This window comes from Mauremys mutica, chromosome 7, assembly GCF_020497125.1.
Source record: "Mauremys mutica isolate MM-2020 ecotype Southern chromosome 7, ASM2049712v1, whole genome shotgun sequence".
NCBI lineage: Eukaryota > Metazoa > Chordata > Testudines > Geoemydidae > Mauremys > Mauremys mutica.
This window is the reverse complement of record NC_059078.1, coordinates 47,804,446-47,865,634: the sequence shown is the minus strand read 5'-3', so window position 1 is coordinate 47,865,634 and position 61,189 is coordinate 47,804,446. Positions and strand designations below refer to the sequence as shown.

The 61,189-nt window shown below is 51.1% G+C and overlaps 2 protein-coding genes across 8 annotated transcripts; one reads left to right on the top strand and one right to left on the bottom strand.

The window, feature by feature from the left end:
• Positions 1-3,163: 3,163 nt before the first annotated feature.
• GRM2 (glutamate metabotropic receptor 2) lies at positions 3,164-48,565 on the bottom strand. Of its 4 annotated transcripts, none has more exons than XR_006581326.1 (6): positions 47,933-48,565; positions 27,033-27,870; positions 13,800-14,863; positions 6,458-6,632; positions 5,016-5,825; positions 3,164-4,095 (listed from the first exon to the last, which is right to left on the bottom strand). XR_006581326.1 is itself a non-coding variant. In XM_045025869.1 (6 exons), the coding sequence occupies exons 3-6, from the start codon at positions 27,736-27,738 to the stop codon at positions 5,752-5,754; spliced, it is 2,019 nt and encodes a 672-aa protein (XP_044881804.1). In that variant the 5' UTR covers positions 27,739-27,870; positions 28,874-29,277; positions 37,270-37,327; the 3' UTR covers positions 4,525-5,751. The 4 variants fall into 4 exon arrangements, 3 of the variants coding, with proteins under 3 accessions (XP_044881804.1, XP_044881806.1, XP_044881803.1); XM_045025869.1 differs by lacking the exons at positions 3,164-4,095; positions 47,933-48,565 and adding exons at positions 28,874-29,277; positions 37,270-37,327 and having other exon boundaries at positions 4,525-5,825; XM_045025871.1 differs by lacking the exons at positions 3,164-4,095; positions 47,933-48,565 and adding exons at positions 29,145-29,277; positions 37,270-37,327 and having other exon boundaries at positions 4,525-5,825.
• Positions 37,442-41,185, top strand: LOC123375168 (IQ domain-containing protein F5-like). 4 transcript variants are annotated; one of them, XM_045025875.1, is made up of 4 exons: positions 37,442-37,575; positions 37,949-38,108; positions 38,748-38,912; positions 40,689-41,185. In XM_045025875.1, exons 2-4 carry the CDS (start codon positions 38,079-38,081, stop codon positions 41,100-41,102), a joined length of 609 nt encoding a protein of 202 aa, XP_044881810.1. In that variant the 5' UTR covers positions 37,442-37,575; positions 37,949-38,078; the 3' UTR covers positions 41,103-41,185. The 4 variants fall into 4 exon arrangements, with proteins under 4 accessions (XP_044881810.1, XP_044881807.1, XP_044881808.1 ...); XM_045025872.1 differs by having other exon boundaries at positions 40,686-41,185; XM_045025873.1 differs by having other exon boundaries at positions 37,449-37,575; positions 38,014-38,108; positions 40,686-41,185.
• Positions 48,566-61,189: the final 12,624 nt, after the last annotated feature.

Genomic DNA, 61,189 nt, shown 5'->3' with positions numbered 1-61,189 from the left:
TGCCAGGGTAGGGCAGGACTGGGCTCTGCCCCAGTGTCCTCTGCTGAGCAGTACTGTGGCCTTGGGATGGCCTGATTCTGTTAGTGCAGCCCCCCATCTCTACCAACAGCCAGATAGGGTGACAGAAGTACATCTAGCAGTCCAGACATCCCAGCCTGCAATCCTGCCAGGCTGGTGCTGAGGCAGTTACACCTCCTGGCCCAGGAACCTCTGCCCTGGGGCACTGCCCAAGGTCCCTGTGTTAAGAGCTAGTGCTGTTCCTTTCAGCCATGCTGCTGCTTCCCTGGGTCCCTTCCAGCCCCGGGGGCTTTCCCAGGAGTCTGTAGTAAAGCAGCCTCCCTGACTTCTCCCAGCGCCTCGCTCTGCTGCTGGACCAGGAGCCCCTAGCTCTCCTCACCCTCTTTCCAGGGCCTAGCTCCAGCCCTGGAGCCCACTTGAGCCTGCCTTCCCCCAGCCAAGGAGGGCTGGCTCTGGAGGGAGTCTCTCCTGCCTGACTCTTCTCCAGCTTGGGTCACTAATTATAATTAATTTGCCAGCTCAGGAGGGTTGCTAGGCCCACCTCTTAAAGGGCCAGACAGGCTATAATACTTAGCGAAGGCATTAGGCTGTGTCAGCAAGAAGGGCCTCATAGTGCAAGTGCCTGGCTTTGCATGTGTCTAGCCCATGGCTCATAGGAGCTAGGAGGCAGGCATCTCCCATGCAGGAAGGCAGTTCTGACCTCCCAGGGGGCTGAAACTTCCCACACACACAGCTGGCCCTTGCTACTGGCAAGTGAGCTGCCCAAACACTTAGTATGCTGCCATCCCCTTTACCAGCCTCCTACCCCCTCTGCATTAGCAGAGGGATGTGGGTGGTGGCAGGTGAGGGGAAGAGTTCATAATTAGCCCCTGCCCTGCTGCAGGATACTACTACCTCACCCTTTACACAGCTCAGTAGCATCATCTTCATTTCACAGCTGGGGAAACTGAGGCCCAAGACCACCCAGCAGGCCAGGGACAGAGCTGGGACTAGAACCCAGGTCTCCCCAGAACCAAACCAGAGATCTATTCAGTGGGCCACCTTTGCTTTTCTACTTTAGCAACTGCATCGTTTTCTCACCCCAAGGAAAAAGCTTGGTGCTGCCTTGGGTTTTAAAGTGAAGGCCCAGGGACTCCTGCCTAGTTCCCCTAACCTGCCCCCTTCTAGCACCTTAGTGCACAGAGGATTGACCTGACCTGCTGCTGCAACACTTTGCATTATTGTTTGTAGTACGGTGACACAGAGAGGTGGTGGCGGGGCTGGGAGCCCTGTTGGGCAACCCATACACTGAAGAGTCCACAGGACAAAGGGTGTCAGATCCCCCCATGACAGAGGAACTGAGGCACAAAGTGATAACATGACTCGCCCATGGTGTGTCACACAATCTGGGGTATAGCAGGGCACTGACCCCACATTACCTGACGCACACAACCCTGCCACTCCATAATCAGTCCCTGGAGCCCTGCAGTTCTTACAAGAAGACACAGACACCCAGCTCTTGCTTTTTACTCCAGTGAGAGGCCCACATGGCACTGACGGGCATCCGTTAAAAAAAATGCACTTTATTTACATAAATTACAAAAACCACAAACTTGGTCACAAAAGATCTACGCTTAAAAACTCGTTTGGCTTGTAATACATGTCACAATGATAATAATCCTAGTCAAGGGCCAAAGAACACGCACATTTTTGTTAGCAGCCAGCTAATTATTATAATTTTCTCTCCAGCCAAAAGGCTCCTCCCAATAAATAGTTTATAAAAATTAAAAAAACACCACGAGATACAGAGTTATATTGCCCAGCCCAGCCTAGCCTGTCATTTGGTTTTCAGGATCTCCCTTGCACTGAGTGCCAGCGGCCACAGGTACAGCTGTCCCCGGGGTGAGGGGAGATTAGTGACTAGAAGCAGCGGAGCAGGATGCTGATTTTAGGGCTGATTGATTGCTAGTGCCTGTCCAGTAGTCAGGAAGAGCGGTGGTGCTAACAGGCGTCCTGCTGGAGCAGTGGATAGTATGGTGGGAAGGGGGCATTGGCAGAAGGACAGGGCATTGGCACCGGTGTCACGGCTGAGGGCTGGGCACAGCTACGAACACTGGAATTCTAGCATTTAGCACCGACATCATGGAGCTACTGTGAAAAAAGATGCGACCCACAGAAAACTCTTAAGAGAGATCAGCAGCACATTCGCTTAAATAATAACTAATAGCTCACCTGGTTGAAATACTTCTATAGTTCTACAGTAAACACGGATTTTTCCATCAGTCAATTGAAAAACACTGGTGCGACCTCTTTAGCACTAGCCAGTCCACCAGGGCCTTGATACTGATAATGCCTAACAGGAAGTGCTGTCTAATGATGTCATTTGAGACACAGGAAGAGCAGCTCAGCATCTGAATGCATTTGAAAGGCAGGCGATGCATTGCTGTGAAATTAACCACTAACAAATTCTCATTAAGGATCCAACTTGAAATCTAAGTGATTAACAAAACAAATAGTTACAAGTAATTTACCCATGGCCCTCCACAAACATTGGGGACTTTTGAAATCCCATTTTCCTCTTTCTAAACGTCTCTCCCTGGGGCTGTGAGAAAGACCCACACGAACAACAGGAACATGACTATACATATGGGGTGGGGAGGGAGGGGAATGCTACACAAAGTGCTGTCAAGTGTAAAAAGGAAACATACTGGAAAAAAACAGACACCAGTTTTTGATTCTTTACCCTGAGCCTAGGAGTCACTTGTAACCATAACGGGTAACATAATTCAGTGTGAAATGTACATTAGTGTATTCCTTTAAAGCAGGGGTGGCCAACATGAGCCTGAGAAGGAGCCAGAATTTACATTGCCAAAGCGCCATAGTAATACATTAGCAGCTTCCCCCCCCCCCCGCATACACACACTCCCTGCGCCTCCCACCCACTGGCAGCCCTGCCAATCAGTGCCTCCCCCTCCCTCCCCGCACCTCCCGATCAGCTGTTTCCTGGTGTACAGGAGGCTCTGGCGGGAGGGGCGGGGGGAGAGGAGTGAGGGCACTGCAGGCTCAGGGGAGGGGACGGGAAGGGGTGGAGTGGGGGCAGGGCCTGTGGCAGAGCCAGGGGTTGAGCAGTGAGCACCCCCTGGCACATTGGAAAGTTGGCGCCTGTAGCTCCAGCCACAGAGTCGGTGCCTATACAAGAAGCTGCATATTAACTTCTGAAGAGCCGCATGTGGCTCCGGAGCCATACGTTGGCCACCCCTGTATAAAGGTTAAAATTAAGGGATTTTTTTTTGTAGAGTCCTGCATATCCATGGATACCCACCAACCATTTTTGCAGATCGTGGATCAGATGTGGATACAAATTTTGTATCTGCACTGGGCCCTAATGTTTTGGTTTTGATTCTTTGACACATAAAGACAACCTGGAAGGATTTGTCCCTGCTTGTTTTTTCCACTTACAACTCTCAGGAATAGCTATACAAGAACGGCCACACTGGGTCAGACCAATGGGCCATCTAGCCCAGTGTCCTTGTCTTCTGACAGGTGCAAGTGGGATATAAATGATGAGTAATCAGGATTATGATGATGTCCCTGTTTTTGCTGGAGAACTCCTTGGAGGACTGGAGAACCTGAATGGCAGCTTTCTCAGCCCTCAATTGAAAGGCCAGAGCATGCTGAACCTTTCACAAAGAGTGTTTTTCTCCCAGGGGTGTGTCAGGTGTTAGAATTAAGTGGAGGTTTACAATAAATAGAACCAAGAGTTTTAAAGAGTCTCACTGAACATGCTTTTCCCTCTTCCAGGCTCTGGGAATGTCACTAGTTGTCCTCCAACAAAAACAAGCATATTGAGACCTGATATTTTGAATCTTTGGGGGCAAAAAAGCATCGTTAAAAAAAAAGAAAGTCTCTCAGGACGATTTATGCATCACGCAGAAAACAGGCAATTCTGAGACCAAAATGATGCTGTTTGAAAGTCTCTGAGCAGCTCTGGACAAGAGTGGTACCATTTGCACTCACCTGCTGGCTCTCGGTGGATGAAGGTGCCAAGAAAACTGCAGCGAAGCACGGGAGCAGCTTTGCCGCCGGAGTGTTCGGCAGCTGTAAAGCACAGAGCCGGATGGTTTATTGCTGCTTTTGCTGCTGCAGCAGCGCTCGGGCAACTTTGGCTGCTGGGTGATGTCATGGTCAGGCAGCTCCTGGCAGGGTCAGGAATGGGAGTGGTCTGAGGCACCCTGGCCCTCCATGGAATCAGACTGACCCCTCCCCGTCCCGCTGCTTATGAAAGGCGTGGGGGCATTCTGGGGGAACAGCCCCTTGGGCAGCCTAATGCAGTGGGAATGTCCTTTTCCTGCTGCCTGTAGAGGCAGAGAGTGAGGAGCACCTTTGGACACCAGGCTGCAAGGTCAATGACTTCAGCACATCACAAATCCAAACCCCTGTGGAAGTGGGGAGCAGCAGGCCATGCCCCCACACCCTTGCCCCCCAAGCAGAAGCTGCACCCCCCCCCCCCCCCCCGGGTAGAGGGCCTTAAGCATGTGTTGCGGGGTTGTTCCTCCCTGCTCTCTGTGTTATGGGCCCAGTCTCCAGGGACAGGACACACAGCTCCCTCTGAAGTCAGTCCCCAGGACTGCAGGCTGCCAGATCCTCACTCACTCTCTGCGTCTGGCTGGCCCCACATTTTCAGGTCTCTCCCTCCATTCTCATACCTCATCATTTCTCCACTTGTAGGAGTTGTTTCAGTCCCCTGCTACCCTTCTCTGTCAGTGTCCCACACCAGGTGCTGACAGGGCAGCCCTCCTGTGCCACGCCTCACCCCGGTGGGCCCCTCCCTCTATCCCTGCTCCCTGGCTAGCCACCATGCCCGTCCCCAACTGCCCTTGCTAAACAAAACCCTACAGTCCCGCACATGCGGCAACCCTCAGGTAGGGTCCCTCTAGCCGAGTCAGGTAATGCGTCAGCAGGAGGATCATGGGTACAACCCAGGTTCCTGGGGTCAGAAATCTCTGATGTGGAAGCACCTGTTTGTCCATTTCAAAGTGAGTCTCTCACAGCTCAGAGGGGGCAGGGGATTCACATTCCAACCAGGGATCTTCCTGCAAAATCAGCAGCAGCCCTGAGCCCCCGACTTGTACAGTCTGAATTCCTTCCCAGCACTGCGAGACAGCGTAGTCTTGGAGAAGGGCCTGTCTGTTCTCTTCAAGCCATAGCACCTTTGACCCCTTCGTATTTGCTCTTTCGGGGGGGGAGGGTCCTGCTTCCTTTGGGGAGGGAGGGGAAGGGGGAGCAACCAGGTGGGATCTGTGGACTTTCCCCTGACCCTATTCCAGTGCAGAGAGAAGTGGGGAGGTACAGATGCTTGGGTTTTGCTCTCTCTGGTAATCTGGCCAGCAAGAGGTAACACAGGGTGGATCTGCCAGGAGATCCATCTGGCTCAGCGCTGGCTCCCCAGGGAGAGGGTGTGGTTCCTCCACGCCCCAGCGGGTCCATTCAGTACAATCACGACCACCCCAGCAGGTTTGTGTCTCTCTGGGCCGGCGCTGCGGGAGCAGGGCAGCGGAAGGTGGCACCCAGTTCTCACACGACGGCTCCTCTCCTTGGGGAAGGCCGGCCCAGTGAGTGAGACGGCATCAGCGAGCAGGCTGGGAGCACAGCTTTGAGAAACAAAAGGCCCAATGGGAACGAAAAAGGCCTGTGTCTTCGTGCGGGGGTCTGCACTGGGGACCATGCCCTTGCCCATGGGAACCACAGGGCATTTCATAAGGATGAGGTCGTGGAGTCCACCACTTCGCGGCCGTTACACACCGTGGGGACGGACTGAGAGGCCGACCCTGGTGGGGGAAAAACACAGAGAGGCATCATGGAACAGCAGCTGGACCTGGATCCCAGCCCCACCATCGCCCCCTGCCGCCTTCCCCATGGCCTGGAGAGAGCACCCTGGAGTGGGCGCTGTAGCCCCATGTGCAGCCATGGGGCTGAGGCCACGATCTGCTGCTGATCCCATGCCCCGGGGCTGTCCCTTCCTCTCTCCGGGGCATGTCCCCCTCTCACCCTGCCCACAAACTGGGGGTGCCTGCCCCTGCCTCCCAGCGACCATCCCCTCCTGCCCTGCAAAGATTCCCCTCCCCCCCAGGGAAGTGGCAGTGGCGATTACATGTCACGGAGGCACGCATGTCCTCAAACATGCAGGAGATGTCAGCATTAGCAGCTGCACAAAGCATATGACATTACAGGGCAGGGCTGGGGGGCTCAATGGCTTGTAACATATTCAATTCAATGGCCATTGACATTTGAATTACAAAGCTCTCAAAAGGGAGCTGGTGCACAGGGTCACCTGGCCATGATCCCATCCCTCACAGCATTCAGCCCTCCTTCTGCAACAGGACTCCTATCCCAGGAGGACAGAAGCCATGCTCTGTGCCCAGGGCCAGGGAGCAGCACTGGAGGGCTGCCAACCACTCACCATGCGAGTGGCTGGAGCCGGCTGCAGTCACGCTGAACCGGTTGGTGGCCACGCGGTGGCTGGCGACGTTTTTCTGGGGCTGGAAGAGGATGATGTGGAGTTTGGGGGTGAACAGGCAGCCGAGGACCACGGTGCCGCTAAGGCTGACGGAAATGCACATGGTGGTGGTCTGTACCTGCAGGGAGCAGAGGGGAGACATCAGCCCAGAGTGAAACACACACATACACCCCCAACCCACCACTGAGTAAAGGCCACACCTGGTGTCTGACCTGCCCTAAGGCACTGTGCCTGGCTACACCTCCTGCAAACCCCTGCACAGCTAGCATAGGCTCAGAGGGGACATCCACCCACCAGCTTCCTTTGAACAGTTTCTATTTTATCCCCACCCCAGCAGAAATGGGGCAGAACCAAAGCCCTGATGCTGAACTCTGCAGGAGTTTGGATCCAGCTCCAACTTTGTGGTTAGCCCCTATTATCTCTGTACAGGGACAAACCCAAATCCTCCATCAAAATCTGTTCCCTGATCTGAGAGACAGATCTAAACTTCCCCACATAGCCTCTTGTCTATATCCTAAACAGATGCAAACTTCAGCCCTTTACAGATACTCCCACCGTACAGCAGAGCTGGGGGAACACAGCCATTTTGGTTTGCAAAGTTCCATACAAAGAACTCCATTGGTTGCAATCTGTTGAACTGGGTAGAAGAGGGTGGTATGCGTGCATTCAGACGTGTGCGCGCGCACACACCCACACACCCACCCACCCTTTGGTTTCACCTTGAATTTCAGCTCCAAAAACTCCATGTGGAGCTCAGAGGAATCTACCAAATTTTGCTTAGTGCTTAAAGCCATGCAAAGCTATTGATCCTTCAAAGCCCTTAAGCACAAGACTAGCCCCACTGTCTTCCCCAGCATCAGGGCCGGCTTTATGAACGGTGGGGCCCGATTCGAATACCCGGTGGTGGTCCGGGGCTTCGGCAGCACTTCGGCAGCGGGGGGTCCGCTCCAGTTCTTCTGCGGCACCAAAGGACCCCTCGCCGCCAAAATGCTGCCGAAGACCTGGAGTGGACACACACACACACACACACAACCCCCGCTGCTGGGTGAGTAAAAAAATTTTTAAAAATTAAAAAGACGCCTAAGGCGCGGCGCCCTCTTAGGCATGGGGCCTGATTCTGGGGAATTGGGGGAATCGGCCTAAAGCCAGCCCTGCCCAGGATGATGACATTATTACTGTTATTAAGTATGTGTTGAGCACCTTGATGTACCAGACAGCTCAGCACTTTGCAGGATCGAGCCCCAGCTAAGGATTTAGCTCCACATGATCTAAGAAGGGACCTCAGGTTTCCTGAACTTTCCATGGTATCCGGTCCTCTGGGCACTAGCCTCTGATAGTTGCAGACCCTGAGCTCTGAGTTCTGCTTGGGTGGATGTTGAGCTGGCCACTGTCTAAATATTTCTTTCCGCTGTCAGAGAATGTAGCAGAGTCCAGTCAGTTTCTCATTTTGAAAATGTGCCTGGGGCTTTGTCACATGCCCCAGTGCACACAGGGATGCTGCCTCCTGAGCTCCTGTACTCCCCTCGCCTTTTGCAACATTCACTTCCATCTAGCACTCATTTCCACACTAGCCTGAAGCCTGTGAGTGTCTGTTCCAAGCTCAACTGGGAGCTCTTGCTTACTCATCCTCTCTGGTGTTCAGCAGAACAGCTTCAAGCTCTCCAGGTGTGGCAGTCTGAAGCCAGGACCTCTTGCAGCATTCTCCTTTGAATCTCAGCTGCTTCTCCGCGTATGAAGAGTTCCCCTCCTGCTCCCACACATCAGTCTTCTGCATAGCAAGGGTTCCTCCATTCCCCAAACTATGGGCCCAATCTCACATGTCTCATGCAACCTACACTCCTGCTTCTTTCTGCCTTCAGTGGGCGTTTTGCCTACATGATTCTCTACGGGCATAGACAAGAATCATAGAATATCAGGGTTGGAAGGGACCTCAGGAAGTGATCTAGTCCAACCCCCTGCTCAAAGCAGAACTAATCCCCAGACAGATTTTTACCCCAGTTCCCTAAATGTCCCCTCAAGGATTGAACTCAAACCACTGAGCTATCCCGCCCCTGAAACTGAGGCATAGATAGGGAAATGACTCACCCAAGGTAACCCAGCAGGCCAGGAGCTGAGCCAGAACTAGAACCCTGGTCTCCTGAGTCCCAAGCCAGTGCTCTATCAACTAAGCCACAGTAATACCATACCAAGAAACCAGATAGTGCTGGCAAATCCTTCCATAGTGAAGACACCCAGGGAGAGCCCTGATTGTAGCAAGCCCTCCAGGGACATGCCAACCCTCCATAAAATGGGGTGGGGGGTTCAACTAACTCTGGTGCTCCAGCCCTGAGCACCTCAGCTCTGCAGGACTGATGTTAAACTAAGGAGGAGTCCTGCATGAGCTTCAGTAGCAGCAGAGTCATGGCCGTACCGAGAAATTTAGCAGCTCCCAACAGCTGAGTCCAAAGTTCTACCTCTCTCCAGAAGCTGTCAGGCAGCACAGCCATGAGCACCATTGGCAGCCTTTGGCTAGCGGGGAGCTAAGTGAGGGTCCGAAAGCCAGGGCTGTGCGATTACTCCTTACACATTCCTAGGCAATGTTGTTAGCGCTAATTACCAAGGGCCTGATTCCAGCCCCATGATTGGCCCCAAGTATTGCTTTATCCCAGTGCAAACAGCGGAGCAGGAACCACTCAAGGTGAGCTCTCGGGGAGGGAGGAGCAGAACTGTGTCCCTCCATAACACTAGAACCCCAAAGCTACAGCACAACCATCTCCAAGTATCTGCCGGGGGGTTGAATGGTGCAGACATCACTGGAAAACATCTCATTTCCACTCAGGTCAATATGGCTGTAGAGGTGCCAGTTGACACCAGGGATAATGTAACGTAAAAGCAGAGGGTCTGCCTCTCCCCCAGAGTTACTCTGCTGAAATCAACTGAAGAGCAGGAATCGTCATACTCAAATATATTTGGGAGAGCTGAGGAGCTAGGGCAGGGCCTTTCAGGTCACCCACAGATACTGGAGAGAGGGGAAGTAGGGTGACCAGATGTCCCAATTTTATAGGGACAGTCCCGATTTTTGGGGCTTTCTTAAATAGGCTCCTATTTCCCTCACCCCATCCCAATTTTTCACACTTGCTATCTGGTCACACTAAGGGGAAGGCTACCGTAGATCAATTGTTATTCCAGAAGCAGGAATGTCATTCTATTCCAGGGTGAATAATCAGTGCAATTTAGGCCAGGATTTCCAGGGATGGCAAGCTGGATTTTAAGGGCATGATTCTGATTTCACCAATTCTGATTTCCCCTGTGATTTCCTGGTTTCACTTGTGTACACATGAAGCCAACAGTGTTACACCAATGTAAAACGATTATTGTTATTATTGGTCTGTATTGCAGTAGCGCTGAGGACCCCCAGCCATAGGACCCCACTGTGTACAAACATGCAACAAAAACATGGACCCTTCCCCAAAGTGCCACCAGGGCCGGCTCCAGACCCCAGCGCGCCAAGCGCGCGTGTGGGGCGGCATTTTCCCTGGAGGGCGGCAGGCAGGTCCGGCGGACCTTCCGCGGGCATGCCTGCGGGAGGTCCACCGGAGCCGCGGGACCAGCGGATCCTCCGCAGTCATGCCTGCGGGAGGTCCGCTGGTCCCCCGGCTGGTCCCCCGGCTCCGGTGCACCTCCCGCACGCATGACTGCTTGGGGCGGCCAAATTGCTAGAGCCGCCCCTGAGTGCCACAATCCAAGACAAGTCTTTAAAGTCCTGCCCGCCTGGGGCGTTGCAAACATGGAAGGAGGACGCTCCCTGCTCTGGAGAGGTTACACACGAAAGAAGCTGGTGTGAGGACAAGCCGAAGCAGCCCCTAAATCATCTCAGCAACATCTTCCTCAGCCTGTCATCTGTTCATCAGTTTTAACCCAACTCCTTTGTTCTCACTGTTATGGCATGTATGCTAAGCCCATGCTGGATTAAAGACTACTTGCTGCAGAGGGAGGGTTTTTACTGCTGCCGGCACTAAATGTCACTGAAATTAGCATTATATTGCATCAGAAAAACTGCAAAGTCAAGCGCTCAAAAGTTGGGACATGCCAAAATTGAGGTTGCCTGGGCAACCTTAGTTCAACCCCCGTACGCATTACGATAGGCTCTAATTACATGCTCACATACTATTTTTTCCTCATTGAGGGCACAAGACAGATGGTGCTCAATTAATGAGCAGTTAGGCAATGTTTTGTTTTATCCTCATTGCTCGATGTGTGGCCCAACTCTTAGTTACTGCACACACTATCCAAACCCTGCTCCTGAGACAGAAGTGTTCATTTCCGCACGGGCTTTTCTATGGGTCTCCTCACTGTAATATCTGAGTGATGCACAAATATTACTAAATTTATCATCACAGCACCCCTGTGAGACGAAGGCATATTATTATCCCCATTTTACAGCTGAGGAACTGAGACACAGAGACAGACTGAGGTCAAAAGTACCCACTCATTTTTGGTGCCCAATTTGAGATGCCTGGGACCTGCTTTTTCAGAGAATTTAGCATTTCATTTGTTCAGAGCTGAGCTCCCCTTGGCTTCAGTCACAGCTGTGAGTGCTCAGCAATCCTGCAGATCAGACCCTAGGGTTTCAAGTCAGACACCAAGAACATGTAATAGTGATCACATATGATGAGTTTGGATTAAGTGATTTGCCCAGCATCACACAGGAAATCTGTGGCAGGGGCAGGGATAGAATCCAGTGCTCCATGGCACCATTCACCAGCTTTAACCACAAAGCCTTCCTTTCTCTTCCTACTGTCCCATTTCATTCATTACACTCCTTCCAATTTCTGCAACAAATGAGGCAGGAGTCCTAGAAACAACAGGCACATTAATCACAGGACCCTGATTCACTCCCTGAGCACTGTCCATCCTGTGCACTGAATGGGGAAGGGGTCCTGCGGAAAAAATAGCATGTGATCTTTTCATTCAAGTCTGTATCAAAATGCCTACGGACAGGGGGGCCAAATTACAGTTGCACAGGCAATCTTAGCATGTCCTAACTTCTGAGTGCTTGACTTTGCAACCATAATGTTCTTTTAGCTTGGCTTTTTGTGTTCTTAAAAAGCCAACTGAAATTTTTTTTTCCGTCATATGGAATCATATTGACACCCAGGTGGATCACCAGCAGGGCTGAAGCTTTTAGATTCACTGCACAGACCTCGGACTCTTGAGCTAATGGAGTAACTGTCTCTATCACGCCCCCAGAGCACCACGTCCCAAGCCTCAGTTTCCTCCTGCCTCGCCCTTGACTCTTCATCTCAATCCCAGCTGCCCCTGCTCAGCTCCATGTCCTGGTCCCCCTCACCTCTCCTTGGTGTCACATCCCAGCTTCCCCCCCTCGCCAACCCCTTCTCCCCACAGGCCCCACTTGTCACCCCTCTGCATTCAAGGTGGTCTCAGTTCTCCTCTTCACTGCTGGGCCCAGTGTGGGTTGGTGTCACTGAGACCACAGGAGAGGGGTTCCCTGCTCTCAGTTCTGCTCCCGACCCTCCAGCAGCCCCTGTATCAAATGGGGAGGGTGATTGCAAAACAATTCCTGCTCTGCTCAGGCGCTAGGCTGGAGCATGCTCAGTGCAGATGGACTCTGAGCACAGGTAACTGAAATGTTCAGAGGCTCATAACTTGGCCAAATTTGAGTACATATTCACAGAGGTAGCAAAAAAAGCACAGCCCTGACATCAGGGTGACCTCCCTGCCCCATTTCAAGTCCCTGCACCAATGCATGGAGGCGCTATACTTCTGAGCAAAATGCATGTGAGGGTTTTTTTTAAACAAGAGCAAAGCCAGCCCATCTTTCCTCATCTCATTCTTGGAAACATCTGAAGCCTTTTTGCTACAACTTTCAAAACAAAAAAAAAGAGTCAGCCTGAGGCAGATGCCCAGCATGGAAAATTTCACCCTGGCAAGCTAAAGTTTAGCAAAGTTGCAAGTAACTGAAAGCAGGGTCTTATAACGGAAGGGGTCAGACAACCTTAGCGATAGACATTGCTGGTTATGCTGTCTATCAAAAAGCTTCCCTGCTTACCTCCCACCCCATCAAGATAATCCAGTATCGTTACCCTACTCCTACAGACAGGAGAAATGACTTGGATCAGAAGCCAGGTCTCCTGCCTCCTTGCTGCTTGCTCTGCACACTAGACCACCCTGCCACCCAACAGCATTATAAAGTGTTTCTCCAATGTACATCACTCAAACTGTTCTCTACGGAAGAGTGGCTAGTGGCAGACAGGATCCTGGTAGGCACTGTACTACTCTCTAATGTTCATCTCAGCTGCCACTAGGTGCTGCTGGTTGTCTACAGAAATACAAGAGCAAACATTTCCTCAGCATTTTTCAGGACCGCCAGCTCCTGTAGGTCAGAGACTACACCAATGAGCCCAGTGATCAGTAACAGGGTTAGACACATTCCCCTTCTCAGGCAGAACCATTCTAGGAGCGGGACTAGCGCTGTGTTTCACCACTGGCTCAGCCTTTGAATTTGCAGAGCTGCCAGAGAGGGGGAATTGGGCTAGGAGATGTGGTTGTCTCAGACATCGAGGGCCCCTTGCTCCCCAAGGTGTCACTTGGTGCCTAAGTCTGGCACAGCTCCCCAGACATGCTTTTATGGCCTCTAGATTTCTGGTTTGCAATTTCTGCTGGAAAAATCAGCCCCCCTTGATTGATGACTCTGGTTAATGAGCATTAGATGAACGAATAAAGGGAGAACCAATGTGTTGGTCTTGGTCTGGTCCCTGAATCCTCTTTTTGCCCCACTCAAGGCCAACCACCATTGGCATCGGGGGTGGGGGATAGCAGTGCAGTCTGGAGGGGCATTGGCAGGGTTGTGTGTGGGGCCCAAGGCTATAATAGCAGGGAGGCGGCAGATCAGGATCAAGATGTATTGGCAGGCAGGTATGGAGGCCCGGGACTGGAATAGCAAGGAACTTGCACAGAATTTGCCTGCATTATGCCTACCAGCCATGTTCTCCCATTTGCCTCCCTCAGAGACACACACCCTTCCTCCTTTCCCTTAGCGACCTGCTATGCTGCATTTAACCACAATCCGGAGTGTCCTCAGATCTAATTTAATTATAACAACTGCTCTTTTGTTCATCTGCACAGACAGCTTTCCCACCTGCAGGCTGGTCTTCTAGTGTCCAAGACCCACCCTCAACCCTCTAACTCCATCTCCACTTAACAAGGAGCAGGACCCTGGAATCCAGTGGACTTAGCCACGCTGCTGGCCTCCCATTCCCTACCCTGCTCAGCAGGGATCACTTACGCGGTAGTCGGTGGAGGTCACATAGAAGATGGGCAGGAAGGCCAGCCAGATGATGCACGTGGTGTACATGGTGAATCCAATGAACTTGGCCTCATTGAAGTTTTCAGGGCATTTCCTGGTCTTGAAGGCATAGACTGTACACAAGATGATCAAGAGCACATTGTAGGTCAGTGAAATGAGCATGCTGGAGTCGCGGTTGTTGCACTTGAGGGTGACAATGTACCTTTTGTCAGGCTCCGTCTCCTTCCCCGTGCCAGGGGTCTCCACCATGAGCCAGATGATAACGATGATCATCTGGCAGGAGATGAGGGCCATACAGATAACCACCTGTGAGGTGGGGCTTATGAAGCGTGGGCGCTGGACCCCTTCCTTCACCCCGCTGAAGATCCGAGCGATCCGGTTGGTCTTGGTCAAGAGGGCGGAGTAGCAGACTGCAAAGGAGGTTCCCAGCCCCAAGCGCCGCAGGGTGCAGACCTCGGTGGAGGGCTTTGCAATGAAGATGAAAGTCATGCTGTAGCACATCAGGACCCCAGTGAGGAGGATGTAGCAGAGTTCGCGGCCTGAGGCCTTCACAATGGGAGTGTCATTGTTCTTAATGAAGATCCCAAAGACAAAGAGGGTGGAGAGGAAACCCAAGCAAGAGATTGTAACTGGCCCAATGGCCCAGACGTCTTTCCAGCGGATGTACTCTTGTGGTAGCTCATAGCAGCCATTCAGGGTATCATTGGGCCAGTATCCTAGACCACAGTCCATGCAGGTGAATTCATCCAGCAGGTATTCGTAAGGCTGGCATGGGATGCATATCCAGCAGCACATGTCCCCCGGCTGCATGCTCTTCATTTCATTCTTCTTGCAGGGGTCGCTGCACTGGGACACGGGAACAGAGGTCTTTGCCCAGGGGATGAGGGTGGTGTTCAGGGTAAGCTCTTCTGCCCAGTAGCCCACCTTCTGGTATCTATATCTCCCATCCGCTCTGTGGTAGTTGAAGATATTGTAACGACCGATTCCATCACCATAGCGGTCAAATCGAACGATGCCTTTGGTGTCTGCTGGCCTGAATGGAGCTGGGTGAAGAGGAAAAGGATGAGAGATTCAATGTACAGGAAAGTTGGGCTTTTTCCAGTGGGTTTCATGCTCAGATTGGAACACGGCACGTTTTGTCCATCCTCCCTCAGGGGGCATGTTTAGACTAGGATTTAAAGGAGTGCTGTTAGCTCATGTTATCCAGACTCACTGCTCCCGATACTCCAACTAGCTCAGGGCTGTCTGCACCAGCTGCCATCACAGCCTGTGACTGCCATGCAGACCTACCCTAATTAACATCTTCCAAACCCTGAGGCAAGAAAAACAGAGTAGCACGTTAGCATGTGCTACATGGGTGAGTTAATGAGGAGAGGGAAATTTGAGGGTGCATCTTCACTGAGATAAAAGGTGTGTCCTTAGTACCTCATGTTGTCACTAATAGGAGGTAAGATCCTAGTGAAGATAAGTCAGTGCGTAGTTTTAACATGAGTTAGTAGGTCCCAATATGGACTGTGGCTACATCTGCGCTGGGTGCTGGCAGTGTGATTCGCAGCTTGCGTGGATATACTCATGGCAGCCCTTAGTGAGCTAGTGTGCTAAAAATACAAGCACAGCATGGTGGCATGGGCAGCAGCAATCAGTGGCACTGGGCTAGCTACCCCGAGTACATACCAATGGCGGCTAGGCAGCAGCTTAACCCATGCTACCGCTCACCACTGCATATGCTACCATGGCTTTGCTTGTATTTTTAGTGCACTACCTTGATCAGCGCTAGCATAAGTTGGGGGGGGGGACTCAGAGAGTGCAGGTGTTGCCTATGAGGGAGCCCAATCTCACTTTTGGGTGTGCTAAAGAACAACTTGCTTTGCCTTGACCAACATTTTAGAAAGCATTAATGATGTAAGCAGAGTCTGGATGAGCTCTCCCCTGCCTGACATCTAGTAGTGAGCTGTAGAAAAAGACTTCAGAAGCTGATCTCGTTTGCATGGACACACCTACCCTGCCTAGGTGCTCAGTATGATGGGACTACTTGCCGAAATGATCACTTGTGGCAGGTGTTGGATCCCCAGTCTCCTTGTTATTGGGGCAGGAGTAATGAAGCATTGTTATACTTGTTGTGTGAACTGAGGGCAGCAGAACTGTACCTGGCATAATACCCCAATGGAGGGACTCGCCCTCAACTGAACAGCATTTGCTAGGCAGGGGACATGGGTTCCAAAGGCCAGTGAACAGCATGCATGGTGCCTGGTGCTGTGGGTAAAAGAGCTAATTTAGATTCAACTGAAAGCCTTACACACTGCATAACTGAAAATCACTGATACCTAGATACAGGGCTGCCCAGAGGATTCAGGGGGCCTGGGGCAAAGCAATTTCTGAGGTCCCTTCCATAAAAAAATTGTAATACTATCATAGAATCATAGGATTGGAAGGGACCTCAGGAGGTCATCTAGTCCAACCCCCTGCTCAAAGCAGGACCAACCCCCAACTAAATCATCCCAGCCAGGGCTTTCTCAAGCCTGACCTTAAAAACCTCTAAGGAAGGAGATTCCACCACCTCCCTAGGTAACCCATTCCAGTGCTTCACCACCCTACTAGTGAAAAAGTTTTTCCTAATGTCCAACCTAAACCTCCCCCTCTGCAACTTGAGACCATTACTCCTTGTTCTGTCATCTTCTACCACTGAGAACAGTCTAGATCCATCCTCTTTGGAACCCCCTTTCAGGTAGTTGAAAGCAGCTATCAAATCCCCCCTCATTCTTCTCTTCTGCAGGCTAAACAATCTCAGTTCCCTCAGCCTCTCCTCATAAGTCATGTGCTCCAGCCCCCTAATCATTTTTGTTGCCCTCCGCTGGACTCTCTCCAATTTATCCACATCCTTCTTGTAGTGTGGGGCCCAAAACTGGACACAGTACTCCAAATGAGGCCTCACCAGTGCTGAATAGAGGGGAATGATCACATCCCTCGATCTGCTGGAAATGCCCCTACTTATACAACCCAAAATGCCATTAGCCTTCTTGGCAACAAGGGCACACTGTTGACTCATATTCAGCTTTTCGTCCACTGTAACCCCTAGGTCCCTTTCTGCAGAACTGCTGCCCAGCCATTCGGTCCCTAGTCTATAGCAGTGCATGGGATTCTTCCATCCTAAATGCAGGACTCTGCACTTGTCCTTGTTGAACCTCATCATATTTCTTTTGGCCCAACCCTCTAATGTGTCTAGGTCCTCTGTATCCTATCCCTACCCTCCAGCGTATCAAGCACTCCTCCCAGTTTAGTGTCATCTGCAAACTTGCTAAGGGTGCAGTCCACACCATCCTCCAGATCATTAATGAAGATATTGAACAAAACCGGCCCCAGCACCGACCCTTGGGGCACTCCACTTGATACCGGCTGCCAACTAGACATGGAACCATTGATCACTACCCGTTGAGCCCGACCATCTAGCCAGTTTTCTATCCACCTTACCGTCCATTCATCCAGCCCAGACTTCTTTAACTTGCTGGCAAGAATACTGTGGGAGACTGTATCAAAAGCTTTGCTAAAGTCCAGAAATAGCACATCCACTGCTTTCCCCTCATCCACAGAGCCGGTTATCTCATCATAGAAGGCAATTAGGTTAGTCAGACATGACTTGCCCTTGGTGAATCCATGCTGACTGTTCCTGATCACTTTCCCCTCCTTTAAGTGGTTCAGAATTGATTCCTTGAGGACCTGTTCTATGATTTTTCCATGGACTGAGGTGAGACTGACTGGCCTGTAGTTCCCTGGATCTTCCTTCTTCCCTTTTTTAAAGATGGGCACTACATTAGCTTTTTTCCAGTCATCCGGGACCTCCCCCGATCACCATGATTTTTCAAAGATAATGGCCAATGGCTCTGCAATCTCATCGGCCAATTCCTTTAGCACCCTTGGATGCAGCGCATCCAGCCCCATGGACTTGTGCTCGTCCAGCTTTTCTAAATAGTCCCGAACTACTTCTTTCTCCACAGAGAGCTGGTCACCTCCTCCCCATACCGTGCTGCAGAGTGCAGCTGTCTGGGAGCTGACCTTGTCTGTGAAGATAGAGGCAAAAAAAGCATTGAGTACACTAGCTTTCTCCACATCCTCTGTCACTAGGTTCCCTCCCTCATTCAGCAAGGGGCCCACACTTTCCTTGACTTTCTTCTTGTTGCTAACATACCTGAAGAAACCCTTCTTGTTACTCCTAACATCTCCGGCTAGCTGCAACTCCAAGTGTGATTTGGCCTTCCTAATTTCACTCCTGCATGCCTGAGCAATACTTTTATACTCCTCCGTGGTTATTTGTCCAATCTTCCACTTCTTGTAAGCGTTTTTTTTGTGTTTAAGACGAGCAAGGATTTCACTGTTAAGCCAAGCTGGTCGCCTGCCATATTTACTTTTCTTCCTACACATCGGGATGGTTTGTTCCTGCAACCTCAATAAGGATTCTTTAAAATACAGCCAGCTCTCCTGGACTCCTTCCCCCCTCATGTTATTCTCCCAGGGGACCTTGCCCATCAGTTCCCTGAGGGAGTCGAAGTCTGCTTTTCTGAAGTCCAGGGTCTCTGTTCTACTGCTCTCCTTTCTTCCTTGTATCAGGATCCTGAACTCGACCATCTCATGGTCACTGCCTCCCAGGTTCCCATCCACTATTGCTTCCTCTACTATTTCTTCCCTGTTTGTGAGCAGCAGGTCAAGAAGAGCTTTTCCCCTAGTTGGTTCCTCCAGCACTTGCACCAGGAAATTGTCCCCTACACTTTCCAGAAACTTCCTGGATTGTCTGTGCACCGCTGTATTGCTCTCCCAGCAGATATCAGGGTGATTAAAGTCACCCATGAGAACCAGGGCCTGTGATCTAGCAACTTCTGTTAGTTGCTGGAAGAAAGCCTTGTCCACCTCATCCCCCTGGTCTGGTGGTCTGTAGCAGACTCTCCCCACAACATCACCCTTGTTGTTCATACTTCTAAATTTAATCCAGAGACTCTCAGGTTTTTCTGCAGTTTCATACTGGAGCTCTGAGCAGTCATACTGCTCTCTTACATACAACGCAACTCCCCCACCTTTTCTGCCCTGCCTATCCTTCCTGAACAGTTTATATCCATCCATGACAGTACTCCAGTCATGTGACTTATCCCACCAAGTCTCTGTTATTCCAATTACATCATAATTCCTTGACTGTGCCAGGACTTCTAGTTCTCCCTGCTTGTTCCCCAGGCTTCTTGCATTTGTTCCCCAGGCTTCTTGCAATATAATATTATATTCTCGTGGGGGCCCCTGTGGGGCCCAGTGCAAATTGCCCCACTTGCTTCCCACCCCCCAGGCAGCCCTAGGAAAAATAAACCTTCTGCATCTTGGCACAAACCCAGTTTTGAGAAAACTTCTTTACAAGGTATCACTGGTTCTCAGCATCAGCTAGTTCTAAAAGGCACTAAAGCTCATTAAAAGGGTTGGACAAATATTTTCCATCAAAACTTATTCTGGATTGAAAACTAGAGGTTTTTAAAAAGCAGAAAAAAATCACAGACAATGTCTGCTTTCCTTCAAAATTTGTTGTGGTTTTTTAAATTGAAAAGCTGAAATTAGTCTGCCAAAACCTGAATATGGTTTGGGGTTTCATTAGTGTGTGGCCAAATATTTGCTGCTTGCTGTGTTCGATTGTTTAAAGAAACAATAAAACAATTCTGCTTAAAAAAAATCCAAAACTTTTGAACCACCTCAGCTTGTGACCAAACGCCTGAGCCCATCCAGTCAGAGATTTTTCCAGGTTTCTGATACTCTGCTGGCTTCCTTGACTCAGATCTGTCTTCATAACTTTGGGTTCATTTAGATTAGAACATAAGAACGGCCATACTGGGTCAAACCAAAGGTCCATCCAGCCCAGTATCCTGTCTACCAACAAAGGCCAATGCCAAGTGCCCCAGAGGGAGTAAACCTAACATGTAATGATCAAGTGATCTCTTTCCTGCCATCCATCTCCACCCTCTGACAGACAGAGGCTAGGGACACCATTCCTTACCCATCCTGGCTAATAGCCATTAATGGACTTAACCTCCATGCATTTAGCTGTTTCCTAGAGACTGACTCCATGGGGTCCCTCACAAACTGGAGACGGTTACTGTGGGTTTGTCTTTAGTATAGACTATGTACATATGCCATGAACTGAGCATTTGAGCTTGTTTCAGAATCTGGGATGAGCCTATGTTGTGAAAACTGAAATGCTCAAAATAGCACATGCACGTGAATGGACACAGGGTGCTAAAATTAAATTAACCCAGGGGTTCTCAAACTGGGGGTTGGCACCCCTCAGGGGGTCACGAGGTTATTACTGGGGGTCGCGAGCTGTCAGCCTCCACCTCAAACCCCGCTTTGCCTACAACATTTATAACAGTGTTAAATATATAAAAAAGTGTTTTTAATTTATAAGGGGGGGGTCACACTCAGAGGTTTGCTATGTGAAAGGGGTCACCAGTATAAAAGTTTGAGAACCACTGAATTAACCCCTCTGGAGCCTCAGGGAATGTAGGGGACGGGGGATCTCCCTTGGTAGGGTTGGGAAGGATATTGCTCTTCTCATGTGATCCCTCCCCCAGTAACCAATTTTAAATGAAGCTACCCTCCCCTGACATGATTCTCCCTATGGCACTGAAATTAAATATAGACTATAATTTGGCATTTGAGAAGTGAAAGGATGGTAGCCCTAATGGAAAAGCTAACAGCTTGGCTCTTCTGCAAGCCTCAAACTGCTGAATGAGCTTTAGGGTAGGGAAAGCTGTGCCTCCCAAACAGCCTGGCCCTGCCCCCTATCCAACCCCACCCACTTCCTGCCCCCCCGACTGCCCACCCCCTCAGAATCCCCGATCCATCCTGCTCCTTGCCCCCTCACTGTCCCCCAGAGACTCCCACCCACCACCCCAGGACCCCACCCCTGCTCCCTGTCCCCTGACTGCCCCAACCCCTATCCAGCCCCGCCCCGCTGAGTCCTGACAGACCCCTGGAATGCCCACAATCCAACCCCCCCCCCGTTCCCTGACCATTCCCCCCCAACCTCTGCCCCCTCCCTGTCCCCTGACTATCCCTGGGACTTCCTGCCCCTTAGCCAACCCCCCCGGCCCCGGCCTCTTACCCCCAGCTCCCCCCTCACCCAGAGCCTCATCCCATCCAGGAGCTTCGCTCGACAGAGGCAGCGTGGCTCTGGCGGGGCCTGAGCTCCTCCCTGCTCATTGCCACGTGACAAGGGGGAGGCCCTGCGAGCTCCATGCCGAGCGGAGGGAACCCAGGCCCCGCTGGAGCTCGCAGCCCCGCCCCTTACCACGTGGCAATGAGCAGGGAGGAGCTCAGGCCCCGTTGGAGCTCGCAGCCCCGCCCCCTTACCACGCGGCTCTGAGTGGGGCGGAGCTCAGGGACCCCGCCGGAGCCACGCTGCGCCGCTGTCCAGGGACAGCTGCTGGATGCGCTGAGGCTCCGGGAGAGGGGCAGAGACTGGGTCGGGCTGGGGCCGGGAAGGGAGCCTCAGTCATTCTCGTGGGGGCCCCTGCGGAAAATTGCCTCACTTGCCCTCCCCTCTGGGCGGCCCTGCCTAGGTATTAGACTAATAGAGACAGTGTCTCTATTGCAAGAGACTACCAAGTGTGCACTAGCAGTGAGGCTCCCCCATTAACAGCTGAAATCACTGTGAGCTGGGCGGGGGGGGGCACTGAAGACATCTTGGCGAGTGGGCAGCTGGTAGAGAGGTGAGGCAAGAAGCTAGTAGGGTGACAGGCAGGGTGGCTGCCAGCAGAGAAGCTAGTAGAGAGAGCCAGAGCAGAGGCCCGCAGTTGCCCGAGAAGTGCAGCACGTAAGGTGCATCCTTACCCCTCCTTGCCTTCCACACAGGGTGGGAGGTGGACTCTGCGGATGAACCTCTGAACTCTGGGGCTGCACTGGCCAAGGACAGCAACTGTGAGTGAGGTACAGAGAAGGGACAGGCACGTTAAAGGGACTCTTGGGCTGCTTGACTCAAGATCCCGATGGGAAAAGGACTCTGCCCAGCTTACTTGGGGGTGGGTCTTTTGCTCAAGGTTTGTGTTTATGAGCCCTAGTTGCAGTGTTTTCCCAAATTAATGCTGAGTTAATTCCCTCCTTTTATTAAAAGGTTTTGCTACACTCAGACTCTGTGCTTACGAGAGGGGGAGCATTGCCTCTCAGAGGCACTCAGGGGCGGTGTGTAATTGTCCCAGGTCACTGGGTGGTGGCTCAAGCTAGTTTGTGCTGTATTGTTGAAAAGGAACCTCTAGATCAGGGGTAGGCAACCTATGGCACACGTGCCGAAGGAGGCAAGCGAGCTGATTTTCAGTGGCACTCACACTGCCCTGGTCCTGGCCACTGGTCCAGGAGGATCTGCATTTTAATTTAATTTTAAATGAAGCTTCTTAAAAATTTTAAAAACCTTATTTACTTTACATACAACAATAGTTTAGTTATATATTATAGACTTGTAGAAAGATCTTCTAAAAACATTAAAATGTATTACTGGCACGCAAAACCTTAAATTAGAGTGAATAAATGAAGACTCGGCACAGCACTTCTGAAAGGTTGCCGACCCCTGCTCTAGATACTGAACCCGGCCCTTGTTGCTGCTGGCTCCACCTGGCAGAAGAGTTACAATTAGATCACACAATATTCTCAACCAGCTAAATCTCTGCCTTTGCCCACACTAAATGCTAAGTGATGTTTAACATGTTAATTAATGTATGTGAATTAACAATCTCATTTCCCCACCATATTGCAAAGCCACAATGGTGCTTCTGATTTGAGCTGAACAAATCATTCACAACAACTAATCTCTTCAAAAAAAATTGACTTCTTTTTCTGTCCACAAACAAATCCCAACATTATCAAAGCTGTATATTTTCAAAACCATTCACAATTTTCCTTCAGCAAATAGTTCTTAGCCTGCAGGTTGCACAATTTACAAATGCAACAATGTAATCTGTAACGTGTAATTTGTAAAATTATGCCGCTAATTTATGAGTCTGTAACTAAAGCTACATTTGGAAGTTACACTGCGAACATTTGAATATTCACAATTCATGCTCTGTTGGTCAGTTACATAAACTGTCCAATCAGGGAACATATACTATGCCATGTGACTTGTTAACCAAAGACAGTGTGAATTGCACATTGTTAATTTTACAACTGAATATACCACCTGGAATTTGTTTTCAGTGACTGTTCCAGCCTTCAAGCTAAAATTTGCTTGCTGTATTTGTACTAGTAAAGGAGCACTCAGATGTTACCAGAATGGGGACACAAAAGGGTCACAAACACACATGAATCCAAATTCACTTTCAGATTTGAGCAAATATTCAACAGCTTTCCCCCCACCCCACATGTCTTGGTTTTATATTCACCCCTTTATAACATTATAGTACCTAACAATAACATGCATATTCCTTTTCACTTAAGTACATCCTTTCAACTTGACAATCAGTTCACTCCCCCACTTCTGCTATTATCTCAGGTTGGTATTAAACACATCACATGAAAATACTACATTTATCTCCATGAGATGCCTCCCCAAGGAGACCGATAATACAGTACATTTTTCTAAGCAGCACTAACTTCCCCGACATAAGCCTGACAGCCCAAGGCTGCTTATATATGAAATCAAATATAGGTAAGTCGGCAATCTCTCTCCCGCTATGTGGTCTCTTGATTGCCAAGCTGGGAGATGAAGTATATACAGGTTCTCTGGCAAGCCTGCTCCCTTTACTCTTCATAAGATTTCTGAGAGGAGAACTGTGCCCTAGTTATGCTGGACAGCAGCTCCACTGGCACCAGACTGGGCCCTGGGAAGCAGAGACCAGCCATGCCCCTGATCTGCCTCCAGCCTGCCCCCTATGCTGAGGCTGGGAGCAGGGCTGATGTATCCAGCTCTGCTCTCACTGGAGAGCGGGTGGACTCAGGGAGCTATTGCTGCCCACACCAGTATACCTGAGAACTGGCCCCTGGACACGCATGGAAGATTACATGGAGCAATGTGTCTTGAGAATGAACTCAGGACAATTAGTGGCTGACATGCCAACCTCCAGCCATGCCTAGCACCCTCAGGACTACACAGAGATGCATGGTGTGATGTTACACTCCATATGTTTTATGGAAATATGCTTACGAGTGTTGTGACAAGATGACCGATATTCATATGGTGGGTTCCATGCTTTTCTTGGGGGGGAGAGGGGGCTAAGATGCCACCCCTTGCCCCTGCTCTTGGGTGCCGAAGGCCCCGCTAGTGGCCTGGGAAGGTGGTAGAGGAGGGAAGTGGGGAAGGGGTCTGGGTTTGTGCCTCACTCGGAGTCCCAGCCCCTGCGGGTTTCTTACCTTCTTCCCCCTTAGGTGGGGTCACCCTTGGTCCTTAGATTCTGGAGGAGGGAGTCTTCATGCCCTGCTGGGGCAAGGTCCCCCTTACTTTGGTTCTCTGGTCTTTCAAATCTCACAACACACCTCCAAGCTCCAGTCCTCTCTCCTTTCTCCTCCTCCTCCTCTGACTGCCTGAAGCAGGGGGTTTTATTAGGTTCCTGACAGGGCCTTAATTGACTACAGGTGCTTCAATTAACCTGTAGCAACCCTCCCTAGCCTACAGGGAACCATGCCTTAATTAGCCTAGGCCTTATATATTTCCCCTCCACCACTCTACCACTGTTCCCTGGCCCTTCTGTATCACAATGTGAATATGATGTAACTGGAATACGCTTTGTGCAAAAGGTGTCTTGTAAGGTATCATAGCAAAGGTTATAACCTACTGAATATATTCCTCCTATTTGTGTGCATGTATCATTCTTGTATCTGAAGCTAGAAATATGAAGGATAACTCTGAGGTCCTATAGTAATTATGCAAAGTGTGAGCCATTAATGGTGGTTTAGAATCTTGATGACTAACAGACGTTTTGCAGGATGAGCTTTCGTGGGTGAATACCCACTTCTTCGGATGCAAGTGGGTATTCACCCATGAAAGCTCATCCTGCAAAACGTCTGTTAGTCTATAAGGTGCCACAGGATTCTTTGCTGCTTCTACAGAACCAGACTAACATGGCTACCCCTCTGATACTAGAATCTTGATGGCTCCCATTGACCCAGACAATTAGTTGTAAATTGTTTATTTACCTGCAAACCTTCCTGTGTACGCATGGAACAACCCAGGAAGAATGGAGACTAGGGGTCTTACAGTGACATGTGACCGTGTCACATAATACTGGAATCCATTTTAATCCTTGTACTTTTCCATTGATGAGGCGGGGGTGGGGACAAGCAAAGACAAAAGATTCCCGCCTTGTGTTAAAGCTATAAAAAGGGGTGGAGCAGGACATAAGGGACTGCCAGTCATGAGAAAACCCCTGCTTACCACCTGGGATGTCTGCTGGAACTAACAAGGACTGTACCTGGGGAAAGGATTCTAGGAAGGAGTCTAGTCGGTGAAAGAAGCTTACTGGAACATCTCTGAGGGTGAGATATTACTTGTAATCAGTTTCTTAATATATTAGGCTTAGACTTGCTTGGTTTTGCTTTATTTTGCTTGGTAACTTACTTTGTTCTATCTGTTATTACTTGAAACCACTTAAATCCTACTTTTTATACTTAATAAAATCACTTTTGTTTATTAATAAACACAGAGTAAGTGATTAATACCTGTGGGAGCAAACAGCTGTGCATATCTCTCTATCAGTGATATGGAGGGTGAACAATTTACGAATTTACCCTGTATAAGCTTTACACAGAGTAAAATGGATTTACTTGGGGTTTGGATCCCATTGGGAACTGGGTGTCTGGGTGCTGGAGACAGGTAACTTGCTAAGCTGTTTTCAGTTAAGTCTTCAGCTTTGGGGGTATGGACCAGACCCTGGGTCTGTGTTGCAGCAGGCTAGTGGGTCTGGCTCAACAAGGCAGGGTTCTGGAAGTCCCAAGCTGGCAGGGCAAACGATCTCAGAAGTAATTTCAGCACATCAGGTGACAGTCCCAAGGGGTCTCTGTGACTGAACCCATCACACATGGGCTCCTCCTTATCTCACCGGGATGTGGTGAGGATAGCTATGGTAAGGACTGTATGCTGCCAGATCTGACAGTGATGGAGGCTGGATAATTGATAGATTGATAATCATCCTCCCAGGTGTCTAATGAGCTTGGCCTGGAGGAGAACACTTTGGATGGCTCCTCCATCCAGCAAGCGCAGGTCTTCACGGTGTGCCAGTATAATGCCCATCTCAGGAGCAGGTCAGTCCTGGAGAGAGCACCACTTTCTCCTAGCTGCCTGTGACTGAATAAAACCCAGAACGCAAAGGAAAAGGATGCAACCTGGAATATACTGAGTCCTCATTGTTTCTGTGGCATCTTAAACCAGTGTTCCAGAGTCTCCTACAAATGATACACCAGGGGTAAGAATCCGTCGTACACGGGGTCAGTGCAATGTAGTCTCGTCAGAATAAAGCCTCTGAACAGTTTTAAATTGCTTTGACTTATATCTGACTGCTCTGCCCTGACAAGAATGCTGAATCCAAGGAAGAAGAGATGTGACTGGCCAATTCTCCAGGCTCACCTGGCCTCGCAGAACTGCCATTGGAACTGATTGTTTAGACAGATGTCCAAGAGGAACAGCAGAGCTGGTAGGAAAATATGTGATCAGCTATTACAAATATTTTGATGCTGAATATTAAAAACTCAAATAGGTTATGAAAGGAATAATGGAAGTGGCACTGGCCCAGCATGCCTGGGAAGCTGATGGTCAGCTGAAGGAAATGGTCTCACAACCCTCCCAGTTAGTCAGTCATTCTCCAGAAAATTAGAAGACGCTGAACCCAACACAATGTTCAACCACAACGTTCAACCAATCTGAAACCTGAGACCCTAACTATGCCCTTGTGCAACAATGTTTGTGTCCTGATGCAATGTTATCATGACACCTGATGCAGCGTTTTCATGCCACCAGCCTGGCAGAGTCCATCATCAAGAGGCAGGAAAAGAGTGTGAACTCCTGGGCCAAAGGACTCTGGGCAAGGACATCATCATGTGAGGAATCACAGACCTAGTGCGCTCAGCAAGTTTGGCTTGTCTGGCTCAGATGTGACCAGTTGAAATCCCCAGGCTTTGAGTACTCCTAGTTAAACCCTCTGATTTCCCTTGCCCATTCCATCCCAACCCCTTCAGTTCAGCCACCAATCCCTATTGATGCCCTGGGCTTACCGTCAAACTTGACATTGAGCATGAAGTCCTTGTAGAACCTCTTGCCATTAACCGGCTTCATGGAGTCACACAGCTTGGTGGCATTGGGGCACAATGCCTGGTGCATGTTATGGAGGGAGTGGGCCATGGCGTAAACAGCATTGACTACAAACATGATCTTGGACTCCTGCTCGAACTTGCCTGTCTTCAGCGAGTGCCGGCTGCAGTCCTGGGTATGGAAGCTGCACTGGAACTTGTGCTCCCAGAACTCCCGGAACCAGGGGTTCCGGCTGTTGTTGTAGGGGTTAAGGTTCCGGAAATAGATGGCAAACTCCTGGATGGGGTAGGCTGCCAGTTCAATGGTGATGGCCCCCTCTGCCACCAGCTCGCTTCCCGCCACCACACTCTCCAGGGCACCCCAGCCATCGCTGGCCACCCATGTAAAGGAGACATTGATTCTCTGCGCAGCTGCCAGCAGCTCCCGGGCATCTTCACTGCGGGTGAACAGCACCACCACCCTAGCGCTGGGCTTCTGCAGGAGGGCCTTGATCACTCCTTCAAAGGTCTTCTTGTTCATGGAGCGCCCCACCTTCTCGGAGGTGGCGATGCAGATGTTGCGGGCCCGGGCTTCCAGCTCGAAGGCCTCAATACCCGTTTCACCATAGTCACCCTCCGAGGCCACTGTGGAGACGTAGGTCCAGTTAAAGAAGCGCAGGATCTCAGCCATGGCCTTGGCCTGGTAGAAGTCTGGTGGGACGGTGCGGGCAAAGTAGTCGTAGCGAGACTTGTCACTGAGCTTAGCGCTGGTGGAGGCATAGCTGATCTGCGGGATCTGGAAGAGTCGCAGCAGGTTGGCCACCTAGATTGAAGGGGGAAAGAAGGAATGGGTGAGGTTACAAGGTGTACATGGAAGCAAGAGAGAGGGAGAGCATCCTGCCTCCATTTACTGAAGAGAGTGTGGGATGTCCCAGCAGGTTTCCAGGGAAATAACTACAGATGGTCCTTTAAGGGTTGGAGGGAAGAAAACTTCTCCTTGAAGGCTCCTAATTGGACCATTCCATATTCTAACCCTTAGAGGGTCAGATGTAGTCAACAACATTCCTATAAGATTATGGGGACTTTTTGTGGACTCCCAATCCTTGGATGTTTTTAAGACCAGGCTAGACAAACACCAGTCAGGGATGGTCTAGGTATATTTAATCCTGCCTCAGCTCAGGGGGATGCATTAGATGACCTCTTGAGGTCCCTTCCAGCCCTACATTTCTATGATTATAAGCACTCAGCTAACACAGTGATGAACATGGTAGAAATGCCTATATCTGAGGATCTCTGATGCCCAGATTCCACAGTCATTGGTGCATTAGAAATGAGATGGATAGAATATGTTTTCTTTGGGTACACTTTATACTAAGGGTACATTTATACATGGTTTGTAAACAAAGGATTGATAGATGTCAGAATTATGTTGCAGATCTGAGTATTGTGTTATATAGGTGGTTATAAGCACATCATTAGAAGGTGTTTTCTACACAGAAAGTTTTAAGCCGTGGTCATTAGCAACCTACTGACCTGTTGGACTCTAACAATTGGTCAACCTTTTAGTCCAAGGTCTATGAATGCTTTGTTAACCCTCCGCAAGGTATTGACCCTGATTGTGAAGTGTGACCCATTCTTTAGCCGTGGGATGGGGGCCTGCTGGTGGGGTGCTGGCTCTGTCCTGCTCTTTATTCACAGGTATTAATTTAGGAACGAGACAGGCCAGGACCACAGAAATCAGATACAGTCCATACAATAATCATTTTTCAATACCATCAACAGCTGTAAAATGACGACATTACTATGGATAATTAATTAGCCCTTACATTGGGTTTCTGCTCCTGGGACCTGTCTCACTAAGAGAGGTAGAGGCAACGGACACAAAACTTTCCAGAATCTGCTCATCTCAGGCACATATCCGAAGATGTAGTGATTTCCAAGCAGAGCCACTCACCCTCCTAGGCATTAAACTCTGGGCTTTCCTTTAAAGCGCCAGTAAGATCAGAAATGTGACTGTAAAAGTGGCCCTTTTTATTCAATGGCTCTGAGCCCAGAGTGCCTCCTAGTCATTATAGGCTGATTCTAACACAAACACACTTCTCTGCCTCTTAGCCTTGGAGACCCCTCATGGCACCGGTGGCCAATTCATGTCTCTTGAGCTGTATTCTGGGATCTCTACATCTCCATTGACCTGAAGCGCCACTCGCAGAGTCGGAGCCTGCCACGCCCACTGAACAGAAAGGAAAGAAAGGCATTAGACCAGTGGTCCCTGCTCTGCCCCCAGCCCAGCTCCAGTCCCAGCTCCACTCTGCCCCTATCTCATCTCCGCCTCCAGCCCACCTCTGCCCTCATTCCCTCTCTACCCCCAGCCCAGCTCAACTCTTCCCTCTGGTCCACTCCCAGCCCAGTTCTGCCTCTAGCCCCAGCTCCTCCCCCATACCCAGTTCAGCCTCCAGCTCTGCCTTCAACCCAAACTCCTCTGCTGAGCGGGGGTGCAGACAGCTTCCATCACTGGTAAGAGGGGGTGTGACTGGAAAAGTTTGGGCACCACTGCATTAGACCCTCGACATTCTCACATTGCATCAGTATATGTGGTGACATCACATCATGATGCAATGTCACCACCTCTCGATGCATGTTCACGACATAAGCACTGTGACTCATCTGATGACTCTCCGCTACCCCAGTGGATGACTCTCCAGTAGTCAAAGGCTGAGAGCCACCATGGTTCAGTGGTGGAGAGTGAGCTGGATTCTATTGGCCTCATAGAGCATCACCTGCACTATCACTACATAACAATCACAGAACCTTTTTTACTGGCCATGATGGAATAAAGAACCCAGCTGGATTTTCAGAACCAGGCAGAGTTTGGAAAAATCATCTTTTGACTTGTAAATGGAGCCAATTAGGCCCTGAATATTGATAATTTCACACATGCAACCACATTTCTCGTTCCCACGCGTGGATGTGCAGTCACAGCAACTGAGGGCACAAAAAGCGATTTAGACATCTCCCTGGCTGTTTGCACCTGCAGTTGTCACAATTGTGCACAGTTGGTGTAATTGCACATGTAGATTATGCACCTGTATTTTTCATGCATGGTGGGGTGTCTGCAGTTATAAAATTCCAGCCCTCGATGGGAGTCATGGCTTCATTCCTGAAGTATCTGAAGAAAACAAATTTGGTTTCTCTTCATCTGGATGCTGAGGCTAAGCTGAAGGAGGACCATGCACACAGGAGAAGGATGTGCCACAGACCAGTGTCCAGAAATGGTGCAGTCTAAGAAAATCTTGGACAAAGGTTTTGCCACAGCTGGTGAAGCCACATCCAACCACACATGCGCCTTATGAGACAGAGAAGAAAGAAACCTAGTATCCATCCCTCCCCAACACAATGGAGAAGCCAGCCAGCAAACCTGGACTGGTGACTAAGGGCAAAGTTGTCCATGTCCGAGAGTCCAATCACCATGGAACTCCCCTCATCATGCCATTTTTACAGGATCACTTTTATGGAAACGTGAATAACCCCAGTGCGATGTCAGAAAGGTAGGAGCATGTGGGATGGTGAAGGCTAGAGAGCTTTGATTGGTTGAAAGTGAGACCCTTCAGAGTTCTCTGAGTCCAGTAGCCAATCATATCCTTCCATTTCCTGAGTGTTCTATCGATGTAGCGATGCCTGTAGTGGGGCTACATGAGCCTCCTGCTATTTCTTTTCAAAATATTTTTCAGAACAATAAACCTTTTTCCACCTCAAACATTAGATGGGGAGATAATTATCAGCAGTCTAGAGGGTGATAACCTGTCAGGCTTTCCCTACGAGTCACATCATGTTCATTGTCAGGGTGAAGGTCACATATGTCCGTTATTTTGAGTGACCTGGATTTTTTTTCCCTTCCAGTCTCTGCTCCTGTTACACTGTGGTTTCCTGCTTTCTGAAGGAGTAGCAATTATCCCGAGCTGTTGGCTTCTTCTGCGTTGTTTTTGTTTGGTTTTAATATTTCATATTTTGTTCTCTTTTTGGGAAAATAAACTGCTTTGGTTGCAAAAGCAGAAGAATCCGTTGCAGGGAACACAACGGAACATCATAATCTTCAAAGTGTTTTCCAAGCGTTCAGTAATTTATTATTATTATTAATTATTTGTATTGTTGTAGCGCCTAGGAGCCCTAGTTATGGACCAGAGCTCCATTGTGCTAGGTGCTGCACAAGCACAGAACAAAAAGACAGTCTACATATGAGACAAGATTCCAGCAAAGTATTATCATGATCGCCATCATTTTACAGGTGGGACAGCTGAGACGGATTCAGGGATTTGTCTCAGGCCACATAAAGAGTCAATGCCAGAGCCAGAGCTAGAATGCTCAGATGTTCACATAGCCCATGCGTCCCTCTAACATACCAGCACCTGCTAACCATTCCTGGTACAGTACTGATGCAAAGCAGGCAGATGTGTAAGCAGGGAGGTAACCTGTCACTACACTAAATAGCTGGGGAGGACACTACAGCACTGATATTGCAAGGGGGGTTGGTTGACATCAGTTTGAGGTCGCCTCCTGTCCCGATTTCCATGGGGCTCTCTCACCACCACATACAGAATATTAAAACTTTACAAGCATTCTGAAATACTGAAAGTAATTTCAACTTGGCACCTCCCCAAGACTCTACGATAGGGTGTATTCCAAGACATTGTGACACAATGATTTTGACCTGCTGGACAAAGGCTAAAAAGAGGCCCGGCTAGAACTTATGACAGCATTGTCCGGCGTGAGACATGAGGCAAAACACCATCGAAGGCCCCACAGATCTTCAGCTAGCAGTGGAAAGAAAAGGAGAAAAGTATGGGCATAGAGAGGGAGGGACCTTCATGTATGCAGGCACTCCTTGCTCTTCAGGGGTTAAGGCTCCTGGCTGCATAGTCTGCTATTGATGAAAAAGCTCCCATGCTCAGCCATCAGAATGGGTCTTTAATGTGTATGATTCAAATGCTCTCCTGTCTCTGTCACCTGATATGCCCCCAGGCATGGTGTAACGTTGTATCAGTGACGTCCAATCACAGACATCACCTACACCCACCACCTCACATCATCTCCAGGAACAGGACAGGTGCGCCCTAGAAGAAGCTGTACATCCAAGACCCTGGCAAAGGGGGCGCTGCCAGGGAAGAAATGGGCACAATTACTTTGTTGTGTTTCAATGTCCTGCAGCAAGATGGGAACTCAAGCTGAAGTCCCTTTGGCTACCGTGATCCCTCACTATCATGTCTAACGGAGACTGCACGCTCATTGGAGCAGGGACCTGACTCTGCTGAGTGCCAATGCGCCATGCACAGGTAGGTTACTTGTAGAAAGACCGATGGGTTTAGGGTAGATGATCACATCTTCCATGGCCACAGCCTTTTAGAGCTCCTGCCCCAGGATGGCTTCTGGGAGTGCCCAAGGTGGAAAGGAGAAGGGACAGTCCTGCCAGCCCTCTGCATAGGAATGTCCGGTGACCCCCCAGGGGGCTTCCATGCTCAGAAGGACCCCAAGGAAGTTTGCACTTCCGTATCCGTGCATCTTCATGCCAACCAACAGCCAAGGCAATGCAAATGGCACCTGCTTCCCACTTCACCATGTGGCATGGTGGCAGGGGAGGGAGGGCCATTGTTCCACAGCATCCCTCTCAGAACGTATAATCACATCAGAACTACGTAAAATATAGCTCCATCATAGCGAGACTGCTGGCCTCCAACCATGAGGGATGTGATGACCTGCTGAGGTTAGTGACTAGAAGCAAACTATCCTGGGCACTGGTCATTAATCCCCCAGTGTAGGGTTGCCAATTTTGGTTGGACGTATTCAAGGAGGTTTCATCACGACATGATCTTTAATTCCTGGAGACTCCAGGACAATCCTGGAGGATTGGCAACCCTATGAGTGACCCTGGACCTCAGGCATTACTGTGTGTGGTCAGTGAGATGTTTTGCTGCAGCTGAATTTCATCAGACTTCCAGGGTGGCAGGGAGATTTAAGGCACGATGAGACTGCCAGCTTTAGCAGGGAGGGTGATACTTTCCGCTTCTCAATGTTCCTCCCCATCCCAATTTCCCTTGCACCATGGAATCCCAGTCCATCCATGAGGAGTTAAGACTAGATCCAAAGGATCAGCAAACACTGCTCATGCACACTGAAGGGGGTTCCCCAGAGCTCCAAAATGGGTTTCTAGTCCCAGAGCATTCCTGGGGATTTCTCCTCTACCTCTGCCCCCATGAGAGGAGGTTGGGCCATTCCCCTCTTGTGAACCTTTTCCCCTGCCTGACTTGGGGCCCTGCTTTTCTTCCCAACACACACGCTGCTTGCCAATGATTAATGAGAACTCATGCCAGCAGGTGGTAAGTAAGAGGAATTGCAGAGGCTGGGCCATTGCATGGCTTGGCCAGGCTGAACCTGGAGTGAGAGCTCAACAGAAACATTATCGGAGGTGAGATATTAAACCTCCTGCTGAAATACCACAAAATCCTTCTCTGTCAGAGCGAGAGACTTTATAAAAACTGCCTGTAAATGAATCCAGAACATGCAAGACCAGGCAGGTCTGACTCAGGAATTGGAATATGTACATGGGGGCCAAATGCGGAGAGAGGTGGAGCACCAGCAACTCATCTCAGAATACTTCCACCCTACAAAAGTCTCACCTGTGAGGCGGCGCAGGCATCTCTCAGCCCAGACAGATGAAGAGAAAGAACAGGAGAATGAAAAAAAACAATGGGCCAGAGCAGAATATTCCACCGCATGCGTCCAGCCATTGAGATCAGAACAGGCGCTGGCGCCTGCCCCTTCCTCCCCCCTCCAAACAGCTCGCGCTGGCTGCTCGTTCCAGATGCTCTGCAGCAATTCTCATTACCTTCAAAGGGGAAAAATCCGCACTAATAAGGCTATTAAAAATACAGACTGTCAAAGAGGCAGGCGAGAGGAAACCTGTGATCTGATTGGCTGGCAAGAGCTGCTATCTGGAGCCGGTTTCCCAGCCCCCGATGATGTGGAAATCTCCACTGCTTAATTAACATGTACAAATATGTTTTTAACAGACTATTACACTCCTCATGGCAATAAGGCACCAGAGACTGCGAATTACCCTGCATTGATTCACACCAGGCATCGTCATCGAAGGCACTTGACCGTAGGCACATGAGGTGCAAATTAATGGAGAACAATTCACTCCCTCTCATGTCCTATTGCCAAACGATCACAGCACTCAGGCCCGCAGCCCGCCAGTCACATTCTGGTTCCAGTGGGCTCTGACTCCCATTAGGCACAAGTTGGGATCGTGCCAGGTTATACCAGTCCTGATTAAAATGCAGAAGGCAACTCCTCACTGGGAGAAGGTAGAATTCCCAAACACAGCTGGGAGCTATCCTGACATCTGGGAGGTACTCGAGCATTTGGCTGTCCCAAGGAGATGGCTAGACATCTGGGAGGAATTGAGATATCTTGGAGGTATCCAGGTACCTGGGAGCTACCTAGATATCCGAGTAGTACCTAGGCACCTAGGACAGACCTTTGCTGATCTGGCAGGAGAACTCAGAGCCTCACCTGGGGATGCCTTCCTTATCTTACTTGGAAGGACAGAACCCTGCAAGAGACACCCAGTGTGTCATGTGATGAAGGTCAGTGGTACTTCCTCTTACTGCCAACTGTTCAGCAGAACCCCACCCTTGCCTCCTCCCCGTAACATCCTCAGAGCCTGCAGAGAGAGCGGCACTATGCGACAGCCACAGTCTCCAGGGAGTTGGCAGGCTGACGCCAACTGGTGAACTCCAGTGGGGCATCGTCCTTTTGCTTTTCAGTGGCTCCCTCCAGCTCTCACGTGTAGTGAATCCTGGTCAGATGGGGGCTCTGATGGGTTCTCCACTTTTCCCTCTTCTCATCAGATCTGTTTGACCAGTTTATGGCCCCATTATCCACCTCTGCTCCGTTACACCAAATTGGTGACTGGCACTTCTGGAGTTGGGTAGAAGGGGGAGATACCTAACACGAGCTGGGTATCCTTTGCCCAGTCCAGCAAGATCCAAACCGCTGGAACTCCCGGTGTGGTGCAATTTAGCAATGGGCTCTCTGCACTCTTGAGAACAGCCCTATTTTCACAATTTGCAACAGACACACTTGAAGGTCAAGGAACAGCACTTCCAGAAAGCTATCCAGGCATTGGCAAGTCATTAATGTCCATAATGATGGTACCATGCAAAGGTCCCAATCAGGACTGAGGCCTGATGGTGCTCGGCACTATACAAAAGCATATGGAAATGCAGTCCCTACCCTCTTACTGTCTAATGTGAACCATGCTACAAGTGAATGTTAGAACGAGAAGGAGAGACAGGACGTAGGATATTGAGATTGTGTGGTCACATAGGGAGTGAGGCACAGAGCCTCAAAAGTATTTAGGTGCCTAACACCTCTGGGAGTTGATACCTAAGTACCTTTGAAAAGCTGGGCCCTACCACACAATTTGCTGGTACCAGCTCATGTGATGCTAAAAACAAATGAAGGTAAGGTTAGCAGAGATTACTGTCCCCATTTTAGAGGTGGGCAGACCAAGCCCCTGAAAAGGGAAGTGATAAGGGGCTGCCAGAGCCTGGGTCGCTTAGCTTGCAGTGAGGCTGTCTGTAAGCTTGTGCTCTTTATGACTGTCCCCATCAGTGGGCAGCTAACATCCTAGGAACCGCTATGACCTGACTGACCCCGGTGCCCTCAAATGTCCCTGGAATCTGGCTGCACAGAAGTTGAGCATTGCCAGGGAGTGTTTATCTTAGGCCGAGCACGAGGTACACTCTGCTAACCACTGGGGTAGATGAGGGAGTTCGTGTGTGTGTGTGTGTGTGTGTGTGTGTGTGTAGGGAAATCCCGGTCTGGCACAGCTGTGAGCCTGCCTGCTCGCTAAAATGCTAGTGGCCAGCAGAGCTTTGTTTGTGCCATGAGCCCACTTGGTAGAATGGTAGCCAGAACTGTCGCTAGAAGGATACCAGCCAGCACAGCTCTGCCTTTGCCATGATTCTGCCTGCTGCCCTTCCCTCCATTGGCACTGCTCCCTTGCCTCATGCTCATAAGTTTTAATGCCACTTGGGTGAGATTGGCACTTTCCAGCATGATAGCACTGCTGGGACTGAAATCCCGCAGGGCAGCACATTTCATTGCTCCCCTCCTTCCCCTTTGCCCCCCACCCCTTCTACAACTTGCAGGCCTAACACAGGGCTGGGACAATGTATTGTCACAGGAAAGGCTGCTCTCTCCCGATTGGCCCAGGGAGCAGAGCCGGAGCCAGGTGCACTGGAGCTGTGCAGTGTGCCCAGGGGAGCAGGGAGGATGGAAAGCAACACGCCCTGTTTACGGGTAACACCCATGCTCCCACATGCTCATCCCGCCCCCAGAGTCTCAGCAGGCACCCGAGGGGAGGATGGTGCTGGGAATGTCCACCAGGCCTTTGTTAAAGAGAATTAAGCGCTGACGAAAGGTGCCAGCTGCAGGGCTGATGCAGCACAGCCAGCGGCAGTGACCATTCCCCCTCACGAAGCCTCACTTTTGGCCTCAAGAGGCCAACCAGCTCCAGGGATGAGAGGCATTTTCACTCTCTGTAGGGCCATGGAGTCCTGGCTTCTTTACTGAGATTGCCACCAGGCTTCCAAACAGTCCCACTGTAGCACAGACTCACGTCCACAATGAACCAAAGGTGAGGCCACCAACTTGTCCTACAGAGGCTCCCAAATGGCCCATCATACACCAGGACTTCCATCCACTACTGGCCTGGGCTAAATTTGAACCAGAGATCTTAGAGGGGAAGGGCTATACCTGTTCCTTAAGCCAGCCAGTCTCCTGGTGGTCATGATTCCCAATACATGTAAACCTCCCACCTTCAAGAAGCCACCGGCTATTAGCCCCTGAAGGGTTAGTTGTGGACTCTGAAGCTGAGAGAGAAAGGCTCAGTGATTCCAGGGAAGACACTGGCGTGAGAGAAGGATTTGCCCAGGTGCATGTAAGTGAGAGAACAAAACGGGCACAGATGTGCGCACGTTCACAGCTGTGCAGAGAAAAGAATGATGAAGAAGATGCCAGCCACAGATAGATAATGTTCCCTCCTGCAGTCACCCTGAGGAACAACCACTGACTCCCTGCTGTTTCTTCAATGCCTCACCCCTCCACACTCTGCCCCCAGTGCCCTGGGGTTCAGCAAGGACATAAAAAACCCTGAACATACCTTCTGAGGACAAGGTTTTCCACATCTGTGACCCACATGGATCTCGGTTGCCTCCAACCCAGCCAACGACCAACAGCAGAGCGGTCAAGGCAAGTCTATTGTTGTCTCATCCGTTACCTGGGTTGACCAGCTTGACTGGCGATGTCGGTGTCCATTGTAACATCACAGCTCTCACCACAGGGTGCTGATGCTAGTGTCCTAAAAGACCCTCAGCTGATGAAAGGTGAACTCCTGCCATCCCAGGGAAACGTGGTCCTCTCCTGAGATGTGAGGTGCCTCATGGGGGCACGAGAAAGCAAACCTCCCGTATGGAGTGCATTACTCACAGATAACACTCTCTTATATCTGGCTGTTGAGGGGGGTAATATCAACCCTAGAAGTAGAAACTTGTCAGGCACAGATCCCTTTATAGGCACCATGTCCCTTCCCCAAGCCCACTGTTGAGGAGAGGATTGTCTCTTGGGGCAGGATGTGGTAGATCTTCTGGAGAAACCATGGGCAATGGGGGCAAATGGAGAAGCTGAGGATGGCAAAGCATGGGGAGCAGGTTTCCCCTTCCCTGCTAGGAGAGTGTAGCTCTCTCAGGACACAGCTGGGGGATCCACTGGAGGAGAAGCCTAGGGTTGGTGTGGAGGAGAAGCCTAGGTTTGACTGACTCCACCCACCTCCTCACTCTCAGTGAGGCATTCTCTTATTCAGGATGGGGTCCACTGCCTGCCTTCACTCCTCCTCCATTGCATTCAGCTCTCCAGCATTAAATTCCCTGCTTCTCCTCAACCTACCCACATCCCCGAGCAAAGAAGCTGATCATGGAAGGGTTATGTTTCCACCCAAACCAGGTGAGGATATGGAAAGATTTTCTAAGTGTGTCTGGTACCAGTCTTTGTGACCAACACCGTTGGGTTGGGTGCGATTGCACTGACTGCAGAAGGGCTGAAGCCGTCGGCGATGAGGGCGCTAATGAATAAACTTGCAATTAAACTGAATAACTGGGGTTGCCGCCTGTAGACAATGCCCACCAAAGTCAATGCAGCCAGGCCGAGCCCTGGGATTGGATTTCTCTCCCCCTGGGGCAGGTTATCTCCTAACTGCCCGTCCTCTGCAGCAGCTGGCACCGGCCCCTGGATTAACTGGTGCACTAATCCGATCCCGGCTGGGCAGTCCCATGTCTCCTCCTGTCTCTGTGTACGTCCGCCTGTCTCTAGGAGCCAAGCTCTGCTCTCAGTTACACCTATCTCTGAGGCAGACTGCAGCACACCCAGTCTGCTGGCTCTAGCTCCCGCACCTGTTCTTTTGGAGCCCTGACAAGCTCGGGGAAAGTCAGGGTAACACTGGCAGGTGCTGACGAGGGGAAGCCTCACTGATGGGCGGTAAGGACTTTTCACCTTCGCTGGGCTGCAGTCGTCAGCCCTGAAATCTCCCTCCCGTCCTTACGCTGAGCAGCTCTTCTCTTTCCTTCCTCCATGGCGGGCGTGAAGGCTCTGGAGGGCAGCCCCAGGAAGAAGCCTGATGCCAAGGCGCTGAAGAACTCCATGGTCCCAGACCCTGCCCTGGGAGGCGGGGATGATGCTCAGAGGCAGCTCTTGGCAGCTCTAGACTCCCTGCAGCAGCTGGGCGCTCCAGATCAGGCAGCAGCTATGGACGTGAGTATCCTCCATCTCGCAGGTGGGATTTCTTTGACTTCGAACCTCCAGGCACAGCTTAGTGGGGGTCGTGGGGGTCACCCAGCACAGATCTGCTCCCCAACAGCTCCCTTCATATCACTTTTAAAGACATCCCCCCACTCTGGAAGCCAAAGGGGGCTTAGGCAAAAGCTGGCAAGAGCTGAATGGCCAGTGCCAAGACATGTAGCATGACCAGTGGAACTGGGGAAACTGGGTCAGATTTCATGGGGAGCCTGGCTCGGGGCAGCCTCTCTTCTCTGCACAGCTCCGGGAGTCCTTCCGGTTCTCTGTGATGGTCTTTTTCTGCCAGGCCTGGAAAGCTGGTCCTGGTTCTCCATTTCCACTCCTCCCACTGCAGAGCACAGAGGCAGGCCCAGACATTCCTTCAGAGCCGCAACGGCCCCAACGCTCTCCCAGCATCTCCCCCAACAGGCTTAGTGGGATTCCGCCTTCTCCAGTGACTATGGCCAGCCAAAACAACAGCTCACCCCGCGGGCGTAGGAGACCCTTCCTGCAGGCTCAGGCTGGTATTTTAAGTCCCAACTGGGCCCCCTGAAAATGGCAGTGTGCATGGTACTGTGTCAGCAGCTTCACAGAGCTGCGATTGGTTGTTCAGCTGGATCAACCCCAATGAGGCAGCTAGTTTTGGCTGGTCTCTTAGGTGCCTATTTATGGCCTACATGGACACCTATGTTTGGGCAAAAAGGTGTTCAATAAACATAAAGTGGGTGCCATGTCCCCTTCTAGGGGCTAGGCCACATAGAAGACAGCAGCCTACTACTGCTGTCAGATAATGGAACTTTTCCTTTAGCTCAAGCAATAGAAGTCTGCGCTTTAGTGCAGAAGGCCCTGAGTTCAGACTCTGCTGGTGGCCTGTAGCTGAGATCATTACAGACACAGGAGTGACGGGGGAAAATAGATCATAGAATCATAGAATATCAGGGTTGGAAGGGACCTCAGGAGGTCATCTAGTCCAACCCCTGCTCAAAGCAGGACCAACCCCCAACTAAATCATCCCAGCCAGGGCTTTGTCAAGCCTGACCTTAAAAACCTCTAAGGAAGGAGATTCCACCACCTCCCTAGGTAATCAATTCCAGTGCTTCACCACCCTCCTAGTGAAAAAGATTTTCCTAATATCCAACCTAAAGCTCCCCCATTGCAACTTGAGACCGTTACTCCTTGTTCTGTCATCTGCTACCACTCAGAACAGTCTAGATCCATCCTCTTTGGAACCCCCTTTCAGGTAGCTGAAAGCAGCTATCAAATCCCCCCTCATTCTTCTCTTCTGCAGAAGTTCCCTCAGCCTCTCCTCGTAGGTCATGTGCTCCAGCCCCCTAATCATTTTTGTTGCCCTCCGCTGGACTGTTTCCAATTTGTCCACATCCTTCTTGTAGTGTGGGGCCTCAAACTGGACACAGTACTCCAGATGAGGCCTCACCAATGTCTAATAGAGGGGAACGATCACGTCTCTTGATCTGCTGGCAATGCCCCTACTTATACAGCCCAAAATGCTGTTAGCTTTCTTGGCAACAAGGGCATACTGTTGACTCATATCCAGCTTCTCGTCCACTGTAACTCCTAGGTTCTTTTCTGCAGAACTGTTGCCTAGCCATTTGGTCCCTAGTCTGTAGCAGTGCATGGGATTTTTACGTCACAAGTTTGCACAATGTTTCTGACTCAATGAGGAGATGGGTGCTATTCTGTGGCTGCCTCTCCTGTAGCGACAGACGGTTTCCTGCCTTCTCTTCACAGCAGAAAGAAATCTCTCCCCCTCTCTCCCCATCACCAGAGAAGGACCCCAGCAGGAAATCCGCCATTGCCATCCAGTCGTGGTGGCGAGGGGTGCTCACCCGGCGAACGGTGCACCAAGCAACGCTCTGCGTGCTGGTGATCCAGAGGTGGTGGCGCCGGGTCTCATTCTGGCAGCGGGAGGAGAGGCGGGTCAGGGCACTGGCAATGTATGTGAGGCCTGTGAGAGCTACCGTCCTCCTGCAGTCGCTGGTCAGGATGTGGTGTGTGAGGAGCCAGTACAAGAAATACCAGAGGGCAGTCCTGGTTATCCAGAACAAGTGGCGGCACTACACCTGCCGGAGAGAGGCTGTGGTGTTCGCAGGGAGCAGCCTGGCTGACGGGGCGGTGGACCTGAACATTGAGATTGTTGTTGGTTAAGCCGACTCTGTTAAAGCTGTGGGAAAGGCTCTGTGCGGAGACAAGCACAGAGAATGAAATAAACATGTTCCCTGGAAGTGAAATCCCAGTCAGGAAGTGCTTTCCAGTGAAATCCTGGGGCGGGCGGACAGGCAGCGGGCCTCTGAAAGTGGACAGGCCAAGCTGGCGTACAAAGACGCAGTCCAAGCCACTGTAGGCCTTGCGAGGAAGGTCACACTGGGAATCTAGTATCAGAGGGTAGCCATGTTAGTCTGGATCTGTAAAAGCAGCAGAGTCCTGTGGCACCTTATAGACTAACAGACGTATTGGAGCATGAGCTTTCGTGGGTGAATACCCACTTCGTCGGATGCATGTAGTGGAAATTTCCAGGGGCAGGTATATATATGCAAGCAAGAAGCAGGCTAGAGATAACAAGGTTAGTTCAATCAGGGAGGATGAGGCCCTCTTCTAGCAGTTGAGGTGGGAATCTAGCACCTCACCAGGTAGCATAGGCAGCTGTCCATTCCGGGGCTGTTTACTCCATGCCAAGACCTAGAGAGCCAGGCTGGCCATGGATGCTAGACAGCCCAGGCCTCAGTCTGCATCCACTAGTCTCAAGAACTTTGTATTGCTCACAGCAGAGCCCTGTGACTTCCACCAGCCCAGTTCTGAGGTAGCCTCCGAGACCTTATCCGCTCAGAAGTACGTTGGGGTAGCTTCTGAGCCCTTATCCACCCAGTGGCCTCCAAGATCTTATCCTCTCAGTTCCTAAGAATTCAGCTCAACTCTGAACTCCTCACTGAGGTTTTTTTATTGGCATGCAATCAAATGACACTTGAGTTGAGTAGGCTCAAGAGTAGAGGGTGGGTACTGGGCATACCACACCCCTCAAAGTTACACAGCAAACTTCTTCCTCTATAGACGTTTCCAGATTAAACTGTGTTTAGTATACACTGCATCACACGTTTAAGGATTGGCTGTACAATCCCCGTACAGCATGCTATGTCCACACATGACTTACTCTTTACATCATCTTTATGGGCCCAATTGATCTTGTTGATTGTTATCTTGGCCATTGTAAATGGTTCCCTTGGGGTTCACCCCTGTCTTAGCTAGTGCAGACACTCTGTTTCCAGGGTGCTGATCCATTTACATCCTTAATCCTGTCTTCTGAGAAATGAGGTTTCACCCATGTTTAATTATTCATGTCAAGCCAGGCCTACAACCACTTATAAGAAAATCACCTCACCTGCACTGCCATGCAGCCACCTCTGGGGTGAAACATGGCAGCTGTTTTTAACAGTGGACAGTCACACTAACCAACAGGTTAACTCAGGGAGTGCAGGAGAATATCACATCCAGATGGAACTACAGGGGAAATTTTGGCCTCATCCTTAGCTAGGAGACTGCCAAGGAAACCCTGTACCCTGCAGGAAGGAACTGTGTGGCACAATGCCCTGTTTTTGTGCTAGTAGGTCGCTCTCCTCTGGCTGAATCAGGACTGAGTGAATACCCAGGGGGCACTGTGCTGGTAGATTTCAACCGTTTGTGGTCCATAAAGATTCCTCATTAAACTTAGGGTCCTGGCTGTTGGCAATTACCTCCTGTTCCCTAAATTCCAGCCCCTCCACCCCACTGTCATGCACTGCTGCAGAAGAGGCTGATTACCAGGTGGTGGGAGTGATCCGAATGTACACAAGGCCAGATCCAATCCTGGTAGAAATCAGCACAGCTGCACTGACTGCAATTCCAAAGATTGAGGGGATACGTTTGTGAAACGGCTGGAGACCCTGGCAGATGAAAGGCTCTATACGGCGTGAAGGCAAGAAAGCACTAAATGGAATGGCTCAGCTCATACTGGGGTCCAGGAACAAGGCGAGTCCATATTAAACAGGGAGCCTGGGCTAAGCAGAAAGGAGGGGTTGTGGGTGCAATTTGCCCCTATGCAGAAGATCAGCCCAATGGTACAGGACAGTAAGTGGCAGAGGTCCATGCCGAGTCTGCCAAGGGATCAGTTTCAGCTGGAGTGACTCATGCAGCTCTTTTAGAGCCATGTGGGTGAATGACCAGGGGAGGTGGTAGTTATGAGACACCCAACCATCCCCTCAGCCTCAAGCTAATGGAGTTTTCAGTGAAGTGAAAGAAAGGGGGAAAGTCCAGAGATCCCACGGTATTTAGGACCCTTGGAATCAATGGAAGTTAGGAGCATAAACACCTTGGAGGATCTGGGCCAAAACCAGCATCTTGGCCAGCAATAACCTCAGCAGCAGACTGGAAAAAACAGGTGCTAGAGAGAGTGATGCTGGTGCCTTGGGGAGTGATACCCTTTTGTGACTCTGCTGATCCACTGCCATAGGGGGCACTGTGCTGCTGGCAATGCCCCCTTTCAGAGGAGCGGTCCTCAACCACTCGTGACTGATAAAAACCTCGTCTTGCTTTTCACAAGAACAGAGCAGCATCAGCTTCTGCATCCGAGCAAAATTCCCACCAGTAACTGCATCTTGCTGTCCTAACCCCTCCTGCTCTCTTCTCCCGGCAGGCTGAACTGGCTCCAGTGTCTTGCCTAGATGGCTTCAAACAGCTGCTGTGTTCCACCGGAGGTGGCTGCATCTCAGTGTTGGTGCACAGTTCCTGTATATCCAGCTAGCAGTCACATCAGTAGAGCAGTCCTGCTGCATTAATCCAGATTACACTGTCAGAGCTGTAACAGAGAGCAATGCTGGGTGTCTGCGGCCTGTGAAAATGCTTTGGAGGCCTTTCTGGATAACAGAGACTAGCATTAGCTATGATCTTGGAAACAAGAAAACATGCAGCACTGACTTTTCCTCCAGGGGGGCTATGGGGAGCTAGGTGAATTATACCTGCCGAAGGTGTCTGGCATAGCACAGACAGGCAAGGAGAGATCCAACCCTGCACTGCTCTGGAAACATATAGGGGCTGATACAGACACCATGAGTGGCTGGGAATCCCCCCTACACAGGCACAGCATAGAGCTGAGCGCCTGGGGCTGCGCTAATTTACACTTGGGGTCACACTGGCCCTGCATCTGAGCTCACAGCCACCTTGGGCCCGGTGCTGGGCAGGCTGCACTGTCCTTGGACTCAGCCACTGGTCCTCAAGCCACCCTGCAGAATGAGGGGCTGCTGCTCCCAGAAGGGAGTGTTGAGAGAGAGGGAGAGCACCCAGTGAGGAAAGAGCGGGGAGCGCGTGTGCTGCTGTCAGGGTGGGGGAAGGTGCTAATTCAATGCAGGCCTCAGAAATGTGATGTCTCAGCTGGATCAAACCTGGAGCTCTCTGTGCTCAGCCCAGGGGAGACTGCGAGCAGGCTCTGCTTTATTGCAGCCTGGGGGAGACACACGCAGCACTAGGAAAGCCCAGAATTATTAATAAATGGCTCCGTATTCTCCTCAGTGCTGTGCAGCTCTATCCCCAGCCCTGGACAGTGTCTGCAACTGCAGCTAATTAGCTGCTTATCTTTTTAATGAGCTGCCTAATGATCTCGCTGCCGATCTCCCTCTCCTTTCGTCTGCCCAGCGATGGATTTACCCACCTTCTGGGCTGTCGATGGATCTAATTGCCTGTCTGTCTGGCCCCATCATCATTTCTATCTGTCCATCCATCCCTCCCTCATCCCTTTCTTTCCTTCCCCTCCTCCTTTTTCTCTTGCTCCATCTACAATAGCTTCAAAGAGAAAATGCTCACTTTACTTCCTACAGCCCCACTGCAATGCTATTCATGGCACTTCAAACATACATCACAGCTGCCCATCCAGCTCCTGTACCCCCATCTTTTCAGCTCCTGCAGCCTCTCCCTGCTCTTTGGCCCACCTCCCTTTTCTCCTGCCTTGCTTCCCTTCCCAACTGCCTGCTTGTCCCCTTCCCCATCCCTGCAGACCCCTTGGTTCAGGGCCGAGGGGTCCCTGGCAGCCTGGCTCAGGGGGGCATCATCTTGAGTTGGAAGGGAAAGGAGAGTTGCTCGCCCGAGCTGTGCAGCAATCTGCTTGGGAGGGGAATCCAGGGAGTACATAAAGAAGGGCCTGCAGGAAGGGAAGGCGGATTGCTGGCGCGATCTCGCGGGACAGGGGCTAGAGGTGTGTGGGGCGGGTAGGGATGCTGCCTGGCATTCACCCACTCACGGGGAGGCAGGGGCGCTATAAATGAATAAAGGCCTCCTTCCTTTTCTGTGTCTCTTCGTCAGCCAACCAGGGGCCCTGCTCCCACCCTGGGCCTGCGTCTCACTGACTCCGGCCGAGCTACCCCAAGGGGAGGCATTTGGCCCAGGAGGCCTGAGGGAAAGTGGCTGATGCTAGCAACAGATGGTGGAGTCTCAGGTGTGCTCGGTGGGGCAGAGCTGAGGCAGAGCATGAGAGCTGGGGAAGGGAGAGAAGGGCTGTGAATGGGCACTGGTGCCCCCCCCCACCCCCCCCACAGCAGCTCAGGGCTCTGCTGAATGACTGGCTCTCCCACACAGGCCTGCTGCAAGGAGCCAGCTCCACTCGGACTCTCGGCTTAGTTTCTTGCACGCCTGGCTCAGTGCCCCAAAGCCCTGGCACCAGGCTGGCTGCCACACCGGCTCACCTAGCCACGCTCCCTGCTTCCCTGGGCCAGGCTTTGAATGGGATAATGAGAGATTAATTTACATTAATTACAGCATTAATGCAGCAGGGAGGCTTGGGAGCAGCCGCTAAGTACCGTGTCGGTTGGGAGCGGCGGCTATTGAGCACTTCGGGATCTAGGCCCCCACTAACCTGCGTGGAATCGGGGGTGGGGGGAAGGTGCTCTCCATGAGAGGGAGGCACTGTGGCGGGGTAGGGAAGGCACAACATGGCTGCTGTACTATAAAAAGCTCCCCCTCCCACCCCCAGGCAGGGAGCTGAGTTAGGCTGAGTTTAACATCATGGCCACAGCAAGGAGAAAGGGCTTGGAAAATACTAGTGTGTGGACGAGGTCAGGGCAAGTCGCAGGGTCTGTGCTTGGGAAGAATTCAAAGACATTCAGTATTCAACAAATGGGTGTATACACGTCTGCTACAAGCACACACCAGGTCTCAGGGTGTGACCTCCACACCCCGTGCCACATCACTGCCCCGGGGGTCTGAACGCATGGGTGTGACCTCCACACCACATGCCACATCACTGCCCCAGGGGTGTGAGCGCACGGGTGTGACCTCCACACCACATGCCACATCACCGCCCCAGGGGTCTGAGCACACGGGTGTGACCTCCTCACTACCACATCACCGTCTCAGGGGTCTGAGCATCCAGGTGTGTGACCTCCACACCATGTGTCACATCACCATCCCAGGGGTCTGAACGTACGAGTGTGACCTCCATGTCATGTGCCACATCACCATCCCAGGGGTCTGAACTTACGAGTGTGACCTCCATGTCATGTGCCACGTCACCATCCCAGGGCTCTGAATGTACAGGTGTGACCACCGCACCACGTCACCATCCCAGGGATCTGATCATATAGGTGTGACCTCCGCACCATGTGCCATATCACCATCCCAAGGGTCTGAACATACAAGTGTGAGCTCCATGCTATGTGCCACGTCACCATCCCAGGGCTCTGAATGTACAGGTGTGACCACCACACCACATCACCATCCCAGGGATCTGATCATACAGGTGTGACCTCCGCACCATGTGCCATATCACCATCCCAGGGGTCTGAACATACAAGTTTGAGCTCCATGCTATGTGCCACGTCACCATCCCAGGGCTCTGAATGTACAGGTGTGACCACCACACCACATCACCATCCCAGGGATCTGATCATTACAGGTGTGACCACCGCACCATGTGCCACATCACCATCCCAGGGATCTGAGTGTAAGGGTGTGACCTCCACACCACATACCACATCACATCCCAGGGATCTGAGCGTACAGGTCTGACCATTGCACCACATCACCATCCCAGGGGTCTGAACGTATGGGGTGTGACCTCTGCACCACTTGCCACACCACGTCCACTCTGCCTGGGCTGACATGCCCGGATCCCTCACAAGCCCAGAGAGACATTTTAGGTTCATAAAAGGCCGGAGAGGCTGCAGTTAAACTGACAGGCCCCAAATCAGCACTGTGTCACCGAGGAATGTCTGTGGCTCTTTCCCTGCGACTCGTATGATGCTTTCCAGTGTACAGGCAGGAGGGTGGTGAGTGGCATGGGTGTGCATGCATGGGAGCAGTGGCAAACCCGCAATGGGTCAGGAGGAGACTGACTTCTAAATGGTAAATTGGGCACTAAAGAAATCAGCATATGCCAGGGGCAATGAGAGAGCCAGGTGTGGGGCTGCACCAATCCTCTCAGGCTGGGGGCGGGGAGGGTGGAGCACACAGGGTAGGTTAAGCCAGATACGCTCACTCCTTGGGGGTGGGCAGGGGTCAAACCCATGCGCTCATTCCCTGGGACAGTGATGTGGCCTGTGGTGTGGAGGTCACACCCATACGCTTAGACCCCTGCTTATCCCCCAAACAGGTACAGACGGGATGGCTGCACCTCACACCCCTTCAAATCCAACCTGGAGTGACCCCCAGCTAGGGCTCCAACAGCCATCTAGTCCTTGGCCTCTCTGCTGAGACTATGCCATGGAGCACCAGCTCTTGTGATGCGAGCACCTGGTGACCAGGATCTGGATTGAGACCCCTCCCTCCCCCAGACTCCTTGCACATACTATAGCATACCACGTAGCCAGCCGAGTGTAATGACATTCACTCCCTGCCAACCAGAGCTAGAGTCAGACTGGCCACACAGAGGTCACCTTAGATCCCACTGCCAGTGGCCTGGGCCTCAATGCCCCCTCATTCTAATCCCTATGGCCCCAGCTTGCCCTCTGTGCACGTAGTACCTGGATGGAGACGTCGCTGTAGGAGCCCCCGATGACCCCGGTAATTGCCATGGGGACGTCATCGTGGATGGCGTAGGAGCCGTCAGGGCAGATGTGTTCGGAGCCATCCACTCGGGTCAGGGAGGCGCGGACGAAATCCAGAGACTGCTCCAGGGCGTAAGTGTCCTTGGAGCAGGTGTCCAGGATGTGGGCCCCCAGCGTGATCCCTGGCAGGATGCCCTGGTCCTTGTTGATCTCGTCCAAGGCGAAGAGCATGGCCTCGAGGCGCTGGATCCCTCGGTGCTCATTGATCTTGCCGCACTCCTCGTTGGAGCTGCCTTTCTCGTGCACCGGGAACAGCCCCCCAATGACTAGGTCCCCTTCCGTGCTGATCTCCTTCTTGGCCACTGTGCTGTAGCTGGGGTTCGGGCTGCTGGCGAAGCACGTGGCGGCATGCAGCAGCCAAAGCCACAGGGGGACAGAGAGCCCCATGGCCCTGCCCCTGGGGAGTGGGGAGAGCCACCTGGCGGCACTGGTCAAAGCGCTGGCCTCTGGCATCCGAGCATTGGCAACAGGCAGCTGAGCTGGAGCTGGGAGGTTACAGCATGGAGGTCAGTGGGGACCCATCGCCTGGGGAGGAGGAGAAGTGCTCAGCACCTGTAGGGGCAGAGGGAGCAGATCGACAGTCATACGTCTGGAGGAAAGAGTTGCTAGGAGCCTGCACTAGGGCTGCGACAGCAGGATGGGCAGTGGGGTCACGCCCGCCGCCAAGGGCCTTGGATACCACCGCTGGCCCCAATACTACCTACTCTGGGGTGACTCTATGCCAGCCTCGCACTGCATTTCAATCACCGGGGCTGTCGCTGGGACAGTCGTAGGTGCCCTGGGATTGGTCAGACGGTCGCTGTCCAGGAACCTGTCCCTCAGCTGGGCACTGACAGCCTGTGCCACCTACACCTGCTCCACTGTTCCAGAGTGTATGTGGGCAGGGCCGAGACATGGGAGGCGCTCAGGAATATACACCTGGGGCCCAGGTGGAGCCCCGCTGCACAAGGCAGCCCTGGGGCAGGTAGGTGTCTGCTTGGCTGCCCCCCTGCACCCTCTCGCCCTCTGGGTCAGACACTTTTCTCCTCTCTCCATCTCCATTCCCCGTTCTCTATTTCATCCTCTTTCCCCGCCTCCCCCCGAGGCCGTCCTCACCTCCCCAGTGACCCACCCACCCATGATCCCACCCCAGGACAAGCCACCTCTGCTCAGCTGCATCAGGAGGGCTCCAGGAATACTGGCTGCTGGCCCCAGACTGCCAGTCTCTGAGATTCCCCCTCCCCACTGGGCCTTGCTTTTCCTTCTCTCTTTAGAGGCTGCTGGATGGGCAGGGGCAGCAGCAGTCGGGGCTGAGACCTGCCCTAGGAGATGTGTGCCCCCCTCCCACCCACTAGAGCAGACATTCCCTTGGGTGCTGTGACATGGACCCTGCCCTTCAGCAGACAGGAGCATTCCCCAGCTTTCTGCAGGGAGGCGAAGGGGTGAGATCAGAGCCAAGAGGATGTGACAGCTCCAGCAGCAGGCTGGTACTTCCAGGACAGCAAAGCGAGAGGGAGAAATGGAAGGAGACAGACAGAGGCATGGCCCACGATCCATGGGTTTGTCCCAGCTGTGCGGCACATAGTGACCAAGGAGGAGGCAAAAGTGCCTTTCTGCTTTGCCAACCCTTGGCTCTGCTGGGGGCCAGCTCACTCTTCAGCCCACGTTTTAAGCAACCTCGAGGTTGCTCTAATTTATGCCGGCTGGTAATGGCCCCCATGGGCTATTCTGGCAACAAGGGATTGCTGGAGTGCAGCAGCACTTCGGCTGCCCACCCTCCCCTGGCTGTTGTTATTCTTCATGTTTACTGCGGGAGCGCCGTGGGGGCCCCATTGTGCTAGACACTGCAGCAAACCCACAGTGGCAGGCAGTCCCTCCCCCAAAGAGCTTACACTTTAGCCATAGCCTCCACACGGAGAGGCAAACCTGGGCCAGTACTGAGCTGGCTGGATCGGCCACCTTTCCGGCCCCTTGGCACAGCCAGAGTGGGGCAAAGTGGCCAGAATGGAGCTGAGGAATTGGCCTAAGGAATCAGAATCAGGGAGACAATGAAGCCATTGTTCGAGCCTTCCTCATTCCCCGTATGGCCTGTGCTGCTCCATGTGGGACCTGCCCCCCAGGACGCAACAGGGAGCTCGGACGACTGGCACAGCTAAATGGCATGTTGTCAGCTCGTGCCAGGCATGCCTGGCCCCTCAGTAAGTGACAAGCCAGGCAGAGAGGAGAGCTGCTGTGAGAGGACATCCTCCGGCTCCACTGCCCCCCAAAAACCTCTCACCGCCTTGGCACCCCGAGGGCAGGATTAGCACTTGGCACCAGCACCAAGGGCAGAAGCTCTGTGCCCGCCAGCACCAGGCGGTGAAATTGATAGCTGATCACACCTCTCCACTCAGCTCCATGGCCTGTTAATGCTGCGTAAAATGAAATCTCCTTTAAGCAGCTGTTTACTGTGGGAGTGCTCAGACTGGCCTCCAGCCGGATTGGGCATTAATTGGTCTCCCTCCTAGATCTTTAGCTGGGCGGTGCATGTTCCCGTGCGTACAGCCATACTCCCATGCAGATGTGCGGACAGCTAGAAAAGGTGTATCGTGTATATCAGTGTGTGCGCATGATGGGTGTATTAGTTGTGCAGGGCTGTATGATTGTGTGTGAACCGGTGAACATAAGTGCATGTGTGATAGGAGATGTGCATGTGAGTACGTTTGTGCCAGCATGTCCGTGCTCGTGTCCGAAGGGGAGTGCACAGGCAGGTGTGGGCAGGGCTGAATCTGGCACATATCGGCATGTGTGTCAAAAAGCACACGTGTGGTTTCCATGCTTGGATGTCAGGGTGTGCACCAGGTACATGTAGCTCTGCTTTTAGTCTCCTCCGTGCGTGTGCATTAATGATTTAGTATGAAAACAATTTTAGAGGGATGTTAAACCACGTCCTTCAGGGTTTAAGCCAATCTCTAGCTGTTAGAGACCAGCAGCAGACCTAGGTGGGGAGTAGATTATCCCACATCTGCTACTGCAGGGTTCTCATATCTTCCTCTGCTATATCTGGGGCTGTCCCCTCCCCCACGAGACAGGACACTGGTCTAGATGTACCCAGAGCTGGCTCAGAGGCGATTATCCCTATGTTCCTATCTGCGTACTTTATAGTCAGTGGGTCAGCTGTGCTACAACCCACAGAGAGATCTTTGTGTGGACGCTGCCCCAGAGAGTCCGAGGGGGATTGATCACACAGAACGGGAGCCATGGGTTCCAAGCAGAGATATTTGGTGTTTTCCTGTGTGTGTGTGTGTGTGTGTGTATATATATATTGGTCGATGGACTACCAAGATGTATATATATTTGTGCTATGTCAGTGATCTTGTAACAGGCACATGAGGTCCAAGTGAGCCTGTGTATGGGATTTTGGGGCAGGGGATGGGTGAGTATTACATTCGTGTGTGGTGTGTGCACATACACCTGGCATACGTCGAGGGATGCATATACAGCCGTGGTTTTGTACGACTATGGATTCAGACGTGTGGTTTTGTCTGTGTGTGCCTGTAAACACGTGCAGATTTGCGGGAGTGTGCAGATTCTCAATGCATGTGGCTCTTTCTTCATACATACACTTATAGAATCATAGAATATCAGGGTTGGAAGGGACCTCAGGAGATCATCTAGTCCAACCCCCTGCTCAAAGCAGGACCTATCCCCAGATTTTTACTCCAGTTCCCTAAATGGCTCCCTCAAGGATTGAACTCACAACCCTGGGTTTAGCAGGCCAATGCTCAAACCACTGAGCTAGCCCTCCCCCCATGTATAGATTTGCGAGAGTGCAGATTCACACAAACATGTGGGTGTGGTATGTGTGGGGATCTGTGCAAATATGTTAATCCATACACACATGGATTTTGTATGTGTGTGGATTTGGACATACCTGTGGCTCTGCCTGGGTGGGTACAGACATGCGTATGGATTCAGAGCATATCCACCCCCTCACTACACGTGTTCTGGCAAATGAGCTGCATACACCTACACATGTGGTGAATACCTGTTCGATTGATTCCTTTAGCAGAGAAGAGGCAAAACAGCTCAATAAGGGACAACGATCTAATAACTGTTCGATTCTAGAATTAAAACCGCATTAAGAAGAAAGTGTTTCTGTTTATAGCCAAGGAGTGATTTAAAGAAACGATCAGAATCAATTTGACTGCCCCACTGGCAGGAACTAGAAGGAAGGAGCAGCCAGCCCTTCGGGGGGAGATGGAAAGCGGGCCGAAAGCAACGAGACAGCAAACAAAGAGTCGACCTTGCCGTTCACTCCTCATTTCTCACCACTCCTAGTTAATGTCACACCTGGGCACAGCCCAACGCAGAGACAGGGAAGGCCTGGCTGGCACCAGGATGGCAGCCTCAGGCTGTAAAAGATCCTTCCATTCCCCACCCACTGTGACGCTGGCAGGCCAGGTGCCAGCTCATGCCAAGGCCCCTAGGCCACACCGAACCCTGATGAATGCATAGCTGGAAACCAGTCTGCCTCACCTGTGTGTTAGCATTGTTTAAATAGGGATTAGATTAGAGAGATGTGTTTAGTATGAAACACTTCATTATATCTGCTGGGCCAGATTCTTTCCACCTCCCTGCTTAGCCTGGCCCATAGCACAGAGGAGAATTCACCCACCAGGCTGCAGCACTTGCCAAGTTTGCACAGGGGGTGGGGATGAAGGGGGCTGCTGAGGGAATGTGCTGAATCAGCACCTGTCAGCTGCCCTGGTACAGCAGGGACACTATGCTTGCCAGGCCTGGACTCTCATTTATTTGCAATAGTTTGGTGTTGATGGGGGCATTGCATGGTCACTCGGATACCCTGGGGAGAGCCTGAGATGAACGGGCGTAAGACAGACCGACCGAGAACTTAAGGAAGCAGAGATCAGGTGCCCAGCCCCAGGCTGTGTCAGAAAAAGGAAGAGAACCCAGTTCTCCCGACAGCCAGCCTTATGCGCTAATCATGGCAATACACTGTCTCGCTAGGCATTAGTCCATCATGTTCCACAGGTAGATAGATTCCAAGGTCAGAAAGGATTATATTATAATCATGTAGACTGGCCTCCTGCATAACCCATAGAACTTCCCCTGCCATAGTTCCTGTTTGAACTGCAGCTTCTCTCTGGGAAGAGCATCCACTCTTGAATTAAAAATTGCCAGTGATGGAGACTCCACCATGCCCCTTAGTCAGCCTTTCCAATGGTTAGTCAGTCAGCGGGAAGGACTGACGGCTCCTTGCACAGAGATGCAGGAGATACTTCGGCCTTGTAGAGCTTGCTGGGGACGTTCTGGGCCAGTTACTCAATGTCCTGCTCAAAGAGGCAGAGCTGGGGACAAGCCCAGGTAGCCCCGATGGAACAGCTTGGCTGAAGAGGCCACGTGGGGAGGCAGGGGGAAGGGATCGAGAACTGTTAGCCTGGGTCAAGAGCAAACGGAGGTTGAAATGGAGATGCAGGCAACAGGCGGATCAGACACACGTGCTTCAGTGGGGCCAACCCCTAGGCTCACTGCTCAGCCCCCACTTAAGCAAAACCTCAGTGGGGCCTGATTCTGATCTCACCCACCTCAGCACAAACCCACTCATGTCAATGGGAGCCATGAGGGTGAATTCTTCTCTAAACCAGCACAAAGCCTGGTGACAGGGTGAAGAGGAGGGAGCTGCTGTGCGAGGGAATAGCCAGCATGTAGGAATGAACTATCTGTACCTCCTGTCCTGATAGCACACCTCTGACCTACCCTGGAACAGCCCCTGGCAGGAGAGGTGCATGGGATTTGTGGGGGTCACCCAGACCAGTGAGGGGCCGTGTCCCTGCCTGCCCTATAACCCCAGGTGCTTCTGAGCTATGCAGCTTCTGCTCAGAGTCAAGGTACCAGCCACCTGCTCAGAGCACAATGGCCTGATCCTGGCTTCCCCCAGTCTGGTTACCCCAACAGCCCTTCCAGTCCTGAGTCCCCCCGCAGTGCCCAGCTTTTCTCACTGGACCCTCCCAGAAGTTCTCAAGTTCACTGCTTCCAAAGAGGCAGAGCACACACCAGCCTGGTAGTTTGGCTGAGGATCTTACCCTTCAGTTTAGTACACAGCCCTGAGATAGGTTTGTAATAAAACAAGAAGTTGTTTATTAACAAGGAGCAGACATTGAAGGAATCCTAAGGAAGAACAGAAGAGATGGGCATGGGGACAAGGAAACCCAACCCAAACCTGCTTTCTACTGACTTAAGCTTAATTTCAGCAAGTTCCAATCTTTGTCTCAGCATGTTCCACACCTATGATCCATTTCCGATGACTCCTGACTCCCGGCGCAAGAGGTCCACTTTTCCTGAACTCAGAAAGTGCTGTTCCCCCTTTGTCCCCTAAGCGGTGGATACCCCCAATGTCTTTCAGCAGTTCCTTATACCCTCAAAATTTTTCTTTGTTTTCAAAGTCAGGGAGGCTTCCTGGGGACTCGCTTTCCGTGTTCACTGTCCACCAGGGAGCCAACACCATGTTACTTTTTGCAGTCTTCCTGCCATCGAAGAGCCCATTACTCTGGGCCACATCTGGCGTGAGTTGCAATCGAGCCCAAGAGGCACTGGACATTTTCCTTTGTCTGGAAAAAACCTAAGTTGGCCTCCTTGGGACTCCAAAAGACAAATCTGAGAGAGTATCTGTAAGTCCACATACAGCCTTGTTACGTACATTTCACAGCAATATTAAAGACCAGCTTGTTACTACTTTTCAAATGACATATTACAAGCCACCTTTTAAACAAATATGATGACAGAATCTGAGGTGTATTGAGCTGGTCAGGCCAGCTGAGTTTTACTGTTAAATAGCAGGGGGCCCCTTGCCATCTGGCACCAGGGTGCTCTTAAGGTCACTGACTTACAACCCTTTGCTTGTGTCAGGCAGCTGCAGCAAATTTCCCCGGTGCTGTGCAAGCAGAAGGAGGCACGGTGAAAACAGTGACTGTGGGCAGTAAAACCGCTGGGGGAAGGGGAGCATGGGAAGGAGGTGGCACCTGGCACATGGCGTCTTCCTATGGCACATATGAAACATTCCAACAAATACATTAATTCTTTGTTCAAACAAATTATTTGAGAATAAATCAAGTGGGAGGCTTCTTGAGGCTTTTTTAACAAGCATTTTCCCCTGCATAGCCAACAGTGTGTCCTCCACCCTTGAGCAACATTGTTTGTTGGTTGGCTTTTCTTTTTTTTTCTTCTTCTAATTTTAAACAGATTTTTTCCCTTCCAAATTAAGCCTTTTTTAAATTAAAAAAACGACTCTCCTTCTGTGCACAAACAAGTGCGGGGGCTGGGGAATCAAAGCCGTTTGCAACAGACAGGGATTTTTTGGCAATAACTGAAGTCCCCTTAGGGATTACTTGTCTTCTCCCAAACAACAGGAGATTTTTGTTTCCCCATTTAAAGTCCCCTTTTAAAATCTGTGCCAGTGCCCCACAATGGGTATTATTCAAACACACGTTCCTTCCTGGATATGCTCATAGGTTCTATTAGCATAACCAGGAGCTCCCTGCATACAGCCAAACAGATGGATGGGGGAGGACGATGAAAAGAGAGGAGAGCTCTCACCAACTCTTTTCTGGAAACATGGGACCAAATTACACCTTCCTCTGCAGCAGCTGCTGCTGGTCCCTCTCAGAGATAGGACAGCAGGCTCGATGGACCATGGGTTTGATCCCCATGTTCCACACGCTCTCCCCCATGGGAAGATCTCTGAAGTAAAAACAATGAGGAGTACTTGTGGCACCTTAGAGACTAACACATTTATTTGGGCATAAGCTTTTGTGGACTAGAACCCACTTCATCAGATGCATGGAGTGGAAGTGCAGTTCCATGAGGGTAAATGGGGGACAGGAGTAGGTCCTGGGGCTAGTGGTAAGAAGTGGATCACAGACCATGTGTCCACCTATTTTAGCAGCACACGCTCCCCTCAGATGGTTCTGTCAACGTTCCTGTGATAAAGGGGGGGGGGGAACTCCCTTTGATGGACACCCAGCCAGTCACTTAGCTGTAAAATTCCTCTTGGTAGCTGTTCTTTACTTGCTTTACCTGTAAAGGGTTAAAAAGTCCCCCAGGTAAAGAAAAAAGTGGGCACCTGACCAAAAGAGCCAATGGGAAGGTAGAACTTTTTAAAATTGGGAAAGAAACTTTCCCTTTGTCTGTTCTTTCTGGGCTTAAGGGTCAGGGCAGCCATGCTATATGCAGCTAAGCCAGGTATGATTATAAGTCATCAGATCATGCCTAGACGTACTTATCTGAACTCCAATGTGTAAGTAGATCAGAATGTTTAACTAGATGCAATGAGAGTTATTTTATTTCTTATTGGCTTGCGGGCTCCTCTGTGCTAACCCCAGATGCTTTTGTTTACTTGTAACCTTTAAGCTGAACCCTCAAGAAAACTATTTTGGATGCTTGACTTTTGGAATTGCTCTTTTAAAATCTAGCAAAAGCCTAAGTTCCAGATGGATTTTCTTTCTTTTTGTTTTTAATAAAATTTACCTTTTTTAAGAACAGGATTAGATTTTTGGTGTCCCAAGAGGTTTGTGCATGTTGTTTGATTAGCTGGTAGTCACAGATAATTTCCTTTGTTTCCTTTTCAGCTCTTCCCCGGAGGGGTGGTAAAAGGGCTTGAGGGCACCCCACAGGGAGGAATTCCCAAGTGCTCCTTCCTGGGTTCAAAGAGGGTTTGGTTGCATTTGGGTGGTGGCAGCTTTTACCAAGCCAAGGTCAGAGAAAAGCTGTGACCTTGGGAGTTTAATACAAGCCTGGAGTGGCCAGTTTTAATTTTTAAAATCCTTGCAGGTCCCCACCTTCTGCACTCAGAGTGACAGGGTTGGGATTCAGCCTCGACAGTGCCTCCTCGCTGATCCATCTCCTAGGCCTTGGCCTCTCTAAGAGGGTCCACCAGAACCAGTTGCAATGGGGAGTCTAGTGAGGCGAACAGCTGCCCAACTCATTACCCAAAGAGCCATTGGCTGCCAATGGCTTTCCGGTCACCACCCAGCAGGGCGCATTCTACTCGGACATGTTTGAGGGCACTTTTGTATGGCGCTAAGTAACTGACTTGCTCAGAATGGAAAGGCAAAAACTGCCCCGCCAAGAGCCTGCTGGGAGAGGAGCCAAAACCACAGCCTGCAGCGAACCACAGCAAGGCAGCAGAGGGACATAAGCCACTGCTGATGGCATCGAACCAGGCGTAGGATCAGGCTGGCTGGGGATAGATGCTCAAGCCAGACCCAACGGAGGCAGCATTCACAGCAGCACAGGAGGTGAATGCCAGAGCCAGGCCAAGGGGACAGTGCAGTCTGAACAGCTAAACTCATGACCTACAGACCCCTAGACTAAAGTCAGAAGGGACCACTCATGATCATCTAGTCTGACCTCCTGCACATCGCAGGCCACACCTCCCTGCTCCTCTAATAGACCCCTGACCTCTGGCTGAGACCCAGGGCTTTTGAAACCAATCAAGGATGAGCTAGCTCTTATGGCTCCAGGGGCCACATTAGCATCAGTCTCTGAGCCAGGCTGGATGCCAGTGGCAGGAGGTTTAGGAAATCTCAAGGGAGTTGGATATCTTTCCTATTAACACACTAATGGGGGTGGGGGGAGCGTGAAGGAAGTTACCATATAAAGGAACTCTGACCTTTCCCTTCAGCAAAGCTGCTTAATTACAGCTCCTCTGCCACCCGTCTGACTGTCACACTCTCCCCATGAAGAGCTATTGTTAACTCCTGGCCCTGAGCCTAGTTGATCTTAAGTTGCTGTATGTATGATTATTTCCCTAGTCCTTCTACAACAGGCCACCCGCCTCCCCCTCTGCCCAGCTACCTGCTCCAAGACCCCCCTATCTGTCCAGCTGAACAGAAGGTACAACAGTCTCTAGAGACTTTCTTTCCATGGATCTTCAGCCCAAGCCCACTGAACTCAATACAAAGCCGCCCATTGGCTTGGACAAGTCTATTTTTATGTGCCAGGCCCCCAGACTATCCCAGATGTGGGTCTAAGGCTGTGAGAGGGGAGGTCTTGCCTGGAAGGTGTTAAAGATAAGTCAATGGTACGTTTCTGATCTCAGGACACACTGTTGTTGAGTGTAACAACTTGGGACAATTCTGTTCATCACATTTCGAAGGTTGTGTCTAATGCAGTTCAGAAGCAGATCTGTGACAAAACCAGTGTGGACAAGTGGTCATCACTTCAATTATATGTGGAGGGCAAGGCGGCAGATGACATGAGCCTTTCCTAAAGTCTCTCCCCATCTCCTAATGCTGCAATGACTTTCCATCTTGTTAGGACAGTCAGCCAAAGGGCTGTGTTCTATTCCCTTCCTTTGAGCAATCTAGTCTCTCTTCCACTTGCTTTTATCATTTTTTTAGTCTATATCCTTGGCATTGCGCGTGGCGTCGGTTTGCTGCTTCTGATTTGTCTAATAGTCCCAATAGAGACTATGAAAACACAACTTCCTAAACTCACTGCTGTGTTAGCCATCGGCACAAAAATTAAGGCTTCGAGGAGACATGGGATGCCATCAGCTTCAAATGGGTAATCAGCTGGGAATCTGGCCCTACAGAGCTGTCTACATTTTTTTTGCAGACTGTTGGAACAAGTGACTCCTCTGATCACTGTAATTGAAGCAGATTAGAGAACAAACATCTCGGTGTTTGCAGTTTGTTTACTGGCAGCGTTTTGTGTGTCACAGCGTCATTTAGGGCCGGATTGGCACAGCCTTACTCCCACTGGGTGTGATTCTGGGCTGCGGCTCTTAACAGCTCAGCATAGAACCCTGAGCCCAAGGGCAGGCAAATAAGGTGGCTCTAAGCTATTTCTGTGCCCTCCTGATCCTGGGCTACTCTGGGGCTTGCAGATGCCCCAGCATAATTTAGACAGCTCTGAGGGCCTAAATTAAGGCAGTCTCCCAAGTCTGCCCTATGGCTGCACTGCAGCTCAGCATCTTCACATTATGTGCACCGTGGCCCTGCCACAAACATGCTCTGTCCGCCCCCAGCCTGCATGGTCTTGCATGAGAGTCCTCTGAAGACAGCTTCACGGCTGCATGCCCCAGGGCCTGTGCTGGGAAATCCTCCCAAGGATCGGACTGGGGCTTTCAGAGCGTTGGCACCCCACTCTGGCCCTTTTACATGGAGTGGAGGGGCTGGAGCAGAGGCCCTTGCCACATGACTTCTATGGCAGCAAACGGCGCGGCTCAGCTTGAGCAAGGACCCATAATCAGCCTAATCTCCATTTTCCCTATTGCTTGTGCAGCTCTTGCCCACAGAAGCAAAGGAGAGAAAAGGGTCAGACCAGGAAAGAGGGATCCTCAAACCACAGCAATTGGCAGAAAGACTCGGTAGCAATGGAAACGACTTCGAAGTCATGACAAGCTTTCAAGTTCCAGTGTCTCTTTAAAACTGGTTAAACACGTGTCTATTTTCCTTCCAGGGACCAAAATTAGGATTAACCCCCCAAACAACCTGATTTTCAAATATTCCACCTGCTGCCCCATCGCTGACCATCACCACCCAGAGCCCTTTGCCATTGCCCCACCAGCTGATCGGAAAGCCAGCCGCTCAGATATTTTTATGCTAGCCTTTCAGCTTTCCACTAACCCTTGTTTGGCTGCCCGTGGAGCACTGACCGCTAGCTCCAGTGGGAGCCCACCAACCTCCTGCCTCCATGCACAAATGTTAGCATTTAAAAGTTAGTGTCGATCCTGAACACGACACCATGTCACCCACCCTACCGATGACACTGAGTTAGATGGTGATTTCAACAGTAACGCTCCTTAGGAAAATGATCCATAACAACAAAATTCCAGCTTGCAGCACAATTGCCCCTCCGGCCCCACTCCCAAATTTCATCCCTAAAATATACATCATGGACCAGGAGAGTGGTGAGGGACATCAAGGAGCTGGGGTCTGGCTTCCTGATCCTGCAGGCTGGTCTGAGCCAATCCTGGAGGAAGTTAGCACTGTCTATAGGTGGCTCTAACTTACGCTACTTTGGTCCCTAAGAACGGAGGGGAACAGAGTTCCATCAGAACCCCTCCCCCATTCAGTGTAGCCACACGCTTTCCCCCTAGGCTGGGGTGGCAGGATGGCTGGTTCAGTAATCAGCTCCATGGTATTTATGCCCAAGAGGTGTCCCCCACTCCATCAGGGTAATTCACAGATGCTAAATTATTGCCAGAATCTGGCCCCTCCATGCAACCTGAGCAGTGAAAAAGGGGTCAGATCATAACAGAGAATCTAGCTGAATATATTTAACACCCCAAATACCAGCCATTTTTGCTGTGCCACTTCCCTGGATCATTCTAACACAAACAGAATGAAAAAAACCTGATAACTGCATGGCCGAATAACCACCACCAGAGAGCCAGCCATGCACACTGCACCCCCTGGATCTCCCTCCACTCGCATCCTAGATCTGGAGCAGCGGGATTTCCCTCTCTGGATGGGGTTTCTGTCCTGGTGTTCCCGAAAATCCTGCTTGAGGCGCTGCCCGAAAGTGAAGCAGCACAACTTGGAAGCTTCAGGGGAGGCGGGTGGGAGGAATTACAGTGTCAATACCTGGAAAGGAAACAGATGCGGGAAGTGAAAGGTGATGCGAGCTATTGATTAGTGGGTTTAATTGTTTACCCCCACGGGGCTGGAAGCCTACAGCGTCTGATCCAGTCGTTGTGAGTGTTAAATGCTGTCTGGAAGGCAGCCAGCAGGAGCTGGCTGCAATTATCTAAATCCAACACATCAAGCCCCCGAAGAGGGAACAGCATGGTGGAGGGTGTAATTTGGGTGATGCAGAGCAAATGAGCCGAAGGATCCTACACATGCGCTTCCTTGGCATCTGTCGCGGGATGGGAGCTGCCCCCGTCTCTCCTCAATCCCACTTTGGTTAAAGTGCCTTCCTTGAACATATTCATTGTTCCCACTTACTTGGCCTGTTGCATCTCCATTTACACTATGGGCAGATGGCAACAAACATTTGAGACTCCAGCTCTCTTGCTTGCTGTTGCTCAAACAAGTCATGTGGTGTTGGTCCTCTCCCTGCGATGGACAAATGCAAGCACTTTGGGACAAGACTTTCCACATGGGAATTTAAAATTTGGCTTCCACAAATAGTCTCATGAGGGGCTATCTGTCTATATAGTAAGGGTTGCCTGATCCTTCCCATTATAAG

What these genes read in the sequence shown, in the direction of transcription:
- GRM2 (XM_045025868.1), bottom strand. Translation starts at nt 48,469, where the DNA reads ATGCCAGAGGCCAGCGCTTTGACCAGTGCCGCCAGGTGGCTCTCCCCA. An exon ending in GCTCAATGTCAAGTTTGACG is followed by an intron (nt 14,864 to 27,032) that starts GTAAGCCCAGGG and finishes CTCTTCACCCAG; the next exon opens with CTCCATTCAGGCCAGCAGAC. An exon ending in CGGCTCCAGCCACTCGCATG is followed by an intron (nt 5,826 to 6,457) that starts GTGAGTGGTTGG and finishes TTCCCCCACCAG; the next exon opens with GGTCGGCCTCTCAGTCCGTC.
- LOC123375168 (XM_045025872.1), top strand. Translation starts at nt 38,079, where the DNA reads ATGGAAGGGTTATGTTTCCACCCAAACCAG. An exon ending in TATGTTTCCACCCAAACCAG is followed by an intron (nt 38,109 to 38,747) that starts GTGAGGATATGG and finishes GCGGGCGTGAAG; the next exon opens with GCTCTGGAGGGCAGCCCCAG. An exon ending in ATCAGGCAGCAGCTATGGAC is followed by an intron (nt 38,913 to 40,685) that starts GTGAGTATCCTC and finishes TTCTCTTCACAG; the next exon opens with CAGAAAGAAATCTCTCCCCC.